Here is a 70938-nt window from a genome sequence, read left to right as displayed (position 1 = left end):
TTGCTCTGGCCAAATAGGCTTTTACATTGAATTACTGTCAGACATCTACAGGTTAGCACAAACTGGTACAGGTTGGTATAAAGTACCAAATTATAAATATAACGGAGTGATTTACAGCCTGTTTGTACACATCGGTTGTGTTTCCTGTCTGGCTGCATTCTGCTAGCGTACCTGGGCTCCGTTGGCCTGCCTCCAACAGCAGAGAGAGGTAGGGGAGGGGGGATCCCAAAACACAGACACACAGCTCAGAGTGACTCATACCTAGAAGAGAAGGAAACCAGTACAACAGCCATTAGTGGCAAGGTCAAATTCCCCATGCATCAGTGCAGCCCTTCACTATGTAATAGAAAGTAGTTAATTAATGTTAGCCAATACAAAAGTTAGGTCCAAAAACAACCATATAGGGGCCAGCAAATATGGCAGAAGGTCATCTTAGCTCATTGAAGGACCCACAACCTTTTTGCTTACACCCCCAGAGTCCTATGGCCCTTTCCCCTCTGCAAACACTAAATGGGTAGGAGATAGGGGCTAGGGTCTTGCCTAGGGGTTGTTTTTGGACCAGGTAAGAGTAAACGGAAACACACCTGTTCACCTAGTAGCCCATTGACATATAGTACTAAACTCACTTGGTCTGGGTGACTCTGTGCAGGTTAAGATCCAGTGTTTGTGATAGGTTCACCTGGCCTGGGGGCTTAACTCAGGTGGTTCAAACATTCAGAGCGTTGCAGATAGAAAGGTAAGGTCATAGAGCGGCCACAATTCCCATGTCATAGGGATTGTAATAAACAGCGTCCAGTGTCTTTCTAGCCTGGTACATTTCTATCTGCGTCATCCGGTACGTTTCAGCCGGGTGATCGTAGCCCGGGTCTCACCCTGTGGCAGGTCCTGTGTTTCAGGCAGGTCGATCTCCCTCAGAGCCTCTTGCAGGGTCTGGAACAGAGCCACCTCCTGGTTGGAGGACCATACCCTCGGCCCCCCAGTAGCACACCCTCCGGGAGAGGAGAGGCTGGGGACGACGGTGGTGGGGAAAGAGCTGAGAGAGAGCTGTGGGAGAAAGGATGTGTGGAGAGACATAACATAAATGTTAAAAGGATACCTGTTGAGAGATGGAGACGGAGAAGGGGTCATCAAAGGAATTGTAAAATGAGGGAACAGATGGATGTTCAGGGATAAAATAGGACAAAATGGTGATCCTGAGCCAGAATAATGAGCCATTATAGCTTACTACTGATTTATAAACCATCTACAAATAACTACTTATAAATCATTTACAAATCCTCCATTAACTGTTTTTCCTTGATGTAAAACATGAATGCGTCTTACCAAACACTGTCTGAGAGGAACATGAATGTCAGAGTGCCACTGATACTGTTAAACACATGCCACTGGCAGCTGTGTGTGTACATCAAACCCATGTAGTAAGCACACCCATTCATTAACACACACACACACACACGCACACATACACTCACACATGCAAAGTTATGGATTTATTGACTTTAAACACACATTTATTCCACCAATGCATTGACTGATTGATATGTCAACCATAAAACACTAAGAGCTCTCTCTTCTGGTTATATGGGTATTAAGATAATCAAATCAGTTTTATCCTTGAACAGGGGAAAAAAACTATGTTTGAAGTTGATATTAAAATATTTTTTTATACAGAAAATTATATCTTAGAATCTTCGAGTTAGCTGACTAAATCATTAAACGTGCATTGTAAGAGTCTCCGTGGCTCTCTCTACTTCAATACCACGTTGTGTGGGCGCTCAGATTAGATGCGATACATACTAACAAACCACATGCATTGTTATGCAAAACGATCACCTACACAGCAACGGCATTGTTTGGTGTGCAATCATGTGAGAACAATACACACGGTCCACTTGTTCTCTCCTTCAACTCTCGTCACCCTCTCTTTGTCCTCACTCCTCCTTCACCCCTCTCTCCCTCTGTTTGCCCATCACCAGATATGTTTATTTACATTTTTATTTTTGATTTCTCTTCTAATGACCTCGACACCGGAAGGTGTTTTAAACTCTGTTTAATTCCCACCATCGTATCCTTGTAGAGCTCCAGTAGTTTGCTGCCTCAGAGTAATATCTTGTCAAAGAATGCCAAGGTTTTCAGTTTCACATACTGTATAAGACATTCAATGAAACTATAAATACTTATTGGCACCGTAGAAAATACAGCCCCACCTCTCGCTCAGCATTACTTGCACTGTAACCTATGTAAATCAAACTTGACACTCTAAATTTAACACGATACGCACAGACCCTCAGACACTTTCTCTCACACACAGACAACAGGCAGAACTGTAACGGTTCCCGAGATAAACAGTCGCAGCTGTTTCCCTCCAATCTCTCTCTATTCCTCTCATTCTCTCAGCAGCCTCGCTCCGTTACACCTAGTCCTTCAGTCTCTGCCACCCTGTCTTAGTCTCTTTCATTCCCCACTGAATCAGCGATTCGCTCACAGGGATTACTGTCAAACATAAAATGTCTAACTTGTATTTCAACACATACATGTTGCACTCAATTGCATTTGCATGCGAAATACTGCAAAAACTATTCAAACAACTTCTAAAATGTAATAAAAATGCAGAGCAAGAAGAAGCAGACCTTTTATCATGCAATAACATACAACAACTATCACGTTCCCACAATTACAGGAGAAACGTTGGAGAAAAGCTAAAAGAACACTTCCTTAAAATAGAAACATTGAAAGCCTGCAGATATAAGCTCACATCAATGTCCATGCAACAACTCTCCTGATTAAACTCACCATAGTGTCTGCAGTGACCAAGTGGCAACCTGGAAATGACAGAAAGAGAAAGAAAGTGAGAGGGTAAGGTAAAAGAGGGAGGGGGGAGGGAGGGAGCAAACTGGAAAGGGCCAGAGGAGGGAGGGGGACAGAAAGAGGAAAAGTGGAGCATACGGATAGCAGAGAAGAAGAGTACAAGTAAAAACGCAACAGATGACATGCTATAAAACCTGTCTGTTTTCTTGTGTAATATATTGTAAAAAGCCCACGTGAGCCTAATAAATCTAAGTGGCAGTATTATTAGTATGACCTGTAGGCTATTTAAAAACACAAACACATTGCATAGACCTTGGATATCACAGGAATACCAACCTGTTGTTCTGTTGTGATACCCTGCCATGCAAATGATGCTATGGATGTTACATCCCCAATTACATGTAAATACTTATTGGCGTAGTCGGCAACTTAAATGGGCAAGTTCACTTTCCATCGTTCAATCCCTTTCCGTAATTGAAGGCCATACAATAATCTCTGAAAGAACAATGGTAAATCCCTCGTACACCAAACACATTACACAGACATTATAGGCTACCCTTTTTCAACCCTGGTTAGGGCTGTGGTGGTCATGAAATTGTGTCAGCCGGTAACCGTCATGTAAATAACTGTCGGTCTCACGGTAATCGACTGTTAATGAACATAAACACGCCGAGCATCTCTGGGCTTCCACGCATCGCCAACAAGCCACTGATGCAGACCTTTGGAACATTTACATTTTTTTTAATAAGTCGAATAAAACCATTTAATATAGCCTACACTATCACAATAAACCCATTATTTATTTAAGGCAGGTCTGAAGAAACATTGTGATATGTAGAAAATGTAGCCTATTTCAGAAGAACAAAATAGCATATTCTGAGTCATCCTTATGTATTTTTATTGAACCAAATGTCGACCGCATTATCTACCAAGGGAATTCTCTTCGATTATAATCACAGCCGTATATATTCCCCCCCCCCAAGCAAACTAGAAACCGTGGATTGATGGCAGCATTCGCGCGAAACTGAAAGTGAGAGCCACTGCTTAACCAGGGCAAGGTGACCGGAAACATGACGAAATTCAAACAGTGTAGCTATTCTCTCTGCAAGGCAATCAAACAAGCTAAGCGTCAGTATAGAGACAAAGTAGAATCTCAATTCAATGGCTCAGACACAAGAGGTATGTGGCAGGGTCTACAGTTAATCACAGATTACAAAAAAAAACCAGCCCCGTCGGGGACCAGGATGTCTTGCTTCCAGACAGACGAAATAACTTTTGTGCCCGCTTTGAGGACAATACAGTGCCACTGACACGGCCCGCTACCAAAACCTTCGGACTCTGCTTCACTGCAGCCGATGTGAGTAAAACATTTAAATGTGTTAACCCTCGCAAGGCTGCAGGCCCAGATGGCATCCCCAGCCGCGTCCTCAGAGCATGCGTAGACCAGCTGGCTGGTGTGTTTAGGGACATATTCAATCATTCCTTATCCCAGTCTGCTGTTCCCACATGCTTCAAGAGAGCCACCATTGTCCCTGTTCCCAAGAAAGCTAAGGTAACTTGAGTTAAACGACTACCGCCCTGTAGCACTCACTTCCGTCATCATGAAGTGCTTTGAGAGACTAGTCAAGGACCATATCACCTCCACCCTACCTGACACCCTAGACCCACTCCAATTTGCTTACCGCTCAAATAGGTCCACAGACGACGCAATCGCAACCACACTGCCCTAACCCATCTGGACAAGAGGAATACCTATGTGAGAATGCTGTTCATCGACTACAGCTCAGCATTTAACACCATAGAACTCTTCAAACTCGTCATCAAGCTCGAGACCCTGGGTCTCGACCCCGCCCTGTGCAACTGGGTACTGGACTTCCTGACGGGCTGCCCCCAGACGGTGAGGGTAGGTAACAACATCTCCACCCCGCTGATCCTCAACACTGGGGCCCCATAAGGGTGCGTTCTGAGCCCTCTCCTGTACTGCCTGTTCACCCACGACTGCATGGCCATGCACGCCTCCAACTCAATCATCAAGTTTGCGGACGACACTACAGTGGTAGGCTTGATTACCAACAATGACGAGACGGCCTACAGGGAGGAGGTGAGGGCACTCGGAGTGTGGTGTCAAGAAAATTACCTCACACTCAACGTCAATAAAACAAAGGAGATGATTGTGGACCTCAGGAAACAGCAGAGGGAGCACCCCCCTATCCACATCGACGGGACAGTAGTGGAGAGGGTAGTAAGTTTTAAGTTCCTTGGCGTACACATCACGGACAAACTTAATTGGTCCACCCACACAGACAGCGTTGTGAAGAAGGCGTAGGAGCGCCTCTTCAACCTCAGGAGGCTGAAGAAATTTGGCTTGTCACCAAAAGCACTCACATACTTTTACAGATGCACAATCGAGAGCATCCTGTCGGGTTGTATCACCGCCTGGTACGGCAACTGCTCTGCCCACAACCGTAAGGCTCTCCAGAGGGTAGTGAGGTCTGCACAACGCATCACCGGGGGCAAACTACCTGCCCTCCAGGACACCTACACCACCCGATGTCACAGGAAGGCCATAAAGATCATCAAGGAAAACAACCACCCGAGCCACTGCCTGTTCACCCCGCTATCATCCAGAAGGCGAGGTCAGTAATGGTGCATCAAAGCAGGGACCGAGAGACTGTTAAACATCCACCACTAACATGGAGTGGCTGCTGCCAACATACTGACTTAACTCCAGCCACTTTAATAATGGAAATTGATGGAAATTGATGTAAAAATATATCACTAGCCACTTTAAACAATGCTACTTAATAAAATGTTTACATACCCTACATTACTCATCTCATATGTATATACTGTACTCGATACCATCTACTGCATCTTGCCTATGCCGTTCTGTACCATCACTCATTCATATATCGTTATGTACATATTCTTTATCCCTTTACACTTGTGTGTATAAGGTAATAGTTGTGGAATTGTTAGGTTAGATTAAGCGTTGGTTATTACTGCATTGTCGGAACTAGAAGCACAAGCATTTCGCTACACTCGCATTAACATCTGCTAACCATGTGTATGTGACAAATACAATTTGATTTAACTAGGCAAGTCAGAACAAATTCTTATTTACAATAATGGCCTACCCTGGCAAACCCGGACGACGCTGGGCCAATTGCACCGCCATATGGAACTCCCAATCACGGCCGGATGTGATTCAGCCTAGATCCGAACCAGAGACCGCAGTGAAGCCTCTTGTACTGAGATGCAGTGCCTTAGACCGCTGAACACACTTCCTCAGCCTCTCATTCACAATTTTACAAGCACTTAGTCTCATCCATCAGACTATTCTCAATTCAATCTGGTCTTTACATATAGCCTACAGCGCCTTCCAAAATAATTCACACCCCTTGACTTTTTCCACATTTTGTTGTGTTATAGCCTGAATTTAAAATGAATTAAATTAAGATCGTGTTCATGGCCTACACAAAATACTCCATAATGTCAAAGTGAAATTAAGTTTATAGAAATGTTTACAAATGAAAAGCTGAAATGTATTGCACAAGAGGTTGGTGGCACCTTAATTGGAGAGAATGGGCTTGTGGTAATGGCTGGAGCGGAATCAGTGGAATGGTATCAAATGCATCAATCACATGGTTTCCATAATGAGCTGTTCCGCCCTCAGAAGCCTCCACTGGTCTTGAGTCAATAAGTATTCAACCCATTTGTTTTGATGATTTTTGTACAACGCGACTCAGACCAGAACATACCGGACCTATTTTTCTCTCCATATCCCCGGATTTCAACCCGCAAGCTCTGGACATTTACACCTGATCTCGCAGCTAGCCCGCTTCTATCCGTGTGACTATTGGCTTACGTCGATCCCGGAGCAAACATCAATTATTTCGGAGCTAGCCAGCTGAAGAGTTCCATCAGCCACTCCTGGGCTACAATCACCTATCCGGGAACCCGTTTTACTGCCGATGCGGAGCCCCACAGGGCCTTCACGACTGGACTACCGACGTTATCTGCCCGAGGGAGTTATCCAACTGGCCCCTCTGTCACGACGTTACCTGAACGTCCATCTGCGGTCCGCTAATCATTAGCGGTCTTATCGGCTGCTATCTGAATAGGTCTATCGGACAATTTTTCTTGGGTCACTATAACTATATCTATTTTGCCAATTGGATTAATCCCCTCTACCACACGGAACCCCACTAATCTACTGATGGAAACGCAAGAGGTGGCTAAAAACAGACCTTGATCCGATGCTAGCCTGCTACCGATGGCCCGGCTAATTGTCTGAATCGCCGTGACCCCAACCAACCTCACTACTCACTGGACCCTTATGATCACTCGACTAAGTATGCCTCTCCTTAATGTCAATATGCCTTGTCCATTGCTGTTCTGGTTAGTGTTTATTTGCTTATTTCACCGTAGAGCCTCTAGCCCTGCTCACTATACCGTATCCAACCTTTCAGTTCCACCACCCACACATGCAATGACATCACCTGGTTTCAATTATGTTTCTAGAGACAATAACTCTCTCATCATCACTCAATACCTAGGTTTACCTCCACTGTATTCACATGCTACCATATCTTTGTCTGTATATTATACCTTGAATTATACCTATTTTATCGCCCCCAGAAACCTCCTTTTACTCTCTGTTCCAGACGTTCTAGACGACCAATTCTCATAGCTTTTAGCCGTACCCTTATCCTACTCCTCTGGTGATGTAGAGGTGAATCCAGGCCCTGCAGTGCATAGCTCCACTCCTATTCCCCAGGCGCTCTCTTTTGATGACTTCTGTAACCATAATAGCCTTGGTTTCATGCATGTTAACATTAGAAGCCTCCTCCCAAAGTTTGTTTTATTCACTGCTTTAGCTCACTCTGCCAACCCGCATGTTCTAGCCGTGTCTGAATCCTGGCTTAGGAAGACCACCAAAAATTCTGAAATCTCCATCCCTAACTACAACATTTTCAGACAAGATAGAACGGCCAAAGAGGGCGGTGTTGCAATCTACTGCAAAGATAGACTGAAAAGTTATGTTCTACTATCCAGGTCTGTACCCAAACAATTCAACTTCTACTTTTAAAAATCCACCTCTTTAAAAACAAGTCTCCCACCGTTGCTGACTGCTATAGACCACCCTCTGCCCCCAGCTGTGCTCTGGACACCATATGTGAACTGATTGCCCCCCATCTATCTTCAGAGCTCGTGCTGCTAGGCGACCTAAACTGGAACATGCTTAACACCCCAGCCATCCTACAATCTAAGCTTGATGCCCTCAATCTCACACAAATTATCAATGAACCTACCAGGTACCACCCCAAAGCCATAAACACGGGCACCCTCATAGATATCATCCTAACCAACTTTCTCTCTAAATACACCTCTGCTGTTTTCAACCAAGATCTCAGCGATCACTGCCTCATTGCCTGCATCCGTAATGTGTCAGCGGTCAAACGACCTCCACTCATCACTGGCAAACGCTCCCTGAAACACTTCAGCGAGCAGGCCTTTCTAATCGACCTGGCCGGGGTATCCTAGAAGGATATTGATCTCATCCCGTCACTAGAGGATGCCTGGTTATTTAAAAAAAGCCTTCCTCACCATCTTAAATAAGCATGCCCCCATTCAAGAAATTTAGAACCAGGAACAGATATAGCCCTTGGTTCTCTCCAGAACTGACTGCCCTTAACCAACACAAAAACATCCTATGGTGTTCTGCATTAGCATCGAACAGCCCCCGTGATATGCAGCTATTCAGGGAAGCTAGAAACCAATATACACAGGCAGTTAGAAAAGCCAAGGTTAACTTTTTCAAGCAAATTTGCTTCCTGCAACACAAACTCAAAAAAGTTCTGGGACACTGTAAAGTCCATGGAGAATAAGAACACCATCTCTCAGCTTCCCACTGCACTGAGGATAGGAAACTGTCACCACCGATAAATCCACTATAATTGAACATTTCAACAAGCATTTTTCTACGGCTGGCCATGCACTGCACCCCCCACAGCAACTCGCCCAAGCCTTCCCCATGTCTCCTTCTCCCAAATCCAGTCAGCTGATGTTCTGAAAGAGCTGCAAAATCTGGACCCCTACAAATCAACCGGGCTAGACAATCTGGACCCTTTCTTTCAAAATATATCTGCTGAAATTGTTGCAACCCCTATTACTAGCCTGGTCAACCTCTCTTTCGTGTCGTCTGATATTCCCAAAGATTGGAAAGCAGCTGCGGTCATCCCCCTCTTCAAAGGGAGGGACACTCTTGACCCAAACTGCCACAGACCTATATCTATCCTACCCTGCCTTTGTAAGGTCTTCAAAAGCCAAGTCAACAAACAGATTACAGACTATTTCGAATCCCACCATACCTTCTTGGCCAAGGCTTTCGACTCTGTCAATCACCACATCCTCATCGGCAGACTCAACAGCCTTGGTTCCTCAAATGATTGCCTCGCCTGGTTCACCAACTACTTCTCTAATAGAGTTCAGTGTGTCAAATCGGAGGGCCTGTTGTCCGGGTGCCTGGCAGTCTATGGGGGTGCCACAGGGTTAAATTCGTGGACCGACTCTCTTCTCTGTATACATCAATGATGTCGCTCTTGCTGCTGGTGGGTCTCTGATCCACCTCTACGCAGACGACACCATTCTGTATACTTCTGGCCCTTCTTTGGACACTGTGTTAACAACCCTCCAGACAAGCTTCAATGCAAAACAACTCTCCTTCTGTGGCCTCCAATTGTAAAACTAAATGCATGCTCTTCAACCGATCGCTACCTGCACCTGCCCGCCCGTCCAACATCACTACTCTGGACGGTTCTGACTTAGAATATGTGGACAACTACAAATACCTAGGTGTCTGGTTAGACTGTAAACACTCCTTCCAGACTCACATCAAACATCTCCAATCCAAGGTTAAATCTAGAATTGGCTTCCTATTTCGCAAACAAAGCATCCTTCACTCATGCTGCCAAACATACCCTTGTAAAACTGACCATCCTACCGATCCTCGACTTTGGCGATGTCATTTACAAAATAGCCTGCAATACCCTACTCAATAATTTGGATGCAGTCTATCACAGTGCCATCCGTTTTGTCACCAAAGCCCCAAACACTACCCACCACTGCGACCTGTACGCTCTCATTGGCTGGCCCTCGCTTCATACTCGTCGCCAAACCCACTGGCTCCAGGTCATCTACAAGACCCTGCTAGGTAAAGTCCCCCCCTTATCTCAGCTCGCTGGTCACCATAGCAGCACCCACCTGTAGCACGCGCTCCAGCAGGTATATCTCTCTGGTCACCCCCAAAACCAATGGTTCTTTTGGCCGCCTCTCCTTCCAGTTCTCTGCTGCCAATGACTGGAACAAACTACAAAAATCTCTGAAACTGGAAACACTAATCTCCCTCACTAGTTTTAAGCACCAGCAGTCAGAGCAGCTCACAGATTACTGCACCTGGACATAGCCCATCTATAATTTAGCCCAAACAACTTACCTCTCCCCCCTACTGTATTTATTTATTTTGCTCCTTTGCACCCCATTATATCTCTACCTTGCACATTCTTCCACTGCAAATCTACCATTCCAGTGTTTTAGATGCTATATTGTATTTACTTCGCCACCATGGCCTTTTTTTGCCTTCATCTCCCTTATCTCACCTCATTTGCTCACATTGTATATAGACTTATTTTTGGACTGTATGTTTGTTTTACTCCATGTGTAACTCTGTGTTGTTGTATGCGTCAAACTGCTTTGCTTTATCTTGGCCAGGTCGCAATTGTAAATGAGAACTTGTTCTCAACTTGCCTACCTGGTTAAATATTATTATTATTATTTTTAAATAATGCCTAAATAACTTCAGGAGTAAAAATGTGCTTTTACAAGTCACATACGTTGCATGGATAATGGCAATAATAGTGTTCAACATTATTTTATAATGACTACCTCATCTCTGCACCCCAAACATTAAATTATCTGTAAGGTCCCTCAGTCGAGCAGTGAATTTCAAACACAGAGTCAACCGCAAAGACAAGAGAGGTTTTCCAATGCCTTGCAAAGAAGGACACCTATTGGTAGATAGGCAATAAAAAAGCAGACATTGAATATCTCTTTGAGCATGGTGAAGTTATTAACTACACTTTGGATGGTGTATCAATACACCCAGTCACTACAAAGATACAGGCGTCCTTCCTAACTCAGTTGCCGGAGAGGAAGGAAACCGCTCAGGGATTTCACCATGAGGTGACTTTAAAACAACATTGTAGTTGCTCCACAGTACTAACGTAAACGAGTGTGAAAAATATGTTTGTATATCACGTGTCAAACTCATTCCACGGAGGGCTGAGTGTCTATGGGTTTTCGATCCTCCTTTATACTTGATTGATGAATTAAGGTCACTAACTAGTAAGGAACTCCCTTCCCCTGGTTGTCTAGGGCTTAATTGAAAGGCAAAACCGAAAACCAGCACTCTAGTCTAGGCCCTCCATGGAATGAGTTTGACACCCCTGCTGTACAGAATTAAAATATTCCAAAATGTGCATCCTGTTTACACTTAAGGCACTAAATTAAAATGCAAAGCATGATGATTTGGGGGCAAATCCAACACATCACTGAGTACCACTAAGTGTTTTTGTTTGTTGATAAAAATAAATGGAATAGAGCAAAGCACAGGCAAAATCCTAGAGGAAAACCTGGTTCAGTCTGTTTCCAAAAGACACTGGGAGACAAATTCACCTTTCAGCAGGACAATAATCTAAAACACAAGACCAAATATACACTGGAGTTGCTTACCAAGAAGACAGTGAATGTTCCTGAGTGGCCTAGTTACAGTTTTGACTTAAAGTGGCTTGAAAATCTCTGGCAAGACTTGAAAATCGCTGTCTAGCAATGATCAAAAGCTAACTTGACAGAGCTTGAAGAATTTTAAAAGGAATTATGTGCAAATATTGTACAATCCAGGTGTTCAAAGCTCTTAGAGACTTACCCAGAAAGACTCACAGCTGTAATTACAGCCAAAGGTGATTCTAACATGTATTGATTCAGGGGTGTGAATACTTATGTAAATTAGATATTTCATTTTTCATGTTTTCACTTTGTCATTATGGGTATTGTGTGTAGATGGATGAGGGAAAAAAATATATTTAATCTATTTTGAATTCAGGCTGTAACACAACAAAATGTGGAATAAGTCAAAGGTTATGAATACTGTCTGGAAAAAAACATGTAATCTATAGAGCGATTGGAACAATGATTGGGCTTGTAAGAACACATTTCACTAGACTCTGTAGGCTGGGCTGGGCTTTCCAACCCTGTCTCAGGGGTTCTAGGCCTATAGGCTGCCCTTGGAGTTATTTAGCCACTTTAGTTGTGATATACAAACCTTATCAAGACATATAGGCCTATGGGCTCGGCTACATGATGCCGTTTCTTGCCTTAGACTGCTCACGCTGGGCATCATTCACAATGAATAATATTCCCACCCATCAGACTATTCTCAATTGAATCTTGTTTTTGCATATACTAAATAATATGTGTGAAATGAGTTTTGATTTAGAATGGACCACTATCACGTACCTGTCGGAACAGGAAAAAAAAAACACATCATCTATATGCCTTTGAATAGCGAATGGAGGACGCTTTTCCCGCTGTTCATTTTCATGCCAGCTAGGTGGGCTACTCCAATAGTAAAGCGAAGCAATGTGCTTAATATATGAAAAGTGAGGAAATAAATATAGTAGGCCTAGCCTATAGAAAGCTGATGGGATCCTCCTTTTTTTAAGAGGCCATCAAAACTCTGTTTTCTAACGCAATTGCATAGAATAGCCTATAGAAATGTTGCGCAACATGGGCTCATAGGAACACATTTCATCCCATGCATCAACCAGCTATGAGGAGCTGGCTCTCGCTGCCCAACAGGTGACCCTATCCCCGCTCAAACTCTAATTGCCAGGGCTCTCAAATACTTAATTAAATTTTCGATTGCATTTATGTCAGCGTGATTCGAAGGAAAAACAGAGCACTGACTACCAGGCCATTAGCGACTGGCTGTTAGGAAGTTTGGTAGGCTATTAATGACCAGCGGCATCAGAGCGCAGTTTTGGAGAAGACTAGTTACCATGACTCAGCGGTGATGTGGAATTTGACTGCGGTCATGACTCGCGACTGCCGGTGTGGCGATAATACGTCGCCATAACAGCCCAACCCTGGTTGTTGTTGCCCTTTAAGTAAGCCAATCTGTCTGAAGCTTGCCAATGTAAACAGACGGAGGAGATTGCGGGAGTCCAGGACAGGCGTTGATTGGCAGCGGTCTAAGGAGCCAGGCTGTACCCCTGCTCCACCTCTGCCAGCCCTGTACAGGGCGAGTGTCAACTAAGGGACGATCCCCTACCGTACCAGGTGCCATGGAGGTGTAGGATAGGGATGGCGGAGAAAGGTACAGTCTGACACTCACTATCAGTACGTCTCACTACTTCAAACAGCCTCTACCTGCCGGCCTCCCTGGCTCTTAGACACTGAAGACACACAATACAGACAAAAGTAATGTTATCAGAAGTAATCAACAGTTATCAACCTAATGATTGACGCAAACAGGTGTGTATGTTTACTGTTGCTGAGTCACTAACCTTGTTCACCGGACACCTCCTCACTATGCGCAATTAGCTTGGGGACGAGGTTACTGAGTCACTCACACGCACGCACACATGCGCACCTGCTGTAGTAATCAAACGAAAACAAGAGGCTCCAAAGACATCACATTCTGTTGGTATAATTTGGCATTTTATTAAAGCAGTGTAAAAATAACATCCTATTGATATCCAGCACATATTTACATTTGAGCATCTTCACATAATTTAATAAAAACTTGAAATATACTAGTAGGTTTTCTGAGTAGACCTGTTTAAAGTATTTGTAAGTCTGGGTTTTGTGGCACTCCCGTTCTGTAGGCTCCTCACTGGGATGCAGAGGTATCCACCTTTAACAACAAAACAAAGCATTAACAAATGTCTGTACCCTAAAAACACATACACTGAGTATACAAATCATTAAGGACACCTGCTCTTTTCATGACATTGAATGACCAGGAGAAAGTTATGATCCCTTATTTATGTCAGTTGTTAAATCCACTTTAATCAGTGTTGATGACGGGAATATTTTAAGCCTTTAGACAATTGAGACATGGATTGTGCGTGTGCCTTTCAGAGGGTGAATGGGCAAGACAAAAGACTTAAGTGCCTTTGAACGGGGTGTGGTAGCATGTACCAGGCGTACCGGTTTGTGTCAAGAACTGCAAGAACTGGATTTTTCATGCTCAACAGTTTCCCATGTGTGTCAAGAGTGGTCCACCACCCAAAGGACATTCAGCCAACCTGACACAACTGTGGGAACCATTGTAGTCAACATGTGCCAGCAACATGTAGAGTCTATGCCCTGACGAATTGAGGTTGTTCTGAGGGCAAGGGAGGGGGGGGGGGTGCAATTTCAATTTTAGGAAGCTGTCCTTAATGTTTTCTACATTCAGTGTGTATGTATACCCAGGTACACACTCCCGGCCTGTGTTAGGGCAGAGTCCTCACCGTGCAGTGTGGGGGCAGGTGATGTTCCAGCAGGTGTGTTGCTCTGAGGCGGATAGTCTCCTGGTTGCTATACTGGATGGCTTCCAGCACGGGGAGCCCACTCTGCCTTACAAACTCCTCTGCAAGCTGAGAAGAAGCACCGCTTCATCAATGTCATCGTCTAGCTGCCTGTGCTAGTTTGTTTCTGCCAGATATGACATTTACAGCCCCTTTCTCCATACATTAGACAGCAGATAAACAACACAAGACTGCACATTAAACAGTGTTTACGGCTAACAACACACTATGACATCTGCATGGCAGGCAGCCATCTTTAGTTTGGCGGGGGGTGTTGGGAGCCTTCCCTACCTGTGGGTCACTGGCCATCAGCTGGCCCAGCACCTCCAGACTGAAGGTCACCACCTCGGTGTCGGCCATCTTGAGTGTGGCACAGAGAGCAGGCAGCAGGCCAGCTTGAGCCAGGTGGAGACAGTACTCTCTCCCCTGATGGGCAATGTTACCCAGAACCCTTAGCACCTGGTGGGGTGAGGGAGAAAGATTTTTAATTCAATCTAAATGTCACATTCTTTCCCAGACCCAAGTGAAACTGCTGATGTCTATAGTGTATGGCTCAGTGGATTGGAACAGTGGATGGAGAAGCATAATGCTGCCCACATCAAGGTTGAACGGGCCAAATAATACTGAAAAAAATCTGTATTAACAGTAAGTCGTAAGTCAAGGGAAGTGATGGCTTAACAACAATGTTACTACCATGAACAGAAGCGACAGTGCACTGACCATGATGTTAATGCCGTGGGAGAAGGGCAGGAGCTGGATCAGGGCAGGAACCAGATTCAGATAGAACAGGGCAGAACAGAACACACTGGAGTCTGCAGCAGCTGATGGGGGGGGGCGAGAGAAAAGAGATTCATGACCGGTTATCAGCTAAACAAGTATTCAGACCCTACATAAGTATTCAGACCCTTGACTATAAGACTTGAAATTGAGCTCAGGTGCATAATTGTGCCATTCATCAACCTTGAGATGTTAATACAACATGATTGGAGTCCACCTGTGGCAAATACAACTGATTGGGAATGATTTGGAAAGGCACACACCTGTCTATATAAAAAGGTCCCACAGTTGATAGTGCACTTCTGAGCTAAAACCAAGCCATGAGGTCAAAGGAATTGTCCGTAGAGCTCAGAGACAGGATTGTGTCGAAGCACAGATCTGGGAAAGGGTAACCAAAATGTTTTGCAGCACTGATGGTCCCAAGAACACAGTGGCCTCCGTCATTCTTAAATGGAAGAAGTTTGGAACCACCAAGACTCTTCCTAGAGCTGGCCGCCCGGCCAAACTGAGCAATCGGGGGAGAAGGGCCTTTGTCAGGGAGGTGACCAAGAACCTGATGGTCACTCTGACAGAGCTCCTCTGTGGTGATGGGAAAACCTTCCAGAAGGATAACCATCTCTGCAGCACTCCACCCTTCAGGCCATTATAGTAAAATGTGGCCAGACTGAAGCCACTCCTCAGTAAAAGGCACGACAGCCCGATTGGAGTTTGCCAAAAGGCACCTAAAAGACTCTCAGACCACTAGAAACAAGATTCTCTGGTCTGATGAAACTAAGATTGAACTCTTTGGCCTGAATGCCAAGTGTTACCTCTGGAAGAAACATGGCACCATCCATACGGTGAAACATGGTGGTGGCAGCATCATGCTGTGGGGATGTTTTTCAGCGGCAGGGACTGGGAGACTAGTCAGGATCGAGGGAAAGATGAACGGAGCGAAGTACAGAGAGTTCATTGATGAAAACCTGCTCAGGACCTCAGACTGGGACGAAGGTTCACCTTCCAACAAGACAACAACCTTACACACACAGCCAAGACAACGCAGGAGTGGATTCTGGACAAGTTTCTGAATGTCTTTGAGTGGCCCAGCCAGAGCCCGATCGAACATCTCTGGAGAGACCTGAAAATAGCTGTGCAGCGACGCTCCCCATCTGGCTTGCATCCCCAATGATTTTACCCACCACACACCGCTACTGCCCTGACTACGTGACCAGTTACAGTAATGCTGCAACTTTCCCTGACCAGGTCAAATTATACATTTGTCCTTTCGAAGGACTTACTTAAATCATGTTTGAATGAGTTGACATTTATGATATGTATATAACACAGGCATTCAATATGGTCGAGCTCCGGAGTGTGAAGGGAGAAATGTAATACCGCTGCTGAAAATATGATCACTTTATATGACAAGCAGTTATCTATACAGATTTATAACACAAAACAGATGTACGAGTCAATTCCCTCTCTCCCTCTCTCACCTGTGAGGTTGTTGAGGACCCAGACGCTCTCTCTGGCCAGGGCTGGGTGGGTCTGGAGGAAGGCCTGAGGAAAAGCACACAGCGCAACCAGGAGACGGCTATCGTTTAGCTGGGGCTGCAGGGCCCCCAGGGGCCCAGATAACAGCAGGTTCCCCACACAGCGCAGCAGGGGCCAGATCAACTGGAGAGGAGAGAGCGAGAAAGGAAGGCGGGATGTAGATTATGACAGGAGCCTAGGTTATCTACATTGCTATTCATCTCATCAAATTGCTACCTTGCCTTCTGGTACAGTTGGTGTCTATCAGACACAGAGTTATACAACACATGTACTTTGTTTGGAGGAGTAACTTCGAAAAAGAGTTTGGATTCATTTACTACTCACCAGCTCAATTCCCTCCGCTATACTTCCTTTAGCAACAGCAACACCAAGTGTCACCAAGAGGGAAGTGCAATGTAGAAGAGTACCTTGGGCCACCAGTGCCCCATTGTCCACGTTGCTTTAGACAAGAGAGCAAAAAACAGACAAAAGAATCACACAGTGCCACCACATTGTATCCAGTATAACAGCACCATATCCATGGCAACCACAAACAGACACAGTAGCTGGTCCTCCTGGGTGACACCCAGGTTAAGGTGATATAGTGTGCATCCCAAATTCCCTACAAAGTGCACTACTTTTGACCAGGACCATAGGGCTCTGGTCAAAAGTAGTGCACTATACAGGGAATAGGGTGGCATTTGGGATTAACCCTGATTCTAAGGTGAAGTGTCTGACCTGCAGGCCAGGTAGTGCAGGCACCAGGCACACTCAATGACTGGTCCCAGGCCAAACTGAGAGTCAGGGGTCAACACTGAGAGGAGGTGAGGGATCAAACCAGACGCCAAGACTGCCCTACAGACAAACAGACAGGAGAGCATAGCCCTGACTACAAACAGGATCTTTCAATGGCATCTCTGAATGGTGTCTGATGAAGTTTCCATAGTACAGTATAAATATTCTCTCTCAGTTTAGCTACAACCATGATGTTAATTTACGGGATGATTGTCCCTGTGACGTAGTTCGCTGAGATGAGCTGGGAGAGGGTGAACCCTACTGCTTCAACCACTGCCAGGTTAGTCCTGTGGATCTACACACACAAACAGATTAGAGTGTGTTATAAAGGAGACAATGGCAGGTTGGTCGATTGACAGACAGTACAGAGGTTTGTAGCTGACCTGGATGCATTTGTTCAAAGCAGGTATGATGCCCTGAGCTAGAAGCAGATCTCTCACATTCTCGCTGTCTGGACACATGTTACCCAGGGTGTAGAGACACAGCTCCTGTAAAGAAACACAACACATACAAAAGTGAGAAAAAAAAACATAAGTTTAATACTTTACTAGGCTGTTTGATAAGGCAGGTACTGTGTATGAGCTGTGGGACTGACAGTGAACTTGGGGCTCTGTCCAGAGAGGAAGGTGATCAGGTAGGGTGTGGCCTGTCGGAGCCTCAACGAGTCCACCTCGCTGTGGGGGGAGTGGGACAGCTCGTGGAGACAGCGGGCAGCCTCCAGACGACACTGAGGGTTGGGACCACAGAGGTTAGTCACCAGGATCGCAATACTGTTCGGCTGCCTGAGCACATATGAAAAGGACAGAGACGAGAAATTAAAGGCCCATACTGATATATACACGTATATACAGTCCCTTATAAAATAAATATTAGATTACTTCACTTTTTATTATGTTGGTGGGATTAAAATGAATTTAATTGTCTTTTGTTTGTTAACAATCTACACAAAATACTCTGTAATGTCAAATCGGAAGAAAAAGTATATATATTTTTTTAAGATAAAAAATAAATAAATGTATAATTAAAATATAGTTGTTACAAAAGTATTCAGCCCCTTTGTTTAGGCAAGCCTAAATTGGTTCAGTGGTGGAATGTGGCTTAACAAATCACATAATAAGTTACATGGACTCAATCTGTGTGAAATATTGGAGGTTGACATGGTTTTTGAATGACTAACCCTTCCTCTTTCGCCCCCCATACATTCAACATCTATAAGGTCCCTCAGTCAAGTATTGAATTTCAAGCACAGATTCAACTACAAAGACCAGAGAGTATTTGGAAAGCCTCATAAAGAAGGGCAGTGATCGGTAGATGGGTAACAAACAAATCAGATGTTGAATATCTCTTTAAGTGTGGCCAAGTTAGTAATTATGTGAATGATGGATTAAACCACCTAGACACATCAAAGATGCAGAATTCCTTCTGAACTGGGCTGCAGGACAGGAATGAAACTGCTCGGGGATGTTACCACGAGGCCATTAGTGATTTTATAAAATTCAATGGCTGTGATGGGAGAAAACTGAGGATTGGGGCAACTCCAACACAACACATCACTGAGTAACTGCCTTCTTATTTTCAAGCATGGTGGTGGCTGCATCATAGTATGGGTATGCTTGGCATGGACAAAAATGTTTCAGGATAAAAAGAAACCGGGATGGAGCTAAGCACAGGTAAAATCCTGCTACAGTCCACTTTACACCAGCGACTGGGAGAGGAATTCACCTTTCAGCAGGACAATAATTTGCAGTTTTGCTTGAAAATGTATGGCAAGACTTGAAAATTGCTGTCTAGCCATGATCCCCCAAAATCTTGACAGAGCTTGAAGAATTTTGAAAAGAATAAATGGACAAATATTGCACAATCCAGGTGTGCAAAGCACTTATAGACTTACCCGTGAAGACTCTTCGGTATAACCGATGCCAAAGGTGTTTCCAATATGTATTGATCCAGGGAGCTGAATACTTATGCAACAACTATATTTTAGTTACAGGGCTGCCAACTTTTGAAGAAAGCTTGGAGATTTGCTATGTGAATTTCATTGCCCCGTAGCACAACCACTAGAGGGGGAACATTTGTACTGTTTTAAAGCACATTTCCTGCAATTCGACGTACAGTATTTTGACACGGCTTAGGCCTATGACCAAGGTGGATTTTTTTTATTCATTGAAAAACACAGGTCAGGTGTATTCAGGATGATTTGAATATTAAATGAACACTCACAAATTGGATGACTTTGAAATGTAATGTTTAAAAAAAATGTAAAAAGTGGTTTGACACTTTATTCAGACTAATTCAATTAGAAAAGGGAGACAAGCAAATGCTAGAGGCAGTGGGAAGGTTGGAAGCAGGGATTGATCCCTGTTCTCAGTGTTACCACTACACCAAGGCTCTGCACAGAACATAGTAATGGTTAATGGCAGTGGTTAACCAAATCATAGATTGCCGTCTCCTTGTCCATACTGTAGACTGCTTTCAAGGTAAGGACAGAAACATTTAGTATTTTATAATTTGGGTGAACTCGCTCTTTAAAATAGGGCGGGAAGAAAATACTGCTTGCTCTCCAGGAGGGTTGGCCACCCCTGATTTATGTTTCCCAACTGCTGGGTGTTTGAAAATGTTCTTCTTATAACACTTCATTTCTCAACATCACCAAACCTTCAAGAAAATAAAATGAATATCATCATTCAGGTGGTTTATACCTACTAGTTGAAGATCCTTGTCATCATCTTACTCTACAGAGACAACATATGACACGTTTATGAGTTGCCTAGCATGTGCACAATACCAAATGTCAAATTATTTAAAGATTCCTGGAGCATTTAATATCCCATGCTTATTTGTATGACTTATTCAAAACTGTCCATGAATGGCTGCAAAAATACATAGCCTCATAATTGTTTTTTTCAAAAGACAAAGATAGTCATATGAGATTTTAAATGTGATTACACTGGCCAAATTGGTAAGAAGTGGATTAATAAACAAAGCGTGGGAAATAACAGTAGTGTTCTTTCTGACAAGCACAGTAATTACCCTAATAAACTCCTGAAGACAAGATGGCAAATCTGCCCCTACACTCTAACAAAATTATGTTTCTATTTAATGTCCCCGCATCTAGAATCAAACGTACACTTTTGGGTTCACAATCTGATTGACACAATTATTTTCATAGTTACAAATCAGGTCACCAGATTTCCCTGCTAAAACGTCCTGTAGGTAATAATAATAATAATAATATATGCCATTTAGCAGACGCTTTTATCCAAAGCGACTTACAGTCATGTGTGCATACATTCTACGTATGGGTGGTCCCGGGGATCGAACCCACTACCCTGGCGTTACAAGCGCTACTACCCTGGCGTTACAAGCGCCATGCTCTACCAACTGAGCTACAGAAGGACCAGCCTAAATGCCAATCACCAAACGAGGGGGACTAATGCAGGTGTGAATTAAATAGACTTTAGTACATACTGTCAAAAGGCGGCATTCTGCAATAGGGAAAGGAGCAAAAGCAACCTAATTTTGTTGACAACACCGTACATAAAACAGCGCTACTCTTTTTACAGTTTTATAAACTCAGCGGAGAATGTTCTCTCTCTCTCCATTCAGCTCCACTCGAATCTTGAGCGTCATTTCGTTTTAAAACATGCATCCAATCCACTTGATCCCTTACATAATGTGACAGGTTCACAGTGCTGTGGCAAGACAGGACAATGATACAAGTTCCACTCGTGATGTTTAATTGCAGATGTTCCAATTTCAAAACGATTTGGAGCACAGTTGAAAAGTTAACTCGCTGACTATACAATGGACGAAATATAAAAATAAATGCAGTACTTTTGAATGCGTGAGATATAAGAGGTGTACTGTGAGAAGAGGGACAAATGCGTGTCTCAAGGCCAATGCATGAGAGTTGGAAGCCATATAGTTATTGTATTTTAATTCATATTTAAAACCTCTTAATGATAGGACCCTTTTTTTCATATTCAACATATTCTATCAAGACTGCCCAAATGTGCCTAATTGGTTTATTAATAACTTTTCATGTTCAAAATTGTGCACATTCCTCAAACAATAGCAGGGTATTATTTCACTGTAATAGCTACTGTAAATTAGACAGTACAGTTAGATTAACAAGAATTTAAGCTTTCTGCCAATATCAGATATGTCTATGTCCTGGGAAATGTTCTTGTTACTTACAACCTTATGCTAATGGCATTAGCCTACATTAGTTCAGCTGTCCCGAGGGGGGCCCACCAATCCTGTAGAGGTTTTTAAAATGTGACATTACGGAGTATTTTGTGTAGATTGTTGACCCCAAAAAATGTGTTAAATACATTTTAATCCCACTTTGTAACACAAGGTGAAGAAATGTACACACACAGAGAGAGAGACAGAGAACAAGACCTTCATACTTGATAAGGATGAGGTGGGCTGAGGGGCTGCGGAGGGCTTTCCTCAGCGCTCTTAGGTCAGCTTCTTTCTTCATCAAGTCCCTGCCATGGCGAACCATGTTGAACAACTCTACCACCTAGATAAAGAAAACCAGAAAATAATTTATGTTATACTCAATTAACAGTTGATGTGCTTCTCTGCTGGGTTGCTGACTAGAATCTTCATCTCTGACAATGGTTGTTATACAAGGGCCCAATACCTGATCGCTGGCCAGTGTGTCCATGATGCCATCCTCCTCCTCGTCATCATCATTCAGCAGGAGTCTCTTGCTGACCAGCTGGCTGTCCTTCCGGGCCCGTCTCAACTCTACAGTGAGAGACCCAGCAAATCAACATAGAGCAATGACAACAATAACTGCACAGTGCTTATGTGGCATATTGTACTGTAGTGTGATATATGTAATAACTACAATGGAGCGGGTAGTTTGTCATGGGAATACGTTAACACGCAGCCCGCGCACGTAACATCAGTACTGGGAGGCCAGGAGATTCCACCACCTGCACGATTTGTACGGCTCCGGGTACTTTGAACAAATATGAAATCAGTTTAAGGAGAACAAGTGTTTCTAACGTGTTGTATTCATTTCACAATAAGATACAGAAATGTTCTAGAGGGAATATATTGACAGCGTAGCTTGTCAAGTCTAACCACAGCTGGCAAGGTTAACGTTAGTTGGAAAACGTTAGCCAACATTCAGCTAGCTCACCTTTTTCATGTTCTCGTCTCTTGAACTTGAACTCCTCCAAGTCGCTGCCCTGACGTCCAGCCTTGTGGTGGACTGCGTTCAACCTCCACATTTCATCTATCGACCAAGTTATCCATTCAATTACCTAAATAGCTACGTTAATAGGCCATATGAGCTAGCATTTGATATTTTCAGACAAGACTGTTGACATCATCTTCTTTGCCGGAAAATTGGATACATTAATGTTATTACACAATGTGAGTATCTCCACCTATCGGACAGGCGTGGCATGGTTCAGCTTCAGGAAAGCTCCTTCTGTGAGTTTTATGGCGGACTGCACCAAAAAAATGTGTATTGCCCCACCAACTGGACGATTTGAACCCCCCCCCCAAAAAAAATAATAATAAAAAAATAACTCCATACGTAATAATGAAACTAACCTATCCACCCTTATACTACATAGTTTGTTTTGGCAATGTACTAACTCCAACTTCTTCCTTCTTTGAGTTCTCCATATCACCCTTCTCTCATGCACTGTGTACACTAGCTTAAGACGCCTCGCGGTGAAGCACCGCGGGCATTGCCCATTTGATTTATTTTACCTTTATTTAACTAGGCAAGTCAATTAAGAACAAATTCTTATTTTCAATGACGGCCTAGAAACAGTGGGTTAACTGCCTGTTCAAGAGCAGAACGACAGATTTGTACCTTGTCAGCTCGGGGGTTTGAGCTTGCAACCTTCCGGCTACTAGTCCAACGCTGTAACCACTAGGCTACCCAGGGAGGTGCTATAACATGGCGTGAGAGGCGGTGAAAAACAAGCTTTTCCCAACTTTATGCAAATCACCAGAGGCGACCAATCATATCAAGTGGTTCCTATGACGAAGTTGATGCAATGCAACACAATGCTGGAGACTTTCTTCAGCGAAGATGGCTGACAAAAATACCAGGGCGGAAGCAAATGTGAGTGATGATAAAGTCATGACGAATCATGCAAAACATGTACAGTTGAGAGGAATATGTCAGTTAATGTAGAGATAAACGGTTATGCATATTTTTTATCATAAAGTTAATTTACAAAAATTGTGATTTTTGGGGTGGCAGCGTAGCCTATTGGTTAGAGCTTCTGATTAGTAACTGAAAGGTTGGAAGATTGAATCCCCGAGCAGACAAGGTACAACTCTGGGGTTCTGCCCCTGAACAAGGCAGTTAACCCACTGTTTTACTAGGCTGTCATTGAAAATAAGAATTGGTTCTAATCAAGGTCAAATATATTTTTTAAATGTGCATGCTAGCTGACTGGCTAACATTAGCCAGATAGTTGGCAAGCTTTTTTAAAATATATATATTTTACTAGGAAAGTCAGTTAAGATCAAATTCTTATTTTCAATGACGGCCTAGGAACAGTGGGTTAACTGCCTGTTCAAGAGCAGAACGACAGATTTGTACCTTGTCAGCTCGGGGGTTTGAACTTGCAACCTTCCGGTTACTAGTCCAACGCTCTAACCACTAGGCTACCATGCCGCTTTATGGGTGTTATGACATGAGTATGAAATTGTAATTCAACCAGCAAACCAGTTGTCTTATGAAATAGTGGATGTAAAGAATATAGCTAGCTGAAACATTTACTGCAAAGTGAATGTACAATTTTGTAAGCTTGCCTTTTTTTATTGCCATGCAATGCAGATAGATGAAATAACATAGCTGACTAACTATTTTCTTGCTTATTGTGCAGTGAAGGATAAGAATACCTGAATGCCTATGGATGTGTAGCTAGCTATTTAGCCGATCTATGTATAGACCCTAAAACATTTGGTATACATATTAGTTCAGGACCTAGCTATAAATCTCAGCTATCATAGCCAGTTGTATCAACTTCAAAACAGTCTGAATTACATTAATGAAGCCTATGGATTGAGTAGAATATAATATAACGTTGTGCCAAGGATGTAAGTCGTATATACATGTAGTTATTAGCATGCATGAGATCTGCACATTGTGGCCTGTACATTTAATATATTCACTGATCATGTACTCTACCTTGGCAAATAAAGGTGCAGTTCAGGTATAATTGCTTTGAGATTATTTTGCAGTCATATCCAATACCAGGAGTATGAAATTCCAGTATTTGAATGATGCTGTTTCTGCATGTATGTATTACAGTTATACACTTCAATAGACTAGAAACATGATTTAACTAGTTAAATGGCGTGGGGATACATCCGAGGTGATGATTTACAGATTTAGTCCCGTGTACACCTGTGTCATGGCTGGGGTCCGCCCCTATATATAGACCACATGTCCGCGACATACGTTCTTTCATTTTCTCGGAGGGCGTCCGTATGGTTAGAGGTACAAACTTTCTGAAGTTCGCTTGGTAAGTCACCGTTAAGCGTAATAGCTTGCGTGGAAGTATACTCACTGGCTGTTTGCAGCCTGGAGCAGCTGGCCACATGGACAGCCCCTCCTCTTGAGTGCGCCACTTGCTGCGCTCAGTTGATCTGTATCTTCCGCCCGTGGTTTGTCGTCCTTGAGTTTCGTTAGCATTACACTACGACTCCGTGTGCATCCATTAATATATTGGTGGCTCTTGCTGCCACAAACTATATTTTCCTTACACAACTTGCAGACTGGCTTGTTCTGTGTGTGTTGTGAACTGCTTTAACATTCTCTGCTATAATTACCCTACAGGTTTTTTTTTCTTTGCCCTGCAGAATGTAAGAGTATTGTGGTGGGCTTCCACTACGTTGAGACATTAACTTTAGAGTTCCTTAACGGAGTTACGTCATCATATGGTGCTGTTTTGTTTTCTACTTGGATATTAAACGGCTAGGTAATATTGCAGTTGACGTAAACAAACCCATAAATCAAATCCATTACCTGGTTGCTGTTTTTTGTCTGCTTGTTTATCCACACTGTCACGCCCTGACCTTAGTATTCTTTGTTTTCTTTATTATTTTGGTTAGGTCAGGGTGTGACATGGGTGACGTATGTGTTTTTGTACTGTCTAGGGGTTTTGTCTGTTTATGGGGTTGTTCACCATCTAGGTGTTTATGTCTATGGTTGCCTAGATTGGTTCTCAATTAGAGGCAGCTGTTTATCGTTGTCTCTGATTGGGAACCATATTTAGGCAGCTATCTTCTTTGGGTATTTTGTGGGTTATTGTCTGTCTAGTTGCCTGTGTCTGCACATTTATATTATAGCCTCACGTTTGTCTTGTTATTTTGTATAGTTTGTTTAGTGTCCGTCTTTATTAAAAGTAACATGTATTCATATCACGCTGCGCCTTGGTCTCCTCCATTCAACGAACGTGACACACACAAGTCTTCCCTGTTTTTTTCAGAGATACTGGGTAATTTATCCCTCACCGGGTTCCTATTCCTCCAAGTGGGTCACGACAGAAACTCTCCCAGGGTTTTGAACCCCTGCTCCGTGGCCTTGCTGGCTTGGCTGAGTTTATGGCTTCCCTTTGTGACAGGTGTGATGGTGGCATCCCCCCTGGAACTCCAAATACCTAGTGTATGCATTACCTGGGTTTGAGCCACGCGGAGAGGGCATGGAGCGCCCTACTGGATGCCTGTTTTGTGTGGTGTTCTCAGAATGCCTGCGCCTGGTGCGATTGGAGGCCATGCAGAAGTGGGTCGGCTAGGCTCTGGCTCATGCTGGGGACAAGTTCCCTCCCTCAGGAGTGGTGCGCCAGGGAGCTTTTAGTCCACCTACTGGGTCTAGTACTCCTCCCAGGAAGTGTGGTTGGAGCCACCGCAGGCAGAGCCCATCTGCTGACAGTCCTGGACGGGGCAGGAGTCGGTCCGCTGGGACCATCTTGAACGGAGTGTGCATGCCCTGCGTCAGGAGGTTGATAGCTTCGATGGCGACGACAGCTGTTCCCTGTTGGCCAGTGATATGATGTTCCTGGGGGGCGACGCTGGCACTGTTCACCACCATAAGCTGGGCTGACAGGCCATCAGAAGCTGGCAATGGGGCTTCAGCGGTTTGAGAGGCTATGAGGGGCCTACTCACTCGGGTAGCCACTGCACTGGACATCAAACTGGTGGACAGTGATGACTCTCCAGCTTTCCCCATCTCTGCTGCGTTCCGCAAAGCCTTGTAGGAGAGCTGGGCCTCTTTCAGGTGGTGCTTCCGACTTACAGCAGAAACTGGAACATAGAGTTATGTTGCGGGCGCAGAGTCACTCGGCCTACGAGAGTACCCGACCATGGACACCATGATAGCGGCCATGGTCCTGGAGATTATAGGGCGGAACACGCGACTGAAGCCAGGACCCCCACAGAGTCTTTGAAGTGGACTTGAAATCCACATATGGGACCCTCTGCTCTCTTGGCCGCTATACCAACGCAGCCATGCTGCTGCAAGCCTACCTGCAGACTTTGTTGCCCTGGCTGAAGGGGGGAACAGAGGAGGTCCTTCTGCAAGCGATGGTGTCTTGCCTGTGTTCCCTGCTACATAGGGATGTGGTCCACTCCAACGGATGGTTCATGGCGCAGGTGGTTATCTCCAGGCACCATCTCTAGCTGGCCCAATCCCGTCTGCCAGCTGCTCTCCGGAACACATGTGCCACTCTCCCCATCACCCCAGGGCTAACGGTTGGCCCAGGGGTTAATGACATTCTGGAGCAGACCGATAAGGTTCGTAGGGACCGGGAGACCCTGAGATGTTTTAATGCTGCCTCCTCAGGCCACGGGTCTAAGGCAGACGGACCATCGCCACTCGCCTGCACCCGAATGACGGTGGGGTCCCTCTCCTGCCCCTTCGCCTCGTGCTGAGGAACGACAGTGGGGAGGGGCACAGCGTGCGGTGGCGCAACAACCTGTCAATCGTCACCGCCATAGGGATGTGCCTGGGCGCTCTGGGTGACAAATAGGCGGGCCCCGGCAGGACCCCGCTTCTCCTGGTCTCAAAGGGCAAAGTGGGAGCAGTGTGCGCAGTCCCCATGGGTGTTGTCCACAATGCTCAAAGGATACCAACTCCAATTCCGGTACTAGCTCCCATCCTTCAGGGGCTTTTGTCACCAAGGTGGCCGACTCACTGAGGAAAACCCAGCGGCTGGAGATCTCCTCACACCTGGAGACATCAGAATGGCTAGGTGGCTTCTACCAATTCTGGACCTTCGCAACCTCAATGGGTGCTTGAAGGTACTGAGGTTCCACATGCTGTCCCCTGCCCTCATGTTGCAGGCCATGTCCAGGGACCAGTGGTTCTTGACGCTGGATCTGAGGGATGTGTACTTCAATGTTCCTGTTCATCCAGCTCATTGGCAGTACCTCCGATTCGCTTTCAAAGGGCGGGCTTACAAATTCATGGTTCTTCCCTTCGGCCTCTCCTTGGCACCCGCACTTTCACTGAGTGCATGGACACTGTCCTGGCACATCACATCCCGAGGGTTGTTGATCCTGATTGGCTGATTTGTGCCCTGACCAGGTCGCAGGTCCTGCCAGAGACATGCTCCTGACTCATATCGGCAGGCTGGGCATTACTGTAAACGACAAGAGCCATTGCCTGATGCCCACCCAGATGGTGGCCTTCATTGGCATGGAACTTGACTCAATCCTCATGAGAGCACGCCTGCCCACTGAAAGGGTTCAGTTGATCTTACAGTATCTTGCCTCGACCACTTTCGTCTGGGGCGGGTGGTATCTGCCCTGACCTGCCAAAGCCTGTTGGGCTTGCTGACGGCGGGCTCATTGTCTCCTCTGGGCCTGCTCCATCTCCGGCCTCTTCAAAAGGTGGTTCAACTCCCACCAGCTGCACATGAAGCGCCACCGTCACCGCCAGCTGCGAGTGACCACACAGTGACTCAGGGCAATGTTGAGGTGGCTCTGGCACTCCTTTCTCTCAGGTGTGGTGGAGATGCTGAGCATGTGCTGACGGGAGCTGGTCAGCACAGATTCCTCCCAGATCGTCAGGGGGGGTGTGACCAAGGGCAGGTGCTGTTGGCTACCCCCTTGGAGCAGCAGGCACATCGATACACTAGGGCTCCAAGCTGTACTACTGGCTCTGCAGTCTTCCCTCCACATCTGAAGGGAAGACATGCCCTGGTGAGAACGGACACCACCACAGTGGAGGCTTACATCAACCATCATGGTGGACTGAGGTCCCACAGCCTCTATCTTATGGCACGGGAGCTCTTTCTCTGGGCTCAGGGACGTCTAGCGTTTCTATGTACCTGGCACCCTGAATGTGGCAGTGAATATGCTCTCGAGGGAGAGCCCGCCACCTTGGGACTGGAGCCTATATTCCCAAGGTGGTGCAGCAGCTGTAGGACAAGTTCGAGAGGGCAAAGGTGGACCTGTTTGCCTCCCTGGACAATGCGCACTGCCCCTTGTGGTACTTCATGTCGGAGCCACCAGGGACTCTGGGCTTGGATGCTCTGGCACACGATTGACCAGGGCTGGAGCTTTACGCATTCTCCCCGTGTTATCTTGTTTTTTTTACTGCTGCTCTTTAATTGCTTGTTACTTTTTTATCTCATATTCTTATCCGTATTTTTTGAAGCTGCACTGTGTTAGAGGCTCGTAAGTAGGCATTTCACTGTAAGGTCTACCTACACCTGTTGTATTCGGCACATGTGACTAATAAGATTTGATTTTCCCCTGATCCAGGCTGTGCGTGACAGGACCAGGATGGCAGAGCATCATCTGCTTCTGGTGCCTCATACTGGCCCAGACGACCCTGGTTCAGCCTTCTACTGTCCCTGTTGTTTGGGACACCTTGGCAACTTCCCATGAGACCGGACCTGCTGTCCCAGGCCAGGGGAACTCTGTGGCATCTGAGGCTGCACGGCCTTAGTCTGTGGGATTGGTCCATGTTAGGACTACAGGATGGTGTAATGAACACCATGCAGTGCGCAAGGGCACCGGCTACAGCCGCGGCATACCAGTTGCTCTGGCGGTTGTTCTGCTCTTGGTGCACTGGTATTGAAGTGTTGCCCGAGTCATGGGGGGTGCAGTAAGTCCTCAAATACCTGCAGTCTCGCTTGGATGAGGGCTTAGCAGCCTCTACACTGAGAGGATATTTGGCCTGCTATGTGGGGTGGATGGATAGGCCAGTGGGGCGCCATCTCTTGGTCTCCAGGTTTATGAAGGGGGTTCGTCGCCTGCGTCCAGCTAGGACCCACTCAATGGTGAGCTGTGATCTGAATGTGGACTTGACAGTTTTGGCAAAGTCGCCTTTTGAACCGTTGGAGTCTGCCTCCCTGATACACCTCTATGAAGGTGGCTTTCTTGGTAGAGATTACTTCCATGAAGTGGGTGGGTGTTCTGAGTGCTACCGGATGGTGTCACATCAGCTCCTGCCACACCCCCTAGTGGTCATCCGGTGTCAGGGTGACCTGCAGCTCTTCCCCCAGTACACTCTCTCTCTCCCTCCCTTTCTGTTTGTGTGTGATTGTGTGCTGGAGTCAGCAGATCACTTTCAGCAGCAACTCGTTCCATTATCAAGACCTTTACAAATACTCAGTTCTGCCATTTCCACTCTGCCAGATTGTAATCTCTGCTCAATCAGTTTATGCTTCTAGCCATTATTATTATTCAAGATCCTGTTACCCTGCTATACCTGTTTCCCTGCTTGACGCTGTTTATCCTCTTACTGCAGTTTTGCTTCCCTGACTCTGGCTCCTGTTCCACATCTCACCACCCTGCTACCCTGTTCTGGACTCACCACACCACCTCTCCTTGGATTCCCCTCTGGACCTGTTTACCCTGTCCCAACCCAGCACACTCCAACCTCAGCTTCCACATTTGGTTTCCTACAACTCATCCAAGCTTCGCCGGATCTGCACTCCATATCTCCCTGTCCATTCATCTCTGTTTTCTTGTCTAAGTCCGCTCTTGGGTTCCCCTGTGCCACTCCACATAACAGATGGACCCCGGTGGGAGGAGTATATCTCTCCGTCTTAACCCTTCATTCCTCCTGAAGGTTCTGTCAAACAGGCATGTGAACATCCCTTTTATCCTGTCTGCTTAGGGACCCCCCCCCCCGGCAGTGGTGGGGGAGTCTGGGCCTCCCTCTGGCATGCTGTGCCCTGTGAAGGCACTGGCTGCTTATGTAGAGGGGACACGGTCAGTGAGAACAACAGACCAGCTATGGTGAGAGTCCTGGGGGCTGGGCAATCGTGTCCACTATCTCACTGGATAGTGGACATGATTACGACAGCATACTGCCTGGCTGGGAGGCCAGTGCTAGGATCTGTGTTTGCACATTCAACACGAGGTGTGGCTGCATTCTGGGCTCTACTGAGAGGACTGCCCCTCGCTGATATCCGTGTTGCGGCCAGCTGGGCATCTACTTGCACCTTTGCTCGGGTAACTGTGGCACCTCCCTCTGCGGTTAGTTCAGCAGTACAGGACGTCGCCTCCCCTTCCAGGGACTGCCAGAACCCCCCTTCCACATTGATGGCCCCTGCGTCTCGGTCCTGTGCTGGGACTTTGCCGCTGGCTGGCCAGGTCCCTCCTAGCACTGACTAAATCTGGTACGGGTATGCCAATATATTGGAGTGATCCAATATAGTGAAACATAAAAGGTTACATATGTAACCACGGTTATGTGAGCTATATGGATCACTCTAATCCTCTACAGTACTAGAGGAGCCTCAAAAATGATGTAGAGAACGCGTCACGGCCATGGGGTTTATATATAGGGGCAGACCCCAGCCGTGACACAGGTGTACGCGGGACTAAATCTGTAAATCCTCACCTCGGATGTATCCCTCCGGAGTGATACCAATATATTGGAGTGATCCATATAGCTCACATAACCGTTGGTTACATATGTAACCTTCGATTTGGAAGCTAGCTACTGCTGGAGGAATGAAGCGCATGCAATCTTAATCAGTCAACTGACGTGTTTCATGTGTGAACACATGGAGTGAACAAGACAAGTGTGTTCATGGCTAGCTAGTGGCAAACTTCCCCAGTTGAACAACGTTTCGACTGCTAGGATTAACACTGAGTGGCTGCTGCCAACACACTGTCATTGACACTGACCCAACTCCAGCCATTTTAATAATGGGAATTGATGGGAAATGATGTAAATATATCACTAGCCACTTTAAACAATGCTACCTTATATAATGTTACTTACCCTACATTATTCATCTCATATGCATATGTATATACTGTACTCTACATCATCGACTGCATCCTTATGTAACACATGTATCACTAGCCACTTTAACTATGCCACTTTGTTTACTTTGTCTACACACTCATCTCATATGTAATATACTGTACTCGATACCATCTACTGTATGCTGCTCTGTACCATCACTCATTCATATATCCTTATGTACATGTTCCTTATCCCCTTACACTGTGTATAAGACAGTAGTTTTGGAATTGTTAGTTAGATTACTTGTTGGTTATCACTGCATTGTCGGAACTAGAAGCACAAGCATTTCGCTACACTCGCATTAACATCTGCTAACCATGTGTATGTGACAAATAAAATTTGATTTGATTTGATTCGCTTTCGACTACTTGCTAGCAAAGGTAACGAACACTTTCCATTAACGTTACATTTTCTGTCACATTTCTCCTTTATTTCTATATCCTACTTGTAACATTTTTAAAATTAAATCTAACAAATTGTTTCTGTTGATAATCGATGCATGAAAGCAATACTTTTCGTGAATCACACCCGTGGTAACTTGCTGACAGAATAAGTTTTTTTGTGTGTGAAAAGATTAACATTGTGGAGAATTTCTCCCTTTTCTCCTCCGATAATATGATGGGCAAGATCCGGTACCTTCAGACTGGTGAGCAGCTGGCGCCTGTGACGACGAAGACTGAGGACCTTTTCATAACAAAGTTAAGCATAGTTATTTGTCCTATACCTCTGAGTTCACAGCCAAACTATTTCAGCATTCCTTCAAAAAACATAACATTATGCTTAAGAACTAATACTGTTATGCGATATACTTCATTACATTCAGTACATAACAGGCAGAGAGTGACAAAGAGGGTCTAAGATACTGTGCAAATGAAATACAGGTTGTGAAAATTGGACTTGTACTTTGTATGAACAATTCATTGCCAAGAAATGAAATCTTGGATCTACTTTTTTGTGTGTGTGGAATCAACCCTTTTTGGGTGAATTTGGGTGTGTTTGGCGCTGGGTTGTGATCAGCGTCAGACTCATTCGGTTTGATCAAATTTAGGATTTTGCCTGGGAATGACAGCAAGCATGAAGTTTTCAGAGTGCTAGTGTTAAGATTCCTTTTTATTTCAAATACTAAATCTTACTTTCTCTGGTGAGACTCTGGCTGTGTTTCCAGGCTTGAATGTTTTTCTGCTCGAATCAGGCACTCATGGGCTTTCGCATATGAATCTGAAACATCACAGAACAGGAGCTTATCAGTTCATCTGTAAAGGTCTGCAAACGAGACATTTAGATATTCTGTTGAAGTACTCACTCTTTGTCTTCGGTAATTGAATTGAATACACCTCTAATGTATCAATGTCCGGCCGTTCATGTGACATCACTGCCTTCCTTAACTCCCCTTGGCTCTTGTATGGAGGCCAGTAACATTTGTCCTTGGTGCACCAGGTTTTTAAGATGACAGCTGAACTGTCATCTTCGTTCTGGAAATTAACCACAGCAAACATGGTACTGTGAACTAAAAAGCAAATAAGGGTACACAATTAGATTAGTTTACTCAAACATTTCACAATAGTAACATCTAATGTCTTTTACTGACAATTTACCTTAAAGAGAACGGGGAAACCAATAGAAATAACATTGGTGCTTTGCATCCTACAAATGGAGTAATGGCATCCCAGCAAAGCCCTCTTCGCACGAGAGTAGAACAAACTTCTGAAGCACTTTTGTGGCATGAGTGAAAAGAGGTTCATCTTTCAATCCAGAGAGATGGAAAATATCAAGCGGTGATGATGGCAGGGGATATGCGAAAAGGTCTGTCTTGTTCCTAAATGTTTTGTACACTGTGGTATGTTCCTCCACCACAAGGTTTTGCACTAGGACAACCTCCTTGTTCCTCAACTGGACACAGTTATGCCCAGTGGACATCCGCATGGAGAAGTGAGTGAGCTGCATTTTTTTTTATACTGCTAGGGCCATTGTCATGCTGCTTTTGAAGTGTTTTCTCTGCATCTGACTGTGTTGCTCTCATTGCCTCTCTTTCTGACGGCCTCCGTATAACCTGCTCTAAAGGCTTGTTTCGCTTTCCTATCATTATTTTTAACTGGCCAAGAAAATTCTCGAGGGGGAAGCAAGAGATATTGTCAACACCAAATGCTTGTGCTTCATGGGTGAAATTGGTTAGGCAATGTATATTATGTTTTTTTCTTTTCCATACAGGCAGCTGCAGTGGTCCACAAACAAAACCAGGAGGTTTCCTGCATAGTCTGCTTGGTCTGCACACAAGGATACACGTAGGAAGATGGTCATGGCATCTGCAAGCAACATGAAGTTTTCACACATCACCCTTGGAATATTCCCTTTTGAACAGACGGGCCCAGTGTACAAGAGGAATGTACGGAACTCAGTTACCTTCCAACGATCAGACTCATTCAGTGGTTCTCTTGATTTCTGATGGGAGTGTGAGGTCAGCTGTGAAGATACATTTCAGACAACAGCTGGACCTAAACATGTTTTCAGTGGCCCTTTCTGCCATAGTTATCAGTTTCCGTGTAACTCTCAAACATACCAGGAGCATTTTGTCAAGAGGAAACGACGTCACCAAACCATTTGATAATGATCCTAAAGGTGTTGTCTTCTCTCAGTCATCAGTCAAATCATCAAAAGTGTTGTGGTTGGCCCTCGGCTGTTGTTTCTGGGAAGGTCATACGATTCAGGTAGTAGACTCCCATTTGACGGTATTTGTCATAGCCATAGTAGCCATTGTGACCTTTTGCATTTCTGACAAAGGCCCTGGCTGGTGCGTCACAAATAATGGCAGAGATTTGGACTTTAAGATTTTTGTCTCCAAAAAAACAACTTCAGTTTCCAGCTGCTGCATTTCCTCAAGTCATGCAAAAAATCAAGACGGTTTGGTTTCTTCTTTCAATTTGATGGCCTTTGTATAGAGGAAGGCCACCAAAATTGATTTGGAAAGACACTGACAACCTTGTATGAACAGATGTTGTAAGGTGGGACGTTACGTTAGCTAGTCTAACGTTAGTGTCCGTCAACTAACTTCCAAGTCCCTAATGTTCACCCTGAAGGTATTGAATTATTGACACATGACAGTTCCTAGTATCCCTGTTAACATTAACCTTAGCCATACCGTTTGTCATGATATAACATATAAAAAAACTTAAACATACTTTTAATAAGTCAACTCTCAATTTTTAGGTAACATCAACTCACCTTGGCTTTATACTGACCACAGAGACAGATGCGTAAGCAAGGTGATCCAGATGAGCTGTTCCCTCCAGAGGATTCCACAGGACAATGTTTGTATGTGTACCACACGGACCACACAGATAGTAAGAGGCGCCTTTTAATGGTTATTCGCAAACCAGAGGGTAAGAACACCTTTTCAATGGTGATTCATGACCTTTTGAGAATTTGGGTGCAGGTCTGCAATGGAAGACAATCTCTGAAATATGTATCGGAACGACTAAGGCTTTACATGAATTTCACATTAAGTCGCACGGTGTTTGCACATCTATATTCGTGGAATCAAGCAGTAAAGGTACTCATCCCAACTAAAAACAACACCATCATTCTCGAAAGGTTTACGAATTACCATTAAAAGGCATCCTTTACCTGCTGTGTGCTACCACTTATCCCCATTTGAATGTCATGATTGGTACAAACTTTTGGACAATTTAATGGGGTATTAACTTGAATTTGTGGATTCTTTATCTTGTTCCTCAGGCTCAGGTATGACAACTAGAATGAAACATTTTAGAGATAGCGAGGGAGGGCAGGAGAGGAGCGCTCAGGAAAAAAAATTTTTTCATCGATAAGTGTTGCTTTGTTGTTCAAGCAGGTTCTAACCAGAAGTACAAATCACAAACTGAATTGGTTTGCAAAATGTTAAATCAATACTACATATTGTGTATACCATTACCTGTCATCTTAACATTTTCTTAGAATACAATGTTGGGGAGGAGGGTGAAATTCATACGTAAAACAATTGTGATGAAAGTCTACGGATCTTTAATTGTGGTATTTCTTCGACAGGACTTCTCTCTGCTGTCTGGATCCTGAACGATGTTGACAACACTCAACCTCAAACTCCACTAGCTCATGCGCCCCACAACATTAGACATGAAACCTTCCTGTCCATCCTCAATACCTTAAGCAATAGACACACAATGATATCCCCATAGACATGTAGGGTGGTTTGAGCCCATATTCAGTTTAAATGCGTTCCCTGGTTGGCATGAATCTTCAGTTAGAACATTTTACTGACTCATCTCTGATCAAGATATTCCACCAACGATTGAAAGAAATGTATCTTTAAAAAAAACTTGTTTAGAACATAGTTTATAGTTTCCATTAGGAAATGTTAAGGAAGACTTCAAAAAGTATTGCCTTGGGGCCTCTTAAGTCTAGAGCCTGCATTGTAAGTCTAACATCTTTGTAAATACATTACGTTTCAGTTTTGTGCTAAAGGTTGTCACACAAGACCATGTTAAAGGTAGTATTGCTAACTTATACCTAATCTTAATGTGTGTCTTGTTGTAGAATAAAGATGCATTTCCTGTCATTTTTGTTCTATATTCACAAACTCACCTTCACAATGCCCAAGATTTGTGAATGGGTTGACAGTGAGTATGCAAGCTATGTACTTATAAGAAAACGCAAAAGTAGTGGAACTTGCCATTACATTGAAATCGCATTATGCGATGACAAAATGTGGAACTTCAATGGACATTTTCCAGAAAATGCTGAATGGTACAGTTCAACTGTCAAATGTGTGGTATATATATTACAAAAATATATTTTCAGCTACAATAGCAGTACTTATTCAATTTATGAAAAGGTGTTACAGCAGGTCGCACGCACGGGTCCGCATATCGACATGCCGAAGTTCCTCCACTGAAGGGCAGACCTCCACCTAGCACAGCGGCTTGCCGCTCAAGAAACGCTAGAGGATGGATGAGCGATTGCTGACCATCTTGTAGATAGTCTGCCACCAGAGGCTCGACCGCGGCAAGCCGCTGATGGCGTGCCACGCAAATAAAACACTGGCGGACCGACAGGTCATTGTTAGCTGGGTAGGCCCTGAGAGCTTGTGCCAATATTGCAGGTAACTCCTTCGCTGAGAAATCTTTCAGCCCCAGGAACCGCTCCGCCGCAATTACAATGATTTATATTTTGCTAGGCTTCTCTCCACCTTGGCAGTGCCATAATTACCATAGCTATAAATGCCACAAAGTCCCTTCATCAAAGCGCTGAAGAAGACTCCCAACACCAGAAAGAGAAAGTGCTTGAAGACAAGTTTTTGGCACCTCAAACCCACTAACAAAATGGACACAAACACAAACTGTGGAAAAATGACTTAATTTTGTGAAAAAGATACAGTAAACACATCTGCCCATGAAACTTTTACAAAAAAATATATTTTCCTAGTAGTATCTCAATATTTCCATATTATGCATTTATTACTAGGGTGTAAGGGTTAAACAATGGCTCTGGGCTTCATTACTGTATTGAGGTAACTCTGATCATTCCCTCCATTTAGGATCGGCCTTATCCACCATGTGAGGCAAAGCAGCAGAAGCTGTCGTAAACATAACATTTCCGTAAATCATTCTGTTTTTTCCCGCCGTCACAAGGACATGCAAGAAAACACCATAATTAAAATGTACAGTAACATAAAAACAACTGCGGCACATCACATAGTATGCCATCTTCAAATAGGAAAACAGTTAGAACCTGTACAGGACATGCAGTTACGGTTTAAAAAAATAGATAAACAAATAGGCTAAAAAAACAAACACTGTTTCCACTTTAGCAAAACGGGAAGTGTTAATTTGTTACAGTATACAATGTAATAAAAAATAGAACAAATCCCCAGTTGATCTGGTCCAGGGAGACCATTCTGTGGACAGACAGTCTTTACCCGTTGTTGCTGTACTGCCATTTAGGTAGAATGGGTCCAGGTCCACATATACACTTGAGAGGCCCCTTTTAGATGGTCTTCATCTCTAAAGGCCTTACTTACTCTTAGATGATTTACTTTTCTGAGGAGAGAATAAAACCCAAAACATTTGCAGCTCTGTTATTCTTTGGCCAGGTATAAGTATGAGAGCTGAGGCATGCAGTGAGTAGTATAAGCACGCTGGGATGCAAGGTCAAGAAAAAGCATGTGTGTCAATGTCTAGCTGTAACTTCTGCGCCTTGATGATGAAGATGATGACTTCCTTACCTTTTTAGGTGGGGTCTCTGTGGGTGCTGGAGGGTGCTGTACAGGGATGGAGTCTTGGGCAGGTGTGGCTGGCATCTCAGACACTGCAGTCTTTGAGAGTTTCAGCTTTTTAATCTCTGTAGAGTTTTTATTTATATAAACGTTATTACACAATCGTTTTCAGTATAGACTAATATACAATATATTTTTTTCATTTTCTGAAACAAGGTTTTTAGAGGAAGAGTCACTCACTTTTCTTCTCTGTTGGAGAATCAGGTGTTACTCTGGTGGATGGAGGTGGTGGTTCCTTGTCAACACAGTTCTCATTCATTTTCTTCTTATCCTTTTCCAGTTCCATCTTAGTCTCATTTTCCTTTCTTATCTCCTCCTGTTTCTTCTTCGTTCCCTTCTCCTTTTTTGCACCATTCTCCTTAGTCGTCCTCTTCTTTTCCTTCCCTGGTTCCTTCTCTTCTACAGTCTCATTTTTCTTTTCATCCGTCTTCTCTTCGCCGGATTCCCTTTTCTTCTTTTGAGGTTGTGGTGAATTGTCATGTGCTTTAGTCTGATTGTTCCTATTTTTCCTCTTCCTTTTCCTGGCTGACAGGAAACCATTAGGTGTTGGGGTAGCAGGCATGGTGGGTGGCTGTTTGTCTTTGACTAATGGGGTGGGAGGTGCTTTGACTGATGGGGTGGGAGGTGCTGCCTTCTTAGCCTGACTGGACTTGGCTTTACTGGCTTTTGCAGATGTCTTGGTCTTCCCATTCCCATCTTCCTTTTCAGCTGTAGTCTTGTCTTTTTCAGCAGCACTAGACTTTTGCACTGCAGCGCCAGCCTTGGGTTTAGGTGTCTTCGATGCAGCTTTAGCCCTGGGCTTCGTCGGCGCTCTTGTTTTCTTCGCTGCTGAGGCAGGAGCAGGTGGAGCGTTCAGCGCAGTGATGGCCATTTTGGCGATGTTTGTGTCTGTGGACAGAGGTGGGTAGACAGTAAATAAACAACATGGCTAGCTTGGAGACCTACTCTGAACTATCAACACCTGTACTTTATATAAAATATGTCATGCAGTTCTGTTTATATTGACTCACAAAGTTACTCCATAATTAAGTTATTAAAGGGTGATGCTGTGTGTCTTCTGGCTGTTATGATGCTTTTGAATCCTCCCCCGCTCTCTGACTCATAACACCTCTCTGTCCACTCATCTTCCTCCTGCTCTCTTCCTTGGTCTCCCTTCCCCCTTTCACCTGACCCTCACTCGCCCTCCTCCTTTTCCAGTCTCTCCCTCTCTTGCCTGATAGTTCCAGTGCCAGTCTCTTCCACTTCTCCACGTCCAGATCGGAGTCAGAGTCTGAGCCAGAGTCGTCTCCCCCTGTAGGAGGAGGACCAAGAACGGTCAGAGGCAGGGCAGCCATGACAGTCTCAGGGGAGGGCTTCTTCTTTTTGCCTTTAACGGGTGTGTCCCCTGGTTTGTCTTCACCTCTTTTCCTCTTGGCTGATGGAGCTGAGGCCTGAAACATGGGTTGGTAAGAAGAATTCCGTTATGCAGAATGATCTAGCTAACAAGCACTTAGAGAATATGGTTCCCAATGACCATATACGGATGAGAAAATAAGTCTGTGCAATTTAATACACCGAGAGTTAGTATCTGTACTTGTGCTTTCTTTGATGAGGTTGCTTTCTTGTCTTTTGCAGCCACCTTCTTTCCTTTATTTGTGGCTGGAACAACTACATACAATAAAAAAAAGAGACATAAAACGTACAGTAATGAAGACCATCAATGCAGAACACACATACTGCACCATGACACCAGTACATACCAGCAGGTGTTGCTATAACAGCTGGAGTTTCCTCAACGGAGGAGTCTCCACTACGGACACTCTTCTTCTCAATGGCTTTCGCTGTGGGTGACTGGTGAAGGAATATCAAAAGGATAGAATGAGGTTAATCATCACGTACATCTCATAGCATAGCTCCTGGGTTGAACAGGAAGAGGTATATTGATCTTACAGTAAGACTGTTCAGCAGTAGGAGCAGGTCCTTAGAAGCAGATTTATTTCCCTTTCCCCCACTCTGGGCCTTCTTAGCTGAAGCAGGGGTCTTAAGTTGAACCTCAGCATGCTTTGCTGGGGTGTCTGATGGTGAGTCATTGCTGTCATTGGACGACTCTGGTGCTGTACTTGTAGGTGTGACAGTGGGTGTTGCCTGGGCCTTGCTTGGGGTAGCAGCAACCACGGACTTAGCTGGAGTAGCAGGAGTGGCTTTCGTCTTGGCTTTTGATGTTGCTTTCAGTTTCGCTGGCGTCACTGGTGTAGTTTGTGGTTTTGAGGTTGTTATCTACAGCAGTGTGAAGATTAATAAAATTAGACCCTAACGTTCATAGACGGTACCGAGGAAAATATTAGGGACATACTATTATGTATACTAGCAACATATTCACTTTTAAAACTCACCGTTGCTGGACTGTCCTCTTCGATGTCTGATGACGAATCACTGCTGTCACTGGACTCCTTACTAGCTGGGGTCTTGCTTGGAGTGGCAGCGACCACTGGTTTAACTGGGGTACTGGGAAGGGCTTTCGTCCTTGCTGTTGATGTTGGTTTTGATTGCTTCACTGGTGTATCTTTCGATCTTGCCGCTGTTGTCTGAATCAGTGTTAAGACAGATATTTATGATGAAATATCTGAACAAAACCTACAGATTATTCCATACTCTACAGGAATAAACTAATACCAACTCACTGTTGCTGAAACACTGCTGTCACTAGATGACCCTGGTTTTGTAGTCTTGGCGGTGACAGTGGCTGTTGCCTTAGGCTTGCTCGGAGTGGCAACAGTCGCTGCTTTAGCTGGGTTAGCAGGAGGAGGGGCTGTTGCCACAGCTGTTTTCTGAATCAATGGAATATAAAGAAAAATATTTAACCCAGTGTTTCATTTCAACAGAGTCCTCCTTTTGCTGGAATCACTGGTATGGCTTTTGGTGTTGAGATTGTGGTCCACAACAGTGTGACGATGAAGAAAAATATATAATTCATAAATATATAAAGGAGATTAACTCTTTAAAACGCACCGGTGCCGGACCCTCTTCTTCACTGTCTGATGACAAATCAATGCGGTCACTAGACTCCTTACTAGCTGGGGTTTTGCTTAGAGTGGCAGCAACCACCGGTTTAAGTGGGGTAGCCGGAGGGACTTTCCTCCTGGCTGTTGATGTTGGTTTTGTTTGCTTCCCCGTTGTAGCTGTCGGTGTTGCAGCTGTTGTCTGAATCTTTGTGAAGACAGATACAACGGTGAAGAAATGTGTAAAGAAAAAGAAGTATAAAGATTATTTCACACTACACAGGGATATAGGAACTCTTCAAAACTTACCAACGATGGAACCTGCTCTTCACTGTCTGACGAATCACTGCTGTCACTAGATGACTCTGCTGTTGTAGTCTTGGCTGTGACTGTGGCTGTTGCCGTGGCCTTGCATGGAGGGGCAACAGTCGCTGCTCTAGCCGGGGTAGCATTATTAGCGGGTTTCGCCGGTGTTGTGGCTGCTTCCTGAATCCGTTTGATATGAAGATAATATTCAACCCGTTGTTTCATTTGAGAGGCTAAGAAAATATAAGATCATTCTACAGGACTAAAATAAATGTTTTAGTAAAGAAAGGAAAAAACTCACCGTTGCTGGACTGTCCTCTTCGCTGTCTGATGACAAATCAATGCTGTCACTGGACTCCTTTCTAGCTGGGGTCTTGCTTGGAGTGGCAACGACCACTGATTTAACCGAGGTACCCGGAGGGGCTTTCATCTTGGCTGGTGGTGTTGCTGTCTGTTGCTTCACTGGCGCTGTCTGTGTTTTCTAAATTGTGTAATATAAAGAATATGTTCAAACCGGTGTTTATCATGCGAGAATATGAACCGACACTTATACAGAAATGATTTGGGTGATTTCAAGTCTTTAAATAAAAACTCACCACTGTTGGACATTCCTCTTCACTCTCTGATGATGAATCACAGCTGTCACTGGAAGACTCTGGCGCTGTTGTCTTCGACTTGGTTGTTGGCTTGGCCGTTGATGTTATTTTACTAATGGGTGTTACCGGTTTTGCAGGTGTTGCTTTTGGTGTTGTGGGTGTTTTCTAAATTGGTGTAAAAAAAGAGGCAAATATAAAATGTAATTCGGGGTCTCATTTCTGAATGTAATATATCATGTATCCACACTCCAGAGGTAAACTCACCACCGCGGGACTCTCCTCATCGCTATCTGACGATTCACTGCTGCAACTGGATGAGTCGGATACTGTAGATGCAGGTGTGGCAGTTGTTGTTGCCGTGGCCTTGCTTGGAGTAGCAACAACCACTGCTTTAGTTGGAGTAGCTTTCGTCTTGGCTGTTGATGTTGCTTTCTGTTGCACCACTGGTGTAGCTTTCGGAGTGGCAGCTGTTGTCTTGAATCAGTGTTAAGACAGATATTTATGATGAAATATCTGAAGAGAACATACAGATTACTCCATACTCTACAGAAAAAGACTAATACAACTCACTGTTGCTGGACCCTCCCCGTTGCTGCCTGATGACGAATCAATGATATCACTGGACTCCTTACTAGCCGAGGTCTTATTTGGGGTAGCAGCAACCACTGGTTTAACTGGGGTGGCTTTCATCTTGGCTGTTGGTGTTGCTGTCTGTTGCTTCACTGGCGCTGTCTGGGTTTTCTAAATTGTGTAATATAAAGAAAATGTTCAAACCGGTGTTTATCATGCGAGAATATGAACCGACACTTATACATAAATGATTTGGGTGATTTCAAGTCTTTAAATAAAAACTCACCACTGTTGGACATTCCTCTTCACTCTCTGATGATGAATCACAGCTGTCACTGGAAGTCTCTGGCGCTGTTGTCTTCGACTTGGTTGTTGGCTTGGCCGTTGATGTTCTTTTACTAATTGGTGTTACCGGTTTTGCAGGTGTTGGTGTTGCTTTTGGTGTTGTGGGTGTTTTCTAAATTGGTGTAAAAAAAAAGAGGCAAATATAAAATGTAATTCGGGGTTTAATTTCTGAATGTAATATATCATGTATCCACACTCCAGAGGTAAACTCACCACCGCGGGACTCTCCTCATCGCTATCTGACGATTCACTGCTGCAACTGGATGAGTCGGATACTGTAGATGCAGGTGTGGCAGTTGTTGTTGCCGTGGCCTTGCTTGGAGTAGCAACAACCACTGCTTTAGTTGGAGTAGCTTTCGTCTTGGCTGTTGATGTTGCTTTACTGGTTGGCGTCACTGGTGCTGGCGCCAAGGGTGTTTTCTGAATCAATGTTGAGACAATTAGAGATGTGACACAATCTTTGCACAAAGGGTTTTATCTGTGAATGTAAAGAAAGGTTTAGAATATTCTACAAAGGAATAGATTAACTCACCACTGTTGCTGCCTCTTTCCTGTCTGACGACGTATCAGTGGTATTGCTGGAGGCCCCAGATTTAGGCGTGGAAGTGGTTGTTAACCTGGCCTTGGTTGGGGTCGATGGTGTGACCGCTGACACGGCCTTGATCTTTGCAGCTGGAACATGATTGGCTTTGGGCGTAGCAGGGCTTTTCTGTAAACAGCAGAGGAGAGGAAGAGAAGAATCAATCAGTAACAACAGGGAGAAGAAGAGTTTATATTGGATTTGTAATCATGTCACTCTATTGGTGTTCACCAGTAAGTTTACATCTGTGCTTGCTTACTTGTGGCGGTGTCTCCTCACTCTCAGAGTCCTCTGAGCTGTCTGTCCCAGAGATCTCCTCCACTACTGTCCCCTTCCCTCCAAGAGTCGTCTGCACTGCAGTCTTGGCCTTAGTTGGGCTGGCCTTAGCTGAGCTCTTAGGCTTTGGAGTCTGGGAGGCTGGAAAGAGCAAGGAACAAGACATGCATGATATTCAGATTTAAACCACAACCAAACAACTAATTTCTTGGTTGTTGTCTACATTGGTCTCCTACACGTTTACTGAAAAAAGCCTGTACCTTTAACAGGTGTTGTTTCTTCCTCTGCTGAACTCGAGCTCTCTGTGCTGCTTTCAGGGTCTGCTTGACGGTTCTTTTTTAACTCAGAATAATCCGGTTCTGTTCCAGTCTTTGTACTCTTGGAAGCACTGAAGAACACCGTTGAATGTCAAAATCAACCCAAAGCAATGAGGTCAGGTAATCAGACAAAAATAAAGACCTGTATTTTGAGAAAACCTATAGGCTAGCTACTCACTCTCCAAACCATTTATTGTAGATGTCCAGTAGTGAAGTTGACAAGGCTTCTGGTTCTCCGCCCTAGACAAAATATTAAGAGAAACAAAATCAGACAAAGGGAAATCTAGCTAGCTACATAACAAACACAAGACATTCTACACAGCAAAGTTCAATTTATTAGTGTAGTCTCCAAGTATAGTCTACAGTCTCAACCAAGAGGTCTGGGCCTCCATGGCACTGGCACAGTAGTGCAGGGCCCATAGGTAGACTCTTGTTCAAGCGCGCTCTGGCTGTTCGATACACTGTTACGACTATGTTATTTCATTGTAACAACGACACCGTTATGGAAGTACAAATCTGCAACAAAATGTCGCGAAGTTTCCCTTAATGGAGTGATAACGTTACATGTTACAATGTATGACGTATGAAACAGATATATGTAGCGACCTTCACATGCTTTTTGAGTTCTTCTGCAGCTTTCTGGAAGCCGTTTTCCTTCAAATGTCGATAGATCAAATGGATCAATTGATGACTTGACCCATGCTTCTTCTTTGGAGACATATTCCGACGTTAACACAAACACAACAACTAAATAACAGAAATGATAACGATTTGAATAAACTTGGCCACATCAGTTAGCACGCTTTGGTTCTTCACATCGTGCATGGTAAGAGTTTTAACTTTGACCCGTGCCTGTATTTCCGGCGAAGTCGTTGTGCATAATGGGAAATGTAGTGCGGTGTCAACTACTCTACTCACTCTATATTCCTAGAGGAGTCCACCTAGCGGCCTACGAATGATAAGGCTGATCTTTTACAATTAAAAAGGATCACTCTACTGTTAGTGTTTTTTTTTTTATCACTTTGTATGTGTACATTTTAAGCACACAAATCTTAACAGATGATCAAAATGGCTTGTGTTTCAAAACTCGAAGCACATTTTTAATTGATTTGATTTGATTTAATTGACTGAGTACAACAAGCAAATCCAAACATTGTTCACTGCACCAAATCACTCTTTCAATTTGGATACAAATATCTGCTTTTCAAAGTGCATCATTCACTTAACTTTTGATATGATTTGATATGATTTGTCATTTGTTAACAATACAATTAACGATCAGCTTGTAACGCCAGGGTAGTGGGTTCGATCCCCGGGACCACCCATACGCAGAATGTATGCACACATGACTGTAAGTCGCTTTGGATAAAAGCGTCTGCTAAATGGCATATATTATTATTATATTATATTAAACTGCTCAAAACGAATAACTACTGAACCAAAATGATGTAGTGCCTAGTTAACATATATAGTTTGATAACTGCTGAACACCGTATTTTATGACATTTTTTTACCTCAAAAATGTATCAATTTGACATCAATTTAGTTTGGAACATAAAACCAAATAATTAATGGATGTGGCTGTAAATACTGTATCATTTCCTATCAGCCTGTGTGCTGCAATAGTACAAAGTGGAAAGAGTCACTGTACATGCTACCATTTGGAATTATTGTGTCGTGTACAACGCACTGCTGAAACACCTGGGTTGTATATAACAATATATACCACTCATTATCAGAATTAATGGACATTGATGCGCTGTAAGCTGCTGAATTCAAAACAGAGAGACAGGCGATACCGTGTCAGTTGACAAGTCAGGAAGAAAAGGTGATCTCATACAATGTTGCATGGTGTAGAAATGGCATACAACGCTGTGCTATGTTTTTGCAGTAGCCAACTGCTTTATAATACCTCTATTTCTGACATATTTCTCAACATGCTCACAACCTACCATTGGATACAAATTATTTTAAAAACTGCATGTCAAGTTATAGTCAAATACTATATGGAAAGTGATGATTACCATCTACTATTCTTTCTAGTCAGCACTACAGTTTTGAAATGTGTATCTTGTATTTTTGCTATTGGATTAAATGGTAGTTAAAATGACTAAATGCTGAGCCTATCATTCATTATCTGATGTATTGGTTACTAAATCAAATGTGCTCATGGTATTTCATATAAAACTTAGATTTACCATAGATGACTCAGGGGTGAAAGATGTCTGAACCCCCAATGAATCAAAGGGACAATCAAAGGTTCTGAACGTAAGAGAGGGGACATTACAAGTGCTATCAGTTCAGTTTTGTACTTAGAGTTTTGAAAATGTACTACTTACATCTGAAACATTTGCCAAAGGGATTGAAAAAAACTGCAATGTTGCACAATTAATTAATTTTAAACCTTTCACATAACTTTAGCATACCGTTAGCCTACTCTTGACTGTTAGAATTTAGACATTTTAAGTTCAATATTTTATATTTTTAGATGTAAAACTGTGGCTTCCTTCAACCATCTGTAAGATATTATGACCTGGGGCTGAGGACAGCCAGCTGTCACATAATTGCCTGGTCATTATGATCCTGAATGAACTAGTGTGAGAGCCTCAAGGTTACCCAGGCCCACCCGTACAAAGGCCCCTCTCTCTTTCCTTTTTTTTTGCCCAATCAGACATCTTGTCTTGAAAATCAAAACACACATCTGAAGACTGGCTGACTTTAGAGCACTCCACTCCCCTCAGAACCATGGGATTTGGACTGATCTCACCTGTGCAGCGTTTTAGCGGTAGAGGTTGAGAAGGACTCGATAATTGTCTGATAGTTTGGAGACCTGCAATTGCAAGGTTGTAGTGGACTTGGATGTCATGGGTTCTTTATATTAGAATAGTAGTGTTGTGGTTTCTCCTGGTTCTTCATGGTGGCCCAAGAGGACATGTAAGCTGTTTCACACACTTAGCAAATTTGTGTGTGTGAAAGAGACGAGGTGTGTGTGTGTGAGAGAGAGTATGTGTAAATCGCTGCGAGACAAACTTAATCTCCACTAAGAAAAGAGGAAGGAAAGGCTTCATGTGCTTCAGTCATGTTTCTCCTGTGGTCTGAGAATCTATGAGTCAGCAGGTCCAAGCGTCACAACAGGAAGAACATCCCTGGGCCAGCCAGGCCACCGGGTAGCGCCAGATCAGATGCTCCACCAACCATCCTGAGACAAATCAAATACACAAGTAAAAACAACTTCTTCAAAATGTGCCAATGTGGTCAGATCTGATTGGAGCAGGTGTGTTTGGATAAGGTGTGGGCCATGGGTGGAGCGGCGTGGAGGGTGGGGTTTAGGTGGGGTTGTGGGGTTGGGATGAAACATTGTGGTGTGGGACCGAAAGGGGGTGGGTTCCAACATACCACCTGGATGTGAGTCTGAAAGCCAGTGGTGGTGGGGCATTTTGTTTGGGTCAATCTGGGGGAGAGCATTGCTTAAGCAGGGGGTCAGTGGGAGCAGGGAGCTGAAAGAGACCTATTCATGGAGGATGGAGGCGAAACCAGAAATGGAAAGCAGTGTGTATTCCAAATACAGCGCCAAACCTGACAGTAGGTCTTAACCAGCTTGAATTCACCACCTCTCCATTCCAACCCTATCCCCCCCCACACACACACACACACACACACACACACACACACACACACACACACACACACACACACACACACACACACACACACACACACACACACACACACACACACACACACACACACACGAGCGATTAAATGGTTGGTCATGGAGAACTGCAATGCGAACTCAGCTTCCATTTCCGCTATATTCATTGGTTAGGCCATCAAAGTTTTATAGAAGAACTAATTGGGGTAAAACTGGAAATTGAATATTTTATTTAGGTGTGTGTGATATAGAGTGCTTTATGCTGCTTCTACACCCCTACACATAGTTCCTGAGTAGTAGACACAGAACGAGACTGGAGACCTGGGGGAGCGTTCCCACTTGCTGTGATTGTATGAAACACACTGAGGGACTGAGCTTGTTCATTCAGGTTACCCTTCTAAATGGACGTCTGTTTAACGGAAGTAAATATACATCACATTCCTAGATTTAAGCCACTCAAGTCCCGGCTACCGCTCTTGCTTTCTACAGGTAATTAACCTGTAGCTTAGGCTTGTGTGCGGCTGCTCGGCCATGGAAACCCATTTCATGAAGCTCTTGACGAACAGTTCTTGTGCTGACGTTGCTTCCAGAGGCAGTTTGGAACTTGGTAGTGAGTGTTACAACTTAGGACAGACCGTTTTTACGCACTACGCGCTTCAGCACTCGGCGGTCCCGTTCTGTGAGCTTGTTTGGCCTACCACTTCACGGCTGAGCCGTTGTTGCTCCTAGACGTTTCCACTTCACAATAACAGCACTTACAGTTGACCGGGGCAGCTCTATCAGGCAGAAATTTGACAAACTGACTTGTTGGAAAGGTGGCATCCTATGATGTTGAAAGTCACTTGTGTATATATAGCGCTTGAAAGACACAGAAGGGAGAAAGGGAGAGAGAGAGTGAGATTAACTTTCCCTTATTTGAATCATGTCCATTCCCTCGTTCACATTTGATAAAGTAATGTTGACAACAAGATATCTCTTCTTGTTTAACACCATTTCATAATAGGTATCAGCCAGGATCCAAGGTCGCCTGACTGACAAAGTGACAGTACTTAGATGCATATAACAAACATCATCCAAAAAAACCACTTGGCTGGAGGTAGGAGTGAAGAGAACAAACTTCTATCCAGTTGTCTCAGAACCTTGAGAGAGAGAGAGAGAGAGAGGGAGAGAGAGGGAGAGAGAGAGAGAGAGAGAGAGAGAGAGAGAGAGAGAGAGAGAGAGAGAGAGAGAGAGAGAGAGAGAGAGAGAGAGAGAGAGAGAGAGAGAGAGAGAGAGAGAGAGAGAGAGAGAGAGAAATGTGCAGGTTTACTGGCAGTGCTGCGTTGATTAGAAAGGGGGTAGTGTTCGTAGTGAGGGCGCAGCTGTATTTAATAACAGCGTCTCTCCCTCTGCCAAACGCTACATCTGGTGGCTACCAACACAGAGCACCACAGCTCACTACTACCTTTTCATTGAATTACTTCCTTTCATGTCCCCACGTTTTCTTAGAAAGTAAAGAAATGAAAACTGCTAATGGTAGTAAAGTGATGGAGGGATATGTGTGAGACGGGTAACAGTAAAAAAATCTTGTATTTATGAACGAAGCGGTTCACACTGGTCTGCTAATTGTAGAGACCAAGACAAACATGAAGTGGATGAGATGGAATAAGTGCATGATGAATACTGTACGGTGTTTGGTGTGGGTTCAGATTCCACTTCTGACACCATTACAGTGCGTTAAAGTATTCAGACCCCTTGACTTTTTCCACATTTTGTTACCTTACAGCCTTATTCTAAATTGTATTAAATCAAAAAAAGTTCTTTATCAATCTACACATAATAACAAAGTGAAAACAGGTTTAGACATTTTTTATAATTTATACAAAATAAGAAATACCTTATTTACATAAATATTCAGACCCTTTGCTATGAGGCTCGAAATTTAGCTCAGGTGCATCCTGTTTCCATCCTGTTTCCTAGAAGTTTTCTACAATTTGATTGGAGTCCACCTGTGGTAAATTCATTTGATTGGGAAAGGCACACACCTGTTTATATGGTCCCACAGTTGAGAGTGCATGTCAAAGCAAAAACCAAGTCATGAGACGTAAGGAACTGTCTGTAGAGCTCAGAGACAGGATTGCTAAGAGGCACAGATGTGGGGAAGGGTGCTAAAAGAATGACTGCAGCATTGAAGGTCCACAAGAACACAGTGGCCTCCAACATTATTTTTTTTAAATATTTTTTTTAACCTTTATTTAACTAGGCAAGTCAGCTAAGAACAAATTCTTATTTACAATGACTGCTTACCCCAGACAAACCCGGACACTGCCCTATTGTTAAATGGAAGAAGTTTGGAACCACAAAGACTCTTCCTAGAGCTGGCTGCCCTGCCAAACTAAGCAACCCAGAAGCCAGCCATCTCTGCAGCACTCCATCAATCTGGCCTTTATGGTAGAGTGGCTGGATGGAAGTCACACCTCAGTAAAAGGCACATGACAACCCGCTTGGAGTTTTCCAAAAGGCACCTAAAGACTCTCAGACCATGAGAAACAAGGACTGGGAGACTAGTCAGGATTAGGGATGCACAATATATCTGTGAACATATCGGAATCGGATGATATTGACTTTTATCTCCCTCACCAACTTTAAACATCTGCTATCTGAGCAGCTAACCGATCGCTGCAGCTGTACATAGTCCATCGGTGTATAGCCCACCCAATTTACCTACCTCATCCCCATGTTTTTATTTGATTTACTTTTCTGCTCTTTTGCACACCAGTATCTCTACCTGCAACATGTTAATCTAATCATTTATCACTCCAGTGTTAATCTGATAAATTGTAATTATTCACTCCCATGGCCTATTTATTGCATACCTCCTCATGCCTTTTGCACACAATGTATATAGATTATTTTTTTTCCAACTATGTTATTGACTTGTTTATTGTTTATTGTTTACTCCATGTGTAACTCTGTGTTGTCTGTTCACACTGCTATGCTTTATCTTGGCCAGGTCGCAGTTGCAAATGAGAACTTGTTCTCAACTAGCCTACCTGGTTAAATAAAGGTGTTCTCAACTAGTCTACCTGGTTAATTAAAGGTGTTCTCAACTAGCCTACCTGGTTAAATAAAGGTGTTCTCAACTAGCCTACCTGGTTAAATAAAGGTGTTCTCAACTAGCCTACCTGGTTAAATAAAGGTGTTCTCAACTAGCCTACCTGGTTAATTAAAGGTGAAAAAAAAAAAAAAAAAAAAAATATTAGCTTAAAAATGCCAACATCGGCCCGATGTCTAGTTTAACACCGATGTGCAAAACCAATGTCAAAGCTGACGTGCATATCTATATAACGTAGGTACATGATGTAATGACACCACATAAAATGTACAAGTGTTTTACAAGTGTAACACAGCATTCCTAACCTAGCCCACAATGTCTGCTGTGTGGCTCGAGCAGTCAACAAGTCGAGCAGTCATTTGAAAGAGTAAGAACATTTCAGTGAGACAACTCAAAGGCGAAATCCATTAACTCCAAGATAATGGAATTAATTGCCCTTGCCAATCAACCGTTCTCTGTCATAGGTGATGTTGGCTTTCGCCGACTGGTTGTGCACCAGTACACACTACCAAGTGCGCTTTTTTTCAGATGTTGCCCTACCGGAGTTACACAGCAATAGCGTCACTGCTATTAGCTTCACGACTGACATTTGGACCAGCGCTATCAGCCCCATGAGCATGCTGAGTACATTTACATTTAAGTCATTTAGCAGACGCTCTTATCCAGAGCGACTTACAAATTGGTGCATTCACCTTATGACATCCAGTGGAACAACCACTTTACAATAGTGCATCTAAATATTTTAAGGGGGGAGGGAGGGTGAGAAGGATTACTTTATCCTATCCTAGGTATTCCTTAAAGAGGTGGGGTTTCAGGTGTCTCCGGAAGGTGTGATTGACTCCGCTGTCCTGGCGTCGTGAGGGAGTTTGTTCCACCATTGGGGAGCCAGAGCAGCGAACAGTTTTGACTGAGCTGAGCGGGAACTGTACTTCCTCAGTGGTAGGGAGGCGAGCAGGCCAGAGGTGGATGAACGAGTGCCCTTATTTGGGTGTAGGGCCTGATCAGAGCCTGGAGGTACTGAGGTGCCGTTCCCCTCACAGCTCCGTAGGCAAGCACCATGGTCTTGTAGCGGATGCGAGCTTCAACTGGAAGCCAGTGGAGAGAGCGGAGGAGCGGGGTGACGTGAGACAACTTGGGAAGGTTGAACACTAGATAATTCTGGATGAGTTGTAGGGGTTTAATGGCACAGGCAGGGAGCCCAGCCAACAGCGAGTTGCAGTAATCAGACGGGAGATGACAAGTGCCTGGATTAGGACCTGCGCCGCTCCTGTGTGAGGCAGGGTCGTGATGTTGTAGAGCATGAACCTACAGGAACGGGCCACCGCCTTGATGTTAGTTGAGAACGACAGTTTGTTGTCCAGGATCACGCCAAGGTTCTTAGCGCTCTGGGAGGAGGACACAATGGAGTTGTCAACCGTGATGGCGAGATCATGGAACGGGCAGTCCTTCCCCGGGAGGAAGAGCAGCTCCGTCTTGCCGAAGTTCAGCTTGAGGTGGTGATCCGTCATCCACACTGATATGTCTGCCAGACATGCAGAGATGCGATTCGCCACCTGGTCATCAGAAGGGGGAAAGGAGAAGATTAATTGTGTGTCGTCTGCATAGCAATGATAGGAGAGACCATGTGAGGTTATGACAGAGCCAAGTGACTTGGTGTATAGCGAGAATAGGAGAGTCTGACAACATAGTGGGTCGTCGAGGATTTCGAACTAAAGAAAGCCATACCGCTGTTGCCATTTCAATGGCATTTGAGAACATGTTTGAAACTTGTGGAAATAGTCAAGGGGTCCAAATACTTACCGAATGCACTGTAGACGGTAGTTGACTTTGTAAAGGTTAAAGAGGATACTTTTTAAAATACAAATTTGACCCCTTTTTCTCCCAATTTCGTGGTATCCAATTGTTTTAGTAGCTACTATCTTGTATCTTGTAATGAACACGAGGGGAGACAGAGAGTACGGGCTCGGGAGAGACGAAGGTTGAAGGTCATGCATCCTCCGATACACAACCCAAACAAGACGCACTGCTTCTTAACACAGCGCGCATCCAACCCGGAAGCCAGCCGCACCAATGTGTAGGAGGGAACACTGTGCACCTGGCAACCTTGGTTAGCGCACACTGCGCCCGGCCTGCCACAGGAGTTGCTGGTGTGCGATGATATCCCTACCTGCCAAACCCTCCCTAACCCGGAAGACACTTGGCCAATTGTGCATTGCCCCACAGACCTCCCGGTCGCGGCGAACCCAGAGTCTCTGGTTGCACAGCTGGCGCTGCGGTACAGCGCCCTTAGCCACTGTGCCACCCGGGAGGCCCTTTAAAGAGGAGACTTTGACTTCCACAATCCAGTTGAAGTAGAAGTTTTAATACAAAGCTTTCGGGCACAGGTAGTCATGTAAAAATGCAAAGGCTAATAGCCCTTGTGGCTAAAAAGGATGGTATAGATGGTATAATATCCCTAGAAGTGGCTAACTGTGGCTAAAAGCATGGTGGCTAAAGTGCACAGGACAATAGCATGGTGGCTAAAGAGCACAGGACAATAGCATGGCGGCTAAAGAGCACAGGACAATAGCATGGTGGCTAAAGAGCACAGGACAATAGCATGGTGGCTAAAGAGCACAGGACAATAGCATGGCGGCTAAAGAGCACAGGACAATAGCATGGCGGCTAAAGAGCACAGGACAATAGCATGGCGGCTAAAGAGCACAGGACAATAGCATGGCGGCTAAAGAGCACAGGACAATAGCATGGCGGCTAAAGAGCACAGGACAATAGCATGGTGGCTAAAGAGCACAGGACAATAGCATGGTGGCTAAAGAGCACAGGACAATAGCATGGCGGCTAAAGAGCACAGGACAATAGCATGGTGGCTAAAGAGCACAGGACAATAGCATGGCGGCTAAAGAGCACAGGACAATAGCATGGTGGCTAAAGAGCACAGGACAATAGCATGGTGGCTAAAGAGCACAGGACAATAGCATGGCGGCTAAAGAGCACAGGACAATAGCATGGTGGCTAAAGAGCACAGGACAATAGCATGGTGGCTAAAGAGCACAGGACAATAGCATGGTGGCTAAAGAGCACAGGACAATAGCATGGCGGCTAAAGAGCACAGGACAATAGCATGGTGGCTAAAGAGCACAGGACAATAGCATGGCGGATAAAGAGCACAGGACAATAGCATGGTGGCTAAAGAGCACAGGACAATCGCATGGTGGCTAAAGAGCACAGGACAATAGCATGGTGGCTAAAGAGCACAGGACAATAGCATGGTGGCTAAAGAGCACAGGACAATCGCATGGCGGCTAAAGAGCACAGGACAATCGCATGGCGGCTAAAGAGCACAGGACAATAGCATGGTGGCTAAAGAGCACAGGACAATAGCATGGCAGCTAAAAAACATGGCCAAAAGAGCAAATTAGATGGTTGAATTGTCACGAGTGTCATAGGGTCACAGTGTCATGGAAAAACACTTTAAAATACTTTTAAAGTTATGTGTAAGCAATTAAGCAGGTTAAACAGATTATGATTGTAAAATAGGTGAGGATGTGATATCTGGGTCATCGTCTTGACCTCCGGATCGGCCAGTACAATAGGGTCATTGGGTTGTTTCATCCATTCAGTGTCTGAGAATGTGATACGCTTTATCCATATAGCCAATCTTCCATCGAATCACCTGCGATCTGATGTCATTTTTATCCTGGAAAGATACCTCTCACATGACCACCACTAACAAGGTTTCTATCCAACGATTTCATGTTGATGAATTACCTGAAGCATAGAAAAATCCGGAGAGGGATCCGGAGAGCATGCGGTTTATTAATTTATTCGGCTACAGATTAAATCAATTATGATGAACGTCACAGGGTGGTGAAAGTGCAGCGATGAGCTGGATGCTCCTTTCCAATAAATATTGAGGGTCTTATTTTGGTGACATTATGATCGATGCGTGGCTGTCGTTTGACAATTAAAATAATAATCTCATAATGTAGGCTAACATACCCGCACTGTATCTGCAAGCTATTGGCTTGAGCGCTAGTTCCAAGACCAGAGTAGATACATTTTCTATTTAATGCAACATAGTGACAAAACCATCGGTAGAGTTGAAAATGTGATGGGTACCTTGAAAAGTACCTTTTAAGTGCACTACGTCAATATGCACTGCTATTTATCCGCAACAAGTCAGTTTTGTAATGAACACGAGGGGAGACAGAGAGTTGGTTTCAACCGCAGGGCACAGCAGGGGTTTATTGGAAAGGACAACAGGAGGTGGCAGGTAGCTGGGTCCAGGGGCAGGCAGAAGGTCATACACAGGGGGTCGAAAAAGGACAACAGTACAGGCAGGTAAAAGGCTAGTAACATAGTACAGGAGATCAGGCAATAGGTAGACAACAGGAAATTTGATAAGCTTAGGTACAGGCAGGGAATAGACAAAAGACGTCATTAGTGAGGCAGGCAAAAACTATCATACACAGGAGGAGTACACCACAGGAAACCCAGCGCTCAGAAAGATGTGTATCTTAAAAAAAATAAAAAATACCTCATAGTGATGGGGTGCAAAGAACTGAACTAAATAGTGTGTGATAATGACATAAAGGTGTGTGAACAGGTGAATAGAATTCAGGTGATTGGGATCTGGAGAGTGAGCTGCGTTCAGGGGATCTAGGTGTTTGAGGGTGCGAGTTGGAAATTGGGCTGGAAAGTGAGCTGCGTTTAGGGGATCTACTTGTTTGAGGTTGTGAGTTGGAAGCAGACGTTACAAGTTTGGTGGAAACACACCACTGCTGGGAAAATGTGCATATTTTCATTATGCCTATTTTTGAATAATAACATGAAAGTCGCCAATTGGATGGAGACCTAGCTACTGACATGAATCATGCTATATGTGGTAGTCTACTTGCCTGTTGTTTGCAAGTATTATTTTTGAACCTCTATATTTGTCTCTCATATTTCGATATTGTGTAAGAACACAGTTTGACAGGATGAAAATATAGCAAACAAATACACAAAAATACCTCTCAGAAACCAGATACTCTAATTACTCAAGCGTCTGGGGTCGAGTAAAGTTGTTTTCGGGGCATTGTAAGGTATCTGTCATACTGTCCTCAAACATAGTAACTCTTCGTTTTGACTAATATGGTAGAATTATCAGTGGAATTATTGTTGGCAGTTAGATGTTTTTTTAAAGGCCTTCATCAGCCTTCATCATGATGTCAACCCTGACATCTCCTCCTCATCCTCACCCTGGCTCTTTGGGCCTCAGTTGTCTTTGGGTGGGGTTGTGGCTGGGGTTAGGGGGTTTGAGGACTAATGTTGATTCTGGTGATGTTGTTTACTCTCAGAGCATTCCACAGCTCCCTCAGTGTGCAAGTGCGTGCGTGCGTGTGTGCGTGCGTGTGTGCGTGCGTGTGTTGCTGGTGTGATATTGTTTTAGCATGTGGAGCGGATCATTTTCCTGGCATATTACAGTAGGAATGGTCATCAAAATTGTTAAAAGATTTTAAAGCAATTCTAATAAATGCAACAGTTGTACAATGGATGAGGATACTTCAATCCACCAGATATTGACTGAATAATAGCACATAAAACATTGTACTGGCACGAACTAATAATGAATGGAGTTCAGGTATTTTGGTAGGAATTCAGGCATTCAATTTATTGTACAATTTCACACGTTTTTGATGATGCTCCCATACATACGTTTTCTTACTATATCAGGTCTTTAAAAAAATACTTTGATAAAATAAAGAAAATTGTATGTGCCTCATTTGCATATACACTGAGTAAAGAAAATATTAAGGACACCTGCTCTTTCCATGACATAGACTCACCAGGAGTATCAAGGTGAAAGCTATGATCCCTTATTGATGTCACTTGTTAAATCCACTTCAGTCAGTGTAGATGAAGGGGAGGAGACTGGTTGAATAAGGATTTTTAAGCCTTGAGACAACTGAGACATGGATTGATACATGGATTGTATATGTGTGCCATGAATGGGCAAGACAAAATATTTAAGGGGCTTTGAACGGTGTATGGTAGTAGGTGCCAGGCACACCAGTTTGTGTCACACTCAACAGTTTCCCATGTGTGTCAAGAATGGTCCACCACCCTAAGGACATCCAGCCAACTTGACACAACCATGGGAAGCATTGGAGTCAACATGGGCCAGCAACCCTGTGGAACGCTATCGACACCTTGTAGAGTCCATTCACCGACGAATTGAGGCTATTCTGACGGAGAGTGAGATGTGTGAAAAGGTTAGTTTGACTATTGTAAGCTCTATCATACAGTGTATCGTGATATGTGGTCCAATCACGTGTTCCAATCAGACTATGGCCCACAAATGCACAGCAGAACCTGAAGTGATAACAGTTGAAAGAGTTCAACCTTTTTTAAGAAAAAATATTTTTGAGTTTGGCAACGTAGATGCTGATAGTGGTTTGAAGAGAGAAATGTGGGCACGTCAGCCAATGGTTAGCCCAGGGGACGTGTAAGAACCTCGACCATTAAAACACAGCACAAGAGTGGTAAAGGGTCACCAGAACAAAATGTAAGTCATCGATCCAGCAAGATTTCAGTAACAACTGGATTTTGCACCCCTCAAACACAGGAAATAGATGGCAGTGTGGCTGTATCACAGTGTGAACCCCCACATCTTCAAACCCTCCACAGTGATCCCACAGAGACAAACACGTTCTCCATTTTTCTGTCTCTCTCTCTCTTTCTTTCTGTATTATTCTATGTATCTGAGCCCACTCTTTCGCTTTCAGTTACAGCAAAATGTACAATGACATTTAAAAGATGAAATGTACTATGTGTCAATGTCCTCTCTCGTTCCGCTGATGCCTGTATAGATTCTGATTGGGTAGCAGGTCTTTGGTTCTGCTGCGGTTCGCTAAGATGACCCTCTTTACCGGCATTCCAAGCCTCTCCCAGTCCCTCTAGGAAAGTTATACATAAATCAACAAGGAAACGTACACCTCAGGTACACCTCTCTTCTTTTTTCTCTCTCACTCTCTTCTGCTTTGACCTGCCTTAAACTCACCCTCAGACGAGGCCAGCCCTGACTGCAGAGTAAAATGTATTTTCTGCTAAGTAAACTTCCCCCGCTTCAGTTTCATTCCCTTTAAGGCGGTCTTACACGTCCCCTGGGCTAACCATTGGCCAACGTGCCTGCATTTCTCTCTTTAAACCACTATCAACAGCTACACTGCCAAACTCAAAAATAGGTTTTGATTTTCTTAAATATGTTGACCTCTTTGACCTGTTATCAGTTGAGGTTCTGCTGTGCATTTGTGGCCCTTAGTCTGATTGGAACAAGTGATTGGACCACATATCACAATATATGAAAGAGCTTACAATTAAACTAATATTTTCACCCATCTAACCCTCTGTCGGTGTCTACTATACCCGTTAGTCTGTGAGCTGCACAACAGTTGCTCTCTCAGTGAATGGAACTCTGTAAAATCCCCTTCAAACCTATTGAACTGGTGAAGTGACCACAGAGCAGACCTCCAGTTTCCAAGTTTTCCTGCAGGATGGGTGTCTGTGATTTGTAAGTGGCTCTTTCAGAAGCCTGGTAGGAGATGTTATCAGGTCGGCTGAATGTACTCTGGATCTGTGAGTCTTGCTCTTTCTCCCCCAGCTCTGCAGCCCTCGTAAAATAGCAGGGATAATGAAAGAGGGTCTGTGAGCGGAGCTGAGTGGGGAACACTGTCTGTGATTGTGTCGTGGGTTTAGGGGCCCCAGCCTAATCACAGCTCCCCAAGAACCCCCCGGGCCCATATCATGTTTTCCTAGTGTTTGGGATTCTTAGACTGTGTCTATAATTCAGAGAAAATATTAGACTTCATTTTTTACATGAATTCATACACATGAATCCCCACAGAATTACAGTGCATTCGGAAAGCATTCAGACCCCTTGACGTCTTCTGCATTTTGTAACGTTACAGCCTTATTCTAAATGGATTTAAATATGTAATCCTTATCAATCTATGCACAATATACCATAATGACAAAGCGAAAACAGGTTTTTAGAATGTTTGCAAATGTATAAAAAAAAATCAAAACAGAAATACCTTATTTACATAAGTGTTCAGACCTTTTGCTATGAGATTCAAAATTGACCTCTGGTGCATCCTGTTTCCTTGATCATCCTTGAGATGTTTTTACAACTTGATTGGAGTCCACCTGTGGTGAATTCAATTGATTGGACCACAAAGACTCTTCCTAGAGCTGGCTGCCTTTCCAAACTGAGCAATTGAGGGAGAATGGCCTTGGTCAGGGAGGTGACCAAGAACCCAATGGACACTCTGACAGAGCTCCAGAGTTCCTCTGTGGAGATGGGAGTACCTTCTCTGCAGCAAGGACAACCATCTCTGCAGCACTCCACCAATCAGGATCTTATGGTAGAGTGGTGAAATGGAAACTACTCCTCAGTAAAAGGCACATGACAGCCTGCTTGGAGTTGACCAAAAAGCACCTTAAGGATTCTTAGACCTTGAGAAAGAAGATTCTCTGGTCTGATGAAACCAAGATTGAACTCCTTGGCCTGAATGCCAAGAGTCACGTCTGGAGGAAACTTGGCACCATCCCTACCGTGAAGCATGGTGGTGGCAGTATCATGGTGTGGGGATGTTTTTCAGCGGCAGGGACTGGGAGACTGGATCGAGGGAAATATTATTGATGAAAACGTGCTCCAGAGAGCTCAGGACCTCAGAATGGGGTGTAGGTTCACCTTCCAACAGGACAATGAATGGGCTCCCAAGTGGCGCAGTGTTCTAAGGCACTGCATCTCAGTGCTTGAGGTGTCACTACAAACCCTGATTTGATTTCAGGCTGTATCACAACCGGCCTTGATTGGGAGCCAATAGGGCGACGCATAATTGGCCCAGCGTCATCCGGGTTAGGGTTTGGCCGGGGTAAGCCGTCATTGCAAATAAGAATTTGTTCTTAACTGATTTGCCTGGTTATATAAAAAAATATAAAAAAAAATGTATCTTCCCCTTCAATAGGCTGAAAATATTTGGCGTGGGCCCTCAGTTCCTCAAAACGTTATACAGCTGCACCATTGAGAGTATCTTGACTGGCTGCATCACCGTTTGGAATGGCAACTGCTTGGCATCCGACTGTAAGGCGATACAGAGAGTAGTGTGTACGGCCCAGTACATCATGGGCCAGAGCTCCCTGCTATCCAGGACCTATATACCAGGCGGTGTCAGAGGAAGGCCCTAAAAATTGTCAGACTCCAGCCACCAAAGTCATAGACTGTTCTTTCTGCTACCGCACCGCAAGCTGTACCGGAGCGCCAAGTCTAGGACCGAAAGGCTCCTGAACAGCTCCTGAACAACATGGCCAGCCTGAAAGTTTCCTGAACAACATGGCCACCCTGACTATTTGCGTTGACCCCTTTTTTATTTGCATGGACTCTTTTACACCGGCTCTTTGCACACTCACTGGACTCTACCCACACACACATATACTACACTGACACTCCCAACACACGCACACACACACACACGCACGCACGCACGCACACACACACACACACACACACACACACACACACACACACACACACACACACACACACACACACACACACACACACACACACACACACACACACACACACACACACACACACACACACACACACACACACACACACACACACACTACATAGGCTCACATACAAAAAAACACACACACACCTGCATATTGACGCCACACACACACGTACACACTCACACTTTTCATATTAGCTACTGCTACTCTGTTTATTATATCCTGATTGCCTAGTCACTTCTACCCCGACATACAGTACATCTACATGCAGTATATTACCTCAATTATCTCAACTACCTCGTACCCCTGCACATTGACTCAGTAACAGTAATCCTTGTATATAGTCTCGTTATTGTTATTTTAATATGTTACTATTTCCTTCTTTATTTGTTTTACTTTTTTAACTTAGCATTGTTGGAAAAGGGCTCGTAAGTAAGCATTTTACGGTGAAGTCTACACCTGTTTTTCGGCGCATGTGACATTCTAATGGCCGAGAATTTGATGTTAATTTCTCTACCATAAGCTACCTCCAACATCGTTTTCGAAAATTTGGTAGAACGTCCAACCGGCCTCACAACAGCAGGCCAATCATAAGCTATGGACAATTAACACAATTGCATTTTATCGATGGCAATTTGAATGCAGAGATACCGTGACGAGATCCCGAGGCCCATTGTCGGACCATTCATCCACTGCCATCACCTCATATCATGTTTCAGCATGATAATGCATCGCCCCATGTCACAAGGATCTGTACACAATTCCTGGGAGCTGAAAATGTCCCAGTTCTATGACCTGCATACTCACCAGACATGTCACCCGTAGAATATATTTAGGATGCTCGGGATCGACGTGTACGATAGCACGTTCCAGTTCCTGCCAATATCCAGCAACTTCGCACAACCATTGTAGTGGAGTGGGACAACATTCCACAGGCCACAATCAACTGCCTGATCAACTTTATGAGAAGGATATGTGTTGCGCTGCGCAAGGCAAATAATGGTCACACCAGACTCTGACTGTTGTTACTGATCTATGCCACACATTTTTTAAGGTATCTGTGACCAACAGAAGCATATCTGTATCCCCAGTCATGTGAAATCCATAGATTAGGGCCTAATGAATTTATTTAAATTGACTGATTTCCTTATATGAACTGTAACTCAGTAAAATCTTTGAAATTGTTGCATGTTGCGTTTATATATTTGTTCAGTGTAGATCCTAAGGTTAACTTAGAAAACAAAGCACGAACAAAGAGATGCATACGAAGCCAGACGCCTAGGAAATGAGAATTGAACATACAACCTTCCTCCATGGACTGGATACAGGAGAAAGAACAAAGCCATTTAATTCCATTTAGACATCTGAAGGCATGACCTAAAACCAACCACCCTTGACCAATCAAACGATACCAAGTTTACAGTGTAACCTGACCACCAAGGCCCAATCTCCAGAGGGGGTCACAGCATGTAAAAGGCTTGTGTGGGGGATGGGACCAATGTGAATGAGACAGAATTCCTAAGAAGACCATAAAACCTTTTTGCATAGGGTAAATCAGAGTACAAGTTACCACTGAGATAATACATTCATACAGATAGCATCAGATTTATCTGATAAAAAAATCTAATGTTTACCTTTATTTAACTAGGCAAGTCAGTTTAGAACAACATTTTTAAGAATAATACTATAGTATCCATGTTTGGTATCTATCACATTGTATAGTCAGTCCTCTGAATACTGTACATTTTGGCCCTTCAGATGGGGAAGGGCTGACTAGTCCTTGGGCATTGGGCTTCGTTCCATTCCTTGTCTTCCTTGACTATTTGCCATGCAACTCCAGGTAACAAAGAGGACATAAATTAGGGCTGAGCCTACAATCTGCTTGATCTCCTAATGTATAGCACAAGTTGACTGCAGGTATTAACTTAAAAGTAGCTGAAAGAATGCACATTTATTGAAAAATGTAAAGATAATTGTTTTGGTCCAGACCAGTCATAGACTTCCATGTTTGGCCCAAATCAAGGCTGGTCTTGACCGACCAAATCTGAACCAAAGATAGACATCTATGTTTGGGCAAAATCAAAGCCGGTCCAGACCTGTACAAATAAAAAAATCAACGTCCGTGGACGTTTAAATAAACAAAAAATGACCAAAAAAAGACATCCAAAAGATGTTGTGTTGGTCTGTGAATAGTGGGTTATTTTAATGAGCCAGGGCAAACTCATTCGGGTGGGGTTAATACTACCACTGTGGGAAGAGGAATGTTTTGTAAGGACCCTTAAACAACATTTTAAGACACGTCAGCAAAAGGTATGTAGGTAGTATATATCTCTGATCATTACGCACAAGGTTCGTGGACATCATCATCATAGCGCGAGGAGAGATCAAACATGTTCGGTCGGTGCAGGCTATAAAGTGTAGTCTACTTTTGCTAGAGGGATACTGTACCTATCGTTTTAACATGCTTTTCTCGTTTATGACAACGTTATACAACGAATTAGGTATATATTTTCACTTATAGATTGCCTAAACATTTAAAGGCGCGCAGTTACCATGGCAGTGTCAGCTCTAACCGGATTCTCCGTGGTCAGTTTACTCAGTCTCGGCTACCTGTCGTGGGACTTAATGAGTCCGAACCAGGTGGAGAGCGAGTCAGTTCCGAACTTCCGAGACCGGTCGCCGGTACCGCATCCCCCTCACATCATCTTCATCATGACGGACGACCAGGGATTCAACGATATCGGTTACCACGGCTCCGACATCCAGACACCGACCCTGGATAAACTGGCCGCGGATGGAGTGAAGCTGGAGAACTACTACATACAGCCCATATGCACGCCATCTCGCAGTCAGCTGATCACCGGCAGGTAAAGTGCATCTTTTATCGCCAGATCTGAAGTAGCCTAGAGAGTTGTTCTTTTGTAGTCAACTAATTCATGATGTATTCAGACAGATGTTTTTCTCTATGTCTTTTTTTCTAAACATTGTTGTATTTTATCTGTAGGATCTTTTCCCTATAGTTGGAGTAATGTGGAGTAACCAATACCGAGTAGCCTCAATAGTAATGAATGAATAGATGGATCCTGTCAGGGCCGTTTTAACGGATTTGAAGACATTGGTGGCTTAGCCCAAAGCCAGTAAGGGGGGTCCGGGCAAAAAAACAAGGAATTTCAACTAAATTCATGAATATGGTGCACTTTGACATGAACATTGAGAGATTAGAACATTGAGAGATTATATATTTTTCAGATAGATTACACCTTCCCACCTGCCACAGCAGACACTGCCAGTACTCAATTGCAGTAGCTATGCTGGGTCTTTCTACTCTGGAACACATACATTACCATTCACATGTTTGGGGTCACTTAGAAATGTCCATGTTTCTGAAAGAAAATAATTTTGTTTGTCCATTAAAATAACATCAAATTGATCAGAAACACAGTGTAGACATTGTTAATGTTGTAAATGACTATTGTAGCTGGAAACGGCTGATTTTTAATGGAATATCTACATAGGCGTACAGAGGCCCATTATCAGCAACCATCACTCCTGTGTTCCAATGGCACGTTGTGTTAGCTAATCCAAGTTTATAATTTTAAAAGGCTAATTGGTCATTAGAAAACCCTTTTGCAATTATGTTAGCACAGCTGAAAACTTTTGTGCTGGTTAAAGAAGCAATAAAACTGGCCTTCTTCAGACGAGTTGAGTATCTGGAGCATCAGCATATGTGGGTTCGATTACAGGCTAAAAATGGTCAGAAACAAGGAACTTTCTTCTGAAACTCGTCCGTCTATTCTTGTTCTGAGAAATGAAGGCTATTCCATGCGAGAAAATGCTAAGAAACTGAAGATCTCGTACAATGTTGTATACTACTCTCTTCACAGAACAGCGCAAACTGGCTCTAACCAGAATAGAAAGAGGAGTGTGAGGCCCCGGTGCACAACTGAGCAATATATTTTTTGTATATTTTTTGACCACCAAAAAAGGTCTGGACAAAATATATCCATATATCTGTTTGTTTTTCAACTTTTTTATCATTCATAGTTGATACATTGATTACACGGAACCCAAACCGGCTGTGCGCGTGCACCATCGTGCATAAATGTATTTTCTCCCACCATACCAAACACGATCCCGACACGCAGCTTAAAATATTAAAACAAACTCTGAACAAATTACATTAATTTGGGGACAGGTCGAATTTTGGAAATTAGTTAGCTAGCTTGCACTTGCTAGCTAATTTGTCCCATTTAGCTAGCTTGCTCTTGCTAGCTAATTTGTCCTGGGCTATAAACATTGAGTTGTTATTTTACCTGAAATGCGCAAGGTCCTCTACTCCGACAATTAATCCACGCATAAAACGGTCAACCGAATCGTTTCTAGTCATCTCTCCTCCTTCCAGGCTTTTTCTTCTCTGGACTTTATATTGCGATTGGCAACATTCATAAATTAGGTGCATGACCTCTACCGACCTCGTTCGTCTTTCAGTCACCCACGTGGGTATAACTAATGAGGAGATGGCAAGTTGGTACCTACTTCTATAAACCAATGAGGAGATGGAAGAGGCAGGACTTGCAGCGCGATCTGTGTCACAAATAGAACTAACTTCTATTTGAGCCCTTGGCAACGCAGACCCTCATTGGCGCACGCCAGCCGTGTGGGTGCAATAATTGAATAACAGATTTCTAAATTAATTTTGCAACGCGAGCGGTGTAGTCAGGGTATTAGGCTACTTTCATTGTTCGTCAATTACTTGAGGGATCAGACATTTTATGCCTTTGTGTCCCTCTGCCCAGGTACCAGATCCACACTGGCCTGCAGCACTCCATCATCCGACCCCGTCAGCCCAACTGCCTTCCCTTTGACCAGGTCACCCTTCCCCAGAGACTGCAGGAGACTGGCTACTCCACCCATATGGTAGGCAAGTGGCACCTGGGCTTTTACAAGAAGGAGTGCCTGCCCACCCGCCGAGGCTTTGACTCCTACTTCGGTTCTTTGACAGGCAGCGTGGATTACTACACCTACAAGTCATGTGACGGCCCAGGGATGTGTGGTTTTGACCTCCACGAGGGGGAGACGGTGGCATGGGGTCAGGGGGGGAAGTACTCCACCCATCTGTACACCCAGAGGGTGAGGAAGATCTTAGCTGCCCACGACCCTCAGGCACAGCCTCTGTTTATATACCTCTCCTTCCAGGCGGTGCACACACCTCTCCAGTCCCCGCGGGAATACATCTACCCATACCGCGGCCTGGGCAACGTGGCCAGGAGGAAATATGCAGCCATGGTGTCGGCTGTAGACGAAGCGGTGAGGAATGTGACCTATGCCCTTCGTAAGTATGGCTACTACCAGAACAGTGTCATCATATTCTCCACTGACAACGGAGGCCAGCCCTTCTCCGGGGGTAGCAACTGGCCTCTGAGGGGGCGTAAGGGCACCTACTGGGAGGGGGGCGTGAGGGGGCTGGGCTTCGTCCACAGCCCCCTGCTGAGGCGCAAGAGGAGGGTGAGCAAGGCCCTGGTGCACATCACTGACTGGTACCCCACGCTGGTTGGGTTGGCTGGGGGAAACGCGTCACAGACCGAGGGGCTAGATGGGTATGACATGTGGGGGGCCATCAGTGAGGAGAAGGAGTCCCCCCGACTGGAGATCCTCCATAACATTGACCCTCTCTACAACCCGGCCCGGAGCGGCTCCCTGCAGAGTGGCTATGGCATCTGGAACACAGCCATCCAGGCCTCCATCCGCGCAGGCGACTGGAAGCTCCTGACCGGGGACCCCGGATACGGAGACTGGACCCCGCCCCAGATGCTCCCTGGCTTTCCCGATGGCTGGTGGAACCTGGAACGCCACCTGGAACCTCAGAAGTCAGTATGGCTCTTTAACATCAGTGGAGACCCGTACGAACGCTATGACCTGGCCGAGCAGCGACCAGACGTGGTCAAAGAGCTCCTGGCGCGGTTGGTGTTCTACAACCGGACTTCGGTCCCGGTGCGGTACCCCTCTGAGGACCCCAGGGGCGACCCAGACCTGAACGATGGCGCGTGGGGACCGTGGGTGGGGGACGAGGAGGAGGACCACTGGAATGGGGTCTATCACAAAAAGACCAAGAACCGGAAGAAGTACAAGCTGTCCAAAACCAAATCTTTCTTCAGGAGACTTAACACTAGAATCATGTCCAACCGGATATAGGAGCTGCTTTAGTCTTAAGCCTCCCTATAGAGATGATGTGGAACCAGACTTTTAAAGCAATTACTTGTTTACACTCCACAAGTTGTATGTTTCTGAAAGTCTTCTTATGTAAACAGTGGTTATATGATTTGTGATCAGAATAAGATTGACAATGGAATTTTGAGTTGAGTTGAGTCCAACTACACACACCTGTGACAGTAGCTCTTGCTGTTGCTGTATGTTTTCTGCTGATAAAATGAAGAATCAGCAACAAATAGACTTATTGGATGATTTATCTATTCTCCATTATACTGTAGGATAGTTGTTGATATTCAAGATAACCCATGTTTGAATGGGGTATGTCAGAGATACTGTATACGTTTTGAGTGACTCATTTGAATATGAATAAATATGAAAAAGTTCAAGATTTCCACTCTTCTTCAAATGCCTTTTCTGAGGTTGATCCAGTATGTCAGACCAATGCCCCCACATATCATCACATTACACTTTGAAGACTGGACACAACAATGTGATGAATGAGGTAACATTGCCCTCTGATGGAAGTTAGGAAAAGCTCCTTTTTTAATGCCAGCATACTAGAACCTGAAGCCTCTTCACTCACTTCTCTTTTAACAAATTCCAGTCGATTAGAAGTAAAGAGAACCAACTCTAACCTATACCGAGTCTTATGAAAATGGCAGGAGGTGCCGATTCTGAAGGTACCAGATTACGGTTGGATCTGGCGAAATGTGGAAACTATACCATGCACTAGGGGCAATGTTAGCACCTAGTTAGTACCTTTTAGTAGGCTTGTGGCTTGCTAGGCAGATTCCAGCTCTGAGGGTCACGTTGTCATGACGTGGTCCTTTCTGGGTATAGATCATGGTTTCCCACTCTCCCCTGCACCCGGGTTCTGTTATCTCAGGTCGTAAATTCCTGGCGGAGACTCTCTCCCCCTGGCCATGCAGAAAGATAGACACAGAGAGAACAAAGGATTTCATGTGGTGAATTCCTAAATCCCCGAAATGGGAATTTGAAACAAAATGCCCACTTGTGAGAAGGTAGGAATGTTCCGTGGACACCTAAGGGTATGACGAGTGTGTTTCATTTGGTGTGACCTCAGAGAGGACAGGAAACTCACATACAGTTGAAGTCGGAAGTTTACATACACTTAGGTTGGAGTAATTTAAAAAAACTATAGTTTTGGCAAGTCGGTTAGGACATATACTTTGTGCATGACACAAGTAATTTTTCCAACAATTGTTTTACAGACAGATTATTTCACTTATAATTCACTGTATCACAATTCCAGTGGGTCAGAAGTTTACATACACTAAGTTGACTGTGCCTTTAAACAGCTTGGAAAATTCCAGAAAATGATGTCATGGCTTTAGAAGCTTCTGATAGGCCTATCTGTGGTTGTATTTCAAGGCCTACCTTCAAACTCAGTACCTCTTTGCTTGACATCACGGGAAAATCAAAAGAAATCAGCCAAGACCTCAGAATTTCTTTTGTAGAAGTCTACAAGTCTGGTTCATCCTTGGGAGCAATTTCCAAATGCCTGACGGTACCACTTTTATCTGTACAAACAATAGTATGCAAGTATAAACACCATGGGACCACGCAGCTGTCATAACGCTCAGGAAGGAGTGGCGTTCTGTCTCCTAGAGATTAACGTACTTTGGTGGAAAAGTGCAAATAAATCCCAGAACAACAGCAAAGGACCTTGTGAAGATGCTGGAGGAAACAGGTACAAAAGTATCTATAGCCACAGAAAAACAAGTCCTATATCCATGGGGGGAAATCTTAGGGGGAACCCCCCATCCTGTTAAAATTATGATTTGCCCCGCCCAATATAACTGTAATTTGAATAATATTAATAATACGCAATGAAAGCACTTATGCTGATTATAGACACTTAATAGCTCTATTTTAAGTTGCGACCCCCCCCGCTTTGCCTCACAATGGTTTGATCCTCTGCTTCCCACCCCCCAGCAGTGGCACATGATACAGGTACTGATGCAGGTACTGTCAGTATAGCAGTAGCAGTCCCTTCCAGCTGCAGTCAGAGCAGGCTGATCCCGCCCTAGCTTACATTCAGGGCGAGATGTAAATGTAAAATGTGCTTTGTCTAAAATAAATCACTGCCTATAAATAATTCACTGCATTTGACTCACACAGCCTCAGTCACTTATTCACCTTGTCCACTGTGTGTGTGCCTCTCTGTGACAAGCTAAACATCTAGCTGGCTAGCTCATCATGTCTCAGTCTAAACTGTACACTCAAAAATACAGAAAGGAGTGGGAATCAAACCCTGAATTCAAAGGCTGGTTGAAGCTGTTTATTGGAGATGATACACGGGCATACTGCCTGTATTGTAAGGCTCATTTCTACCCCCAAACTTAGTGGTGTTAAAAACCACATGACAACTCAAAAACATACTCAAAAGGCAAAGCCTTATAACAGTTCCACCCAAAACAAGCTGCCATTTATGGTTAAAAAAATGGATTCTGCAAAAAACGCTGAGGCCACCATAGCATTAGCTATCGCTGAACACTGTTCTATGCTGGCATGTGATCACATTGGAGAAGCAGGTAGAGCTGCTTTCTCAGAATCCACTGCCGCTGTCCTCTTCAAAATGCACAGGACAAAGTGCACAGAAATGATTAATGGTGTTCTAGCACCATACTTTCTGAAAAAGTTGGTCAGAGATGTGGGTGACCAGTGTTTCAGCCTCCTCAATGACTCCACGGATGTAAGTGTTTCTAAGTACCTGGGGATTGTGATAAGGTACTTTAGTGACACCAAGCAGACAATTGTATCAACATTTCTGGGGCTTGATGAGTTGGAGGGAGGAGATGCCAAATCTATAGCCCGTGCTGCTGTGGCTTTCCTCGAAGTGTTGTCTTAAAAAAGAGAAACTCCTGGGGATAGTACTGACAATGCCTCTGTTATGACGGGGATTAACAATGGGGTCCATAAAGTGCTGAAGGAGGAGTATGGCCTCAAATATCTGGTTCTTATTCACTGTATCTGCAGCTTGCTGTAAGTCATGCTTCGAATGACACCATCCCCGTAGTGTGGAGTGCTTGGTATGATATACTTATAACTGGTTTTCAGTGTCTCCAAAGCGCAGGGAGGCTTACAAGGCTTACAATATGAGACCATCAACTGTGGGGAGAAACCTTTACAGATGACCAAGCTGTGTGCCACATGTTGGCTCTCCATTGAACCAGCGGTTTCACGCATTTTGGACCAGTGGGAGGAGCTTAGGCTGCATTTCGCAGTCACCAAGTCCAGTGAACACTGCTACATGGCTGAGGTTTTATACTCCATGTACAGTGATCCTCAAAACATATTGTATCTGACTTTTTTGAAGTCAGTGCTGGGTGAGGTACAGAGCCCTGTAGAAATAGAACAATAGCCAAGCTCCTTGGCTCCTCTCCTGCAGAGATGGACAAGGTTGTCCAGCAATGGCGTGCCAATCGTCTTAGTAAATGGAAGGAGACAAAAAAAACACTGGGCTTCTTGAGTGAGATTTGGAAGTTCAGGGATGAAGCTGATATCAACCCTTTTCAAGAACTTGCCATGGCTGCTGTGTCTGTGTTGTCCTTGCCACACTCGAATGCTGAAGTCGAGAGAGTGTTCAGCCAGATGAGTGTGGTACAAAGCAAACTTAGAAATCGGATGTCCTTGCAGACCCTTAACTCCATCCTGTACATTCGATATGGACTGAAGCTGTCTGGTGAGGCTTGCTATGAGCTAGCAAGTAAACCAAAGCAAACATTAACTATCAAGCTAGCTAGTACCTATTCCATTTATGTGGCGTCATCAAATATGGAATCTTTGCTATTGTCCTTGTATTCCAAAATCAGCATGCAGCTGTAGTGCTTCAAAGTCCCTGTGATAAGGTTAGGGATAAACTGAACTCCCAACTGAACAGAACTACACTCTCTTCTACCATTGTCTTAAGTATCTTTAATGGTCTCGTTGCAAAAGCTAAGTTGTCGCTAGGGGACTTTGAAGCACCTGTGTGCCGATCTTGGAGTAAACTGTCGATAGCAAAGATTATAGCAAACACCACATAAATGGAATTGGTGCTTGCTAGCTCTGCAAATTCAGCTATTGTTAGATTCAGCTATTGCCAGCCAATGTAAAACAGAAACTATATTACAATTACAAAAGGTTGCAGCATAAGTTGTGTAAACTCATACAGCTGTCGACCCTTGTCACTGCAATCCGTTTCACATTTGCTAGCTGACTAGCTAGCTACCTTTTAGATCGAAGCCCATCTAGAATGGTAGAAGATGATAGAAGCCCATCTCCTACTGTGTGTGTGTGTGTGTGTGTGTGTGTGTGTGTGTGTGTGTGTGTGTGTGTGTGTGTGTGTGTGTGTGTGTGTGTGTGTGTGTGTG

General features: G+C 44.3%; 4 protein-coding genes and 1 long non-coding RNA gene across 9 annotated transcripts in view; 2 read left to right on the top strand and 3 right to left on the bottom strand.

The window, feature by feature from the left end:
* Positions 1 to 3785, bottom strand: part of LOC123993270 (carnosine synthase 1-like) — a 12111-nt gene extending 8326 nt beyond the window's left edge. The window contains exons 1-3 of the mRNA XM_046295203.1: positions 2794 to 3785; positions 873 to 1044; positions 172 to 261 (exon numbers count right to left, since the gene is read on the bottom strand). Coding sequence (XP_046151159.1) covers positions 172 to 261; positions 873 to 1044; positions 2794 to 2796 — 265 coding nt within the window. The 5' untranslated portion in view covers positions 2797 to 3785. The remainder of the gene's footprint in view (positions 1 to 171; positions 262 to 872; positions 1045 to 2793) is intronic.
* A 9780-nt stretch (positions 3786 to 13565) lies between these two features.
* tmco6 (transmembrane and coiled-coil domains 6) lies at positions 13566 to 22960 on the bottom strand. Its single transcript, XM_046295202.1, has 13 exons — positions 22684 to 22960; positions 22177 to 22283; positions 21938 to 22053; positions 18121 to 18307; positions 17909 to 18013; positions 17729 to 17820; positions 17469 to 17585; positions 17076 to 17190; positions 16694 to 16874; positions 15162 to 15262; positions 14733 to 14900; positions 14385 to 14510; positions 13566 to 13783 (listed from the first exon to the last, which is right to left on the bottom strand). Exons 1-13 carry the CDS (start codon positions 22772 to 22774, stop codon positions 13760 to 13762), a joined length of 1530 nt encoding a protein of 509 aa, XP_046151158.1. The 5' UTR covers positions 22775 to 22960; the 3' UTR covers positions 13566 to 13759.
* Positions 22961 to 32139: 9179 nt separating this feature from the next.
* Positions 32140 to 39634, top strand: LOC123993269. Of its 2 annotated transcripts, XR_006831411.1 has the most exons (6): positions 32140 to 32168; positions 32416 to 33717; positions 33997 to 34862; positions 34993 to 35126; positions 35830 to 38974; positions 39272 to 39625. It is a non-coding gene; the product is annotated as an uncharacterized LOC123993269 (long non-coding RNA). The 2 variants fall into 2 exon arrangements; XR_006831410.1 differs by having other exon boundaries at positions 32143 to 33717; positions 39272 to 39634.
* Positions 37696 to 44912, bottom strand: LOC123993266 (treacle protein-like). 4 transcript variants are annotated; one of them, XM_046295198.1, is made up of 22 exons: positions 44649 to 44911; positions 44221 to 44282; positions 43986 to 44113; positions 43709 to 43866; positions 43402 to 43578; positions 43083 to 43289; positions 42811 to 42981; positions 42525 to 42695; positions 42219 to 42428; positions 41955 to 42119; positions 41660 to 41839; positions 41362 to 41538; positions 41063 to 41260; positions 40735 to 40881; positions 40447 to 40638; positions 40004 to 40330; positions 39814 to 39904; positions 39648 to 39721; positions 39288 to 39504; positions 38255 to 38962; positions 38024 to 38139; positions 37696 to 37838 (listed from the first exon to the last, which is right to left on the bottom strand). In XM_046295198.1, the coding sequence occupies exons 1-22, from the start codon at positions 44760 to 44762 to the stop codon at positions 37812 to 37814; spliced, it is 4017 nt and encodes a 1338-aa protein (XP_046151154.1). In that variant the 5' UTR covers positions 44763 to 44911; the 3' UTR covers positions 37696 to 37811. The 4 variants fall into 4 exon arrangements, with proteins under 4 accessions (XP_046151154.1, XP_046151155.1, XP_046151156.1 ...); XM_046295199.1 differs by lacking the exons at positions 41955 to 42119; positions 42219 to 42428; positions 42525 to 42695 and having other exon boundaries at positions 44649 to 44912; XM_046295200.1 differs by lacking the exons at positions 42219 to 42428; positions 42525 to 42695; positions 42811 to 42981 and having other exon boundaries at positions 44649 to 44912.
* Positions 44913 to 62640: 17728 nt separating this feature from the next.
* LOC123994177 (arylsulfatase I-like) lies at positions 62641 to 66885 on the top strand. The gene is made up of 2 exons (XM_046296706.1): positions 62641 to 63219; positions 65149 to 66885. The coding sequence occupies exons 1-2, from the start codon at positions 62906 to 62908 to the stop codon at positions 66542 to 66544; spliced, it is 1710 nt and encodes a 569-aa protein (XP_046152662.1). The 5' UTR covers positions 62641 to 62905; the 3' UTR covers positions 66545 to 66885.
* The last annotated feature ends 4053 nt before the right edge of the window (positions 66886 to 70938 follow it).

Source organism: Oncorhynchus gorbuscha, linkage group LG13, assembly GCF_021184085.1.
Source record: "Oncorhynchus gorbuscha isolate QuinsamMale2020 ecotype Even-year linkage group LG13, OgorEven_v1.0, whole genome shotgun sequence".
NCBI lineage: Eukaryota > Metazoa > Chordata > Actinopteri > Salmoniformes > Salmonidae > Oncorhynchus > Oncorhynchus gorbuscha.
Note: the sequence above shows the minus strand (reverse complement) of the source record. Positions and strands in the feature narration are given on the sequence as shown.

Excerpts from the sequence above, each read along its gene's own strand:
- tmco6 (XM_046295202.1), bottom strand. The coding sequence starts at position 22,774 with ATGTGGAGGTTGAACGCAGTCCACCACAAGGCTGGACGTCAGGGCAGC. Across the intron at positions 16,875-17,075 it reads TAGCGGAGGGAATTGAGCTG|TTGATCTGGCCCCTGCTGCG; the intron begins GTGAGTAGTAAA and ends TCTCCTCTCCAG. Across the intron at positions 13,784-14,384 it reads ACCTGCCCCCACACTGCACG|GTGGATACCTCTGCATCCCA; the intron begins GTGAGGACTCTG and ends TTGTTGTTAAAG.
- LOC123993266 (XM_046295198.1), bottom strand. The coding sequence starts at position 44,762 with ATGTCTCCAAAGAAGAAGCATGGGTCAAGTCATCAATTGATCCATTTG. Across the intron at positions 42,429-42,524 it reads ACGGGGAGGGTCCAGCAACA|ACAACAGCTGCCACTCCGAA; the intron begins GTGAGTTGTATT and ends CACTGATTCAAG. Across the intron at positions 40,639-40,734 it reads ACAGCAGTGTTTCAGCAACA|ACAACAGCGGCAAGATCGAA; the intron begins GTGAGTTGGTAT and ends ACACTGATTCAG.
- LOC123994177 (XM_046296706.1), top strand. The coding sequence starts at position 62,906 with ATGGCAGTGTCAGCTCTAACCGGATTCTCCGTGGTCAGTTTACTCAGT. Across the intron at positions 63,220-65,148 it reads AGTCAGCTGATCACCGGCAG|GTACCAGATCCACACTGGCC; the intron begins GTAAAGTGCATC and ends CCCTCTGCCCAG.